This window comes from Coenobita brevimanus, chromosome 15 (genome assembly GCF_032717465.1).
Source record: "Coenobita brevimanus isolate Jiangsu-jjx chromosome 15, ASM3271746v2, whole genome shotgun sequence".
Lineage (NCBI taxonomy): Eukaryota > Metazoa > Arthropoda > Malacostraca > Decapoda > Coenobitidae > Coenobita > Coenobita brevimanus.
Window position 1 is genome coordinate 1,461,527 of NC_136968.1, and position 72,089 is coordinate 1,533,615.

Sequence of the window (72,089 nt, forward strand, 5' to 3'; positions counted from 1 at the left end):
AGACCTTCACCTGGCTATAGAAGCATATTAAACCTCTTCTGTCTCAAGCCTGCCTGATGATGTATGGGTACTGGGGCTGGAGTTACGGCATCATTCCTATATAGTGGGGTGTTGATTGAGTTCAAAGGCTTCCTGAGACTGCAATACATTTTTTTTTTTTCTGGACCACCCACTTTACGACCATCCACCATTTCCTCAACTCTTTAGTTACTGGGCAAAGGAAGACTTGACTGACCTCAGTCTCCCATATACTCTAGTCTTGTGCATGGGGACATCTGCGGTTTTATGTACTGTATATAAACTAATTACGATTCCTTAATGTGTACTGTACCAGAGTCCATACACACATTTTAGTATACAATACACAGTATAAGTCCTGCAAAACAATACCAGATAACAGTATAATGTACCGGGTAATATATATATACCAACTAAATATTTTTAATGGGCTTAAGCCCCAACATATTCTAGTACAATGCATAACTCCTGAATAAAGTATGGGAGTTTAGTGCAAAGTATACCTCTGTTAAGTTTTTCAAACATGCACATCCATATTACATGTCCTTGGTAATGGCAAAATATTAACACAGCAATGCAACTCTGCAGCAAATTAGTATCTCGCAGGTCGCGAAACTACTACCCATGAAATCCCTGGATACTGTTCAGAATATTAACCCCTCCACGCACAATGACGCGTTTGTCGTCATATGGGTGTGGTTGCGACTATACTCGTTGACGCTTTTGGCATCATTAAAGCATAAAAACTCTCATCAGAGGAAATGTTTTCAGCCGATCGGTGTCATTTTTGGAGGCGTCATAGCTTCCCTGCTCCTTGTCAAAAGAAATGAGTTGGCAACTGTGGGTCCCGATACCAGCAAGAGAGCGGACAGGTTATAGGATAGGCCTACAAGACAAGCCAGTGGTAATCTTGATGCCACTACATATTAGAAAAACCTCCAGCTGTCTCAAGGAGTTCCAACTTGAGCATGCCATCGCTGGTGATTACCAGCTACAACGGCTAACAATCACTCCAGCCAAATCCACCTCTACACTCACCATAAACAGTGATCATGAGCACAGGCACAATCCCTAACATCACAATGAATAGTGTACCTATGCCACAAACATCCTCCACTAAGATCCTTGTAATGACATATGACACTGGATTTACCTTCAAAGACCACATACAAAACATCAAGGTGCAGTGCGCCCTTAGACCCAATGCACTCAGGACAATTACAATGACAGAATTTAGGGTTAATATATATATATATATATATATATATATATATATTATATATTTTCCCTACTCTAAAAATAATATAGGCAAAATTCATTTCCCGACTGGGAGGTATTACTGGAGAAAAATCTATCTACCAGTATCTATCGATTGCCATACACCTCAATCCTGTAACGGGTAGCCACAAACAAATCGCCCCAACAATGCACTGTCATGTACCTCTCCACTCCATCCCTCCATCTCATCCTTAGCCTCCTCTACCTCTCCCCCTCTCCACCTCACTCACATACACTCTCCTCATCAGTCTCTCACTCTCCATCCTTTCCATATGGCCAAACCACCTCAGTGTATTTCTCCTAACACTTCCTATCACATCCACATCCACACCACAATGCCCCTTCACTTTCTCATCTGTCAGTCTGTCTCTCCATGTGACTCCACATACTCCTCTCAAATAACTCATTTCTACTGCTCTCACTCTTAACTTTTGTCCCTCCAACAAGGTCCAAGCTTCACTTCCATACGTTAGAGGTGGTATCACAATACTGTCATGTAGTAACTTTTTCACTTCCATGCCCACCTCCCTGTTCCTTATCAATGCTTTCAAGGAACCAGCAACCTTGCTTCCTTGTTGTACCCTTTCAGGCACTTCACCCTCTAAATTTCCATCCTTACTCATCACTACCCAAGTACTTAAATGCACTCACATTTTCCATTTCCTCCTCATCCAACCTCACTGTACATTCACTGACTTCATTTCTCTCGAAGACCATAACTTTACTCTTCCTTGGATTCACCTTTAGATTCCGTTTCTTACGCACTCTCCCAAACACATCCACCAAGCCTTGCAGCTCCCCTTCGTCTTCACTTAGCAACAACATCCACTGCCCTACCTTGTATCTCTTTTATAACCCCATCTATATACAGATTGAACAACCATGGAGACAGTTAATACGGGTTCAATGGAGATATATTTCTGGAAATGGTCAACCACACAACATAGCAAAGTACAACTCACCAACACTTGTAAATATTTCACTTTGCTGCACTTCACTCTCAACACACTACTGTTCAATCACTGACACTAACACACCTAACAGTGACAGGGCTCAAAGTCCATCTTGGACTTTTTTTTCCTGGACTCTATCGATCATTTACAAAATCTTAAGGCCATATAGGCAAATGAACACTTAACAGTTGATCATCAAACAGGTTTCCCTGTACATCACACTAATGATGTCCTATGCCTGCCTGGCATGGGACCCCATCCTAATAAACACCCACTACGTCATCTCCTGAATCATACAGAACAATGCTCTACATATCATTAATGACTGCACCAAAACCACCCCCACAGTTCACTTACATTTTTAAAATAAAGTTGTCCCTGTTGGAGATCACCTTGGTATGACAGACAATTTTATGTGTCAGCCTGTGTTAACACACAATACCCCTGTCATAATATGACACTGCCATGCAACACAAACAGATACACAATACAAACACAAACTGTAACAGATCCTCTTCAACAATATCCCACCTCCAGACAATCCAACACTAGCAATGAAGAAGTTCCTACATAATGCCCATTTCACGTGCACAACAACAAAAAAAACAACATTGATCAGAACACTAGCTACCAGTATACTACAAGCCCCCCTTCTAACAGTCACCCATCAGAGACATCCTGAAAAAGAGCTGTTCAAGTTCACCTACCTAGGCTTCATTTAGGACATCACCCAAGTCTCCTACACTATCAGCTAAGATTCAGGTTGGGAGCACTTATAATTTTGTAGAACTGGCCCACACACAGGGTAAAGGAGCACTGCACAGTACATGCCATTCAAAGATTTAGATAAACCATCGATGGTGTAGGGAACCCATGGGATGATCCCACAGGGGCAACTGCCTACCCATAGTTGATGGGTCTGCTGGGCCAGGCATGACTGAGGCTGAGCAATAACAACAACAACAATATTGCTAACCAATATACACCAGATTTTTTATAACTACTTCTATAGGTACAGTAAGATTAATTCCTTGGCCCCAGGCTGCCATCAGTAATAATAATGCTTATCTGCTATGCTACAATCTTATGATACAGCTACAGTACATAAAACTAATGGCAACTGTGAACACATATTTGCAATATCTCATTAGAATGTTGGGTAATGTTAGGGTAATTTCACTCTGCATTGGGTTCACCAGCGTCACAGGATCAACAAAACTGTGCTGCACCCAGAACAGTCAGAGACAAAAGCTTGCTGACTACTGTAGTGTGTCCAATTCACACCTGAGGCTGAGTATGTCCATTACTTTCATCCCTGGCACATCATAGGTATATTCACACAAATATACATACAATAGATATATATATACTGTGTATATATATATATATATATATATATATATATATATATATATATATATACAGTAATCACTCTAATATCCGGACGCCCAATAACCGAACATCCCCACTAACCGAACCTTATCGTCCTGGGATCAAACATTCCCAAAATGGTCCGAAAATCCAAAAAAATTGGAAAAAAAAATCGATTTTTTGCCGTCCGTAATTTGAACTTGCCGCGCGCGCCGCGTGAGAGCATTGTTTTGGTTCGTCATTCCTCCGATGTCCGATAGAGCGCCGCTGCATCCTCCCCACTTCCCGCCTGTCTCTCACCGCGACAAGACCTGCGCTGTTCGCCATGGCTGCCCACGTGCTCGCTTTTGTGGTGGTGCCGTACTTGCTGCAAGGCCTCCTGCTGCTCTCTGCCATACTCTTAGTGTGTGTGATGATGGCCCCGCCTCCTGAGAAAAGGAAGAGAGTGGTGTTGACTCTGGAGAAGAAACGGGAGATATTGGAGAAGGTTGATGTGGGTTGGTCTTCCTCTCGCATTCTCCGCGAGTTCAACCTGGCCCGGTCGACTTTGTTCGATATCAAGTGTTCCCGAGACAAGCTCATGCAGTACACGGCTGACTTCTCGTCGAGAAGCAAACACAACGTGGAGAGGAAGGTTATGTTTACCCCCAAGTATGCAGAGATCGACCGCTCCACGTTGATTTGGTATCGACAGCAACGTGCAGCTGGTGTGATGGTTACGTGGAACGGAGCTGAAGGCTGCTGCTGAGAAGTTTGCAAGGCTTCACGACGCCCTTGACTTCAAGGCATCCGAGGGTTGGCTCTTCGCGTTCAAGTTACGACATGGCCTTACTAACCGTAAAGCACATGGCGAAGCATTGGATGCTAACGAGGATGGAGTGGACGAGTTTCGGCACAAGGTGAAAGGCTTGATCGACAGGGAGGGCCTCACTCTCGGTCAAGTCTATAACGCTGACGAAACTGGCCTATTCTATCGCTCGGTGCCAACGAACACTCTCGCCGATGAGACGGAGAAGCGTGTACCTGGCCGCAAGCTTTCTAAGGAACGGATATCTGCTTTGTGTTGTGCCAATGCTAACGGCATGCACTGGCTTAAGCCCGTTATTGTTGGCCGTGCAAAGCAGCCTCGGTGCCTTCGTGGGGTGATGGATGTCCTTCCTGTCGTATGGTACCATTCTTTGAAAGCATGGTTCACAGCTGTGATTTTCAAAGACTGGTTTCACCATCACTTCGTCAAGGAGGTCATACATTACCAGACGAAGACACTGGGAATTCCTCGGGACCAGGTAAAGGCTCTCCTTCTCCTCGACAATGCACCTGCCCACCCATGCGACAAGGACTTGGTTGCTGAGAATGGCCGTATTAGGTGCATGTTTCTGCCACCTAATACGACTGCTCTCATTCAACCAATGGACCAAGAAGTGATCGTGGCAACAAAGCGCCTGTACCGTCGGAAGTTCCTGGACGAGGTGATGGTGGTTCTCGAGGACGAGGACGAGCGCAGGGAAGGACATGACACTCGAGGCAAGCGGACTTTGGAAAACCTTCGCCGCTACAACATCAAGTCTGCGCTGTACAACTGGGCTAGTGCATGGAAGGAAGTCCCTGTGAAAACTCTTGAAAATGGTTGGTCTCGTCTGCTTCTCGGAACACATGTGGAGTCCGATTTCCTAGGGTTTGACGTGGATGACTTCCATGCACGGCTACGTACGCACGGCGACGATGTTGATGTGGACGATGTTCGTGAGTGGTTGGACGACGACGAGGGCGATCCTGGGTATCAGACGTTGTCTGATATCGAGATCGCGTCTTCGGTTGCTGGTGTCAGTCCCGAACTTGAAGATTCCGACGACGAAGGCGATGATGATGCAGACTCCGCCCAGCAGGACACTACTCCAGCCATCCCCAAGCTGAGCGCACTCCGGGAACATCTAGAGTTCGTCCTAGACTACCTGGAACACCCGGACTGCGACAGGGAGATGGGGCCCTTGGGACTCGTGGAGGAAGTGCGTGCTTTCCGGCAGCGCATCATCAATCGCCAGAATCGTCGGTCCTTGCGTCAGTCAACGATTGACAGTTTTTTCAGGCCCGTGACCCCCGCTGTGCCAAGCCCTGGTTCCACTCCGTTGCCTCCCCATGACAGGCCCTCATGCTCCGAGCCACAGCCCAGCACATCAGCTACAGTGGAGTCACCGCTCGACGTGAGTTTGCGGCTGTCTTCAGAGTCTTCTGTAGTCGGTACGCCATCACCACTACCCACCGATGCACCCCTTGGATGCCTGCCAGTGATACTCTCTCGGGCTCTGACAGTGAATAAACAGCAAGAACTTCTCCACTAGACCACACGGGAATTTTGAGTGTTGTGCAGTGAAAAAAACGGTGTGTTGTGTTAAGGTTTTCAAGTTGGGAGAAAAGACTAAGTAGAAAAGAAATTTAACGTAACTAACCTTCTTTGTTTTGGCTTTGGAAACTTAAAAACTTGGGAAAAGTTAATGTGCAACACTTAAATTTAATGGAACATTATTTGGACTAAAGTGAACACTGTGAAAAGAACGGACTTCTGTGTGTTAGTGACTAAGTTCAGTGCAAGACTTCAGGAAGAGTGTAGTGCAAGTGCTTCAGGAAATCGTTCTTACTGTCAGAGTCCGAGAGGAGGCGGTTATTCATCGAGGTGGCCAGGGACTTGCTGTAAGTAGCCAAAATGTTTCATGTTGTACTATTTTCCATACTATATTTACCAGAATGTTTCATATTGTATTTTTTCCCATACTATACTTACCAGAAAGTGTCATACTGTACTTCTTTCCATACTAAACTTACCTCATGCATGTGCAGTAGGAATGTGTTTTTCAGAGTTCGGTTAGGTTAGGTTCGGTTAGAGTCCATAAGTACCAGAATGTTTATTAATGTATGAACATACTTCTAAACCCACATTTTATGTTTCTATTGCATTTATTTCAGTCATTTATGTGCCTTATTGGTGTGATTTGGGTGTTAAATAGGTGCTATGCATGTCCGGAGGGAGTTGTATAGGTGTTTCTCTGTGTTAGGGTCCGTAAGTACAAGTCCATAAGCTGGGGCCCAATATCCGGACGAAACCAATATCCGAACCTACCGATGGCTCTATTGATCCGGATATTGGAGGGGTTACTGTATATATATATATATATATATATATATATATATATATATATACAGTATACATACATACATACATACATACACACACACACAGCAAAACCTCGATATAATGGACTTCAATAGACTGAAATTCGCTTTTATCGGACTCGAGGAGCTACCGGACTAAATTCCTACAGTATATATCGGAAAAAGTCCGATAAAGCCAGAAGCAGTCCGGACTGCCACGCCACTTCAGCTATGTTCACCACAGAAAGGCAAACAAAAGCGATTATCAGTGTACAGTACACTATTATTATACATATGATACCATTTGATTAATGTAGTGAAGTTATAGCACAGTACAGTACGGCAATGGTCGTCAAAACAGTTTAAAAACTGTTCGTGCAATCCAGATTAATGTCTGATATATCAGAAAAAGCCCGATTTGGCAGGGGGAAGTCCGGATGTTGCTTTTATTGGAATTTTGCATTTTTGAAATGGCTTGGGCCCCATTTAGTCCATCATAATGAGGTCCTACTGTACCGTATATTTATATGTACATATACAGGAGAATCTCCAAAATTGCACACTTCTAAACAGCGGATTCTTAATACTATACATAGAAAAATCATGAAACAGTATGCAATATCAGTAATGCACGGAAATTATATGTAATTTTTGACTGCAACCTCAAGAGTGAAGCTTTTCCGATGCCTCATGTAATACACGCCACCATTACCTCTGGCCCGCGTGTCCAACCGACCATTAACCAAGCACTGTCAGGCATGGCAATTACTAAATCAATCATATTCAAGCATAGCACTTATTTTACCCCATGCTTCCTCCACCTGCCCAGTGTTACCATGGCCAATCATAACCCTCCTAAGTCTACAACTTCTTTCGGGAAGGGGAAGAAGAAGAAGCCAATGTTCACTCACACCCACAAGTTAGATGTAATAAGGAGGATTGAAGGCAGTAAGAAAAGAGCGAAAGCTGCCAACCATTATGGACTCAATGAGGGCGATCTCTCCAACTGGCAGCATTGCTTACCAACCACTGCTCCAATTGGATGCATCAGTGTATCACACATTCTAAATCCTCATTTATAGCTTTTAGAGGTAAGTTGATGAAAATGCCCAGTTGCTGTGGTAACCCAGGAATAATAACAAGTAACCTGTGAATAATTCATTTCAATAGAAAATGGAAAGGCCGTGCCTGTGAATTACGAGAGGAGTAATTCTCTGTTTGTTTCCAGGACAATGGAAAAAACTTATTCTACGTACTCAAAGGTGGATTTTGTTTCCCAGCTTCTCAACTGTAGGTTAGGTTTGGTTAAATTATTAGGTATAGTTAAACTAGGTTAGGTCATGTTTAGTTAAACACTTAGGACAGTCCCTTCTGCCATTACACTGACGAATCACAGAAGCGTTGACAGTTGAACAATTAAAAACAACGGGGAAACAGATTTAACAAGAATCGTTTATTTATGGGTAATGCATTATAATATCAGTGGTTCATGGGCTATGCACTTACCGGTACCACTAAATGTCATTTTCAGGATGGCATCCAGAATTAGAGAATTTCAAGACTTACCGAGGGGGTTTGGAACATAACCCTCGCTAATTTGGGGGACTACCGTATATACAGTATTATGGTTTTACCGGCACTGTAATTTTATATATCCCATTTAATACTACAGACAATTTCTAAACTTCATAAAGTCACCTATTGTTAGTCAGAATAAATAAAGAGATACAGGCATACCCCATTTTAACAATGCAATTGGTTAGGCAAAAACCCATCACTAAGCAAGGTATTGTATCTCGGGGCAGGTTTAACATGTAGAGTAGCCTATAGGGATATATTTTTGAGCCTTGGGTTTCCCCTAAGCAAGTCCTAAACTTGCCTAAAAAGAGTCCAAAAAAAAGTTTAAATCCAATCTAAATAGCCTAACAGCTGTAAAAGCTTCCTAGCCTAAAACCAGTGCCCATCTTGCTTGTACCCAGTCAAGGTTACTGAAGAATGCGATATCCGACTCGTATTCAAACTCGGAAGAGAAGCAGCAGCAGCATCGTATACAATCCCATCATCAGACGGTCCCGAGACAATTAAATAAACAGCTGTTATGAATACTAATAATGCATGAATGACACAGAATCATCCAAGGTGCAAACCTGTCATGGAGAATCAATGATATTTTGACGGGGAATTCTCTTGAAGGGGAATGCGATCGATGATGCAATCAGGACAGCCTTTTCAACGGCCCCTCTTTATGCTGTTTTTGTTACTGTTCTGGTTGCTGAGCACCTTTATTTTCTTCTCTCTTATTTTCCAACATTCATTAATAAATTCCTTTGTATTTTCAAAGCGTTTTCCCTTGAACAGCCCGAATGTAAACACTTGATTTATCAATCGATGATGCAATCGGGATAGCCTGTTCAAAGGCCCTCTTTATGTTGTTTTAGCTACTATTCTGGTTGCTGAGCTCCTTTATTATCTTCTCTCTTATTTGCCAACATTTATTTAGAAATTCCTTTGTACAGTACATCCAAAGTATTTTTCCTTGAACAGCTCGAATGCTAACACATGATTTATCGATGTCACAGTTTTCATCAATGCATGAAATATTTACTCTCTAAGGTTTTCATAATTATTATTTATTTAAAATTATTATTATGTATTCCATGACAGGTTAGATGACAGTTCAACGGTCAAACACGAAATATTCATTGGTGAGTTGCCTAGTTGTCCACACTGTTTTGTACCTCGTCTGATGGGCGAGAATCTGTACCCCTAATGACGGTGTTAATTGCACTTGTGACTAAAACGCATTACCGGTACTCTAATTCTAAAAACAGTTTATAAAATCAACCTAAACACAAAATTTAAGTCTAAAATATCACTAAATTGGTTTTAAAAAATCAAAACCCATAGCAAAACTGGGGGCTGGCCTACGATAGGAGGGATAGGGTGGTATTTCTACCCCCATCACTATTCCACGGTATCGCATCTAGGGGTACTGTAAATCGGGGTTTGCCTGTAATTGTAGTGCATCAGTGACTAGATATGATTTTTAACTCTTTGATTACGAAAAATATCATCCTAAATTTTAAAATATCCTCTAATGGTATCCAGAATAAAATGAAACTGATGCCACGGTACTGAAAAGGATACAAATGGTTTGCACTTGCATTTGCAGAACCGCAAATTTCAAAAAGTTTGCAGATTGCGACGCAGAAGATAATTTCTTGAGTTTGCAGATTTGTGTTGTGGAAGTGAATTTCCATTTGCAGTGCCCAGCTCTGATACATACATATATATATGGAGCTTCTGAGGTACAGTGATAGGGTGTGCATTTCGCATGCTGGTGAGCGCGGGTTCGCCTCCCGCCAGAGTTGTAAAAGCTTTGGGAAGCGTTCACCAAGCCCCTTGCTACTTTGGCGGACACAAGGGGTGCTGTAGTTGAACCAGTGTCGCATTCTAGTATGCTTGCACCCAACTGGCTTAAGGCGGGCCGATTACACTTGGTTCACAGACTACACGCACATCCAAAGCCGCTACAACGTTACAATCACACTCACAAGCAATTCTCATCCTACATACAGTCTCTACCAGACAGCCTAAGCCACTGGGTAGAGATACATTGGCTGTATCGTCTCTGCTTCGGTAGGGATAGGCTGGTCCTGCAGTGGACCTCAACAGCTGATGATGATGATGATATATATATATATGCAGTATACTGTATATATATATATATATATACACACACTGGTTGTCCTAGACTGGAACTGGTAAATGTTCAAATACCTGGGTACAGTGATAGAAAACAGAGTAAAATGTTCAAAAGAAGTAGAAAGTAGAGTGACACAAGGAAGGAAAGTGGTGCTATGAAGGCCTTGATAGGGAACAGAGGCTTAAGTGTTGCAGCTGCGCGAGGCTTACATGAAGGAGTGTTAGTGCCAACTTTAACATACGGACGTGAGACTATGATGTAGCATGAAAGTCAAGAGCGAGAGCAGTGGAGATAAGACTGCTGAGGAATGTATGTGGAGTACAGAGAGTGCACTGGATACATAAAAATGTGATTCATGAAAGAAGCAGAGTGAGGAAGTCTGTGGACACCAGAATCGAAGTGTACTCAGAGTGTACTGAGGTGGTATGGTTATGTGGAGAGAATGGATAACAATAGTGTGGTGTTTTAGTTACTGGTACATCTGAGCGAATTTGAAGGAGATAGGAGGCAAGGTAGGCCAACGAAAAGGTGGAGGGATATGGTGGATGCGTGTGTGAGGCAGACTAGTATGGAAGTCGGTGAGGCTAGGGGACTAACAAGAGATTGAGCTGGTTGGATGAATGTTGTGAGAAGTGCATGATCAGGGATTTGGCACCCCTTTTTAATGTGACTGCGTCCGGACTGATGCTATCGGATACAGATATAATCCGGTTTAACGATGCAATTGGTTAAGTAAAAACCCATCGCTGGGCAGGGTATCATATCTCGAGGTGGATCTAACACGTAAAGTATAGGGATGCATTTCTGAGCCTTTGATTTTCCCTCCAACCAAGTCCCAAACCCACCCAACTGAGTCCCAAAACAAGTTTAAAGCTGATTTACATGAACTAACATCTGTAAAAGAAGCTAAACTAACCCTAACACCTGTAAATAACTCACTAAAACCAACAAGTAAAATCTGAAAATGGTCAAATATACAGTAAGTCTGGAAAAAAATCAAGCTTAGTAAACTGTACACCAAAATGACTGTTCACCCCACCTATGGCTAAAACACATTAATCTAAGTCTAAAAACAGTTTATAAACAAACCTAAACACATAATTTGTCTAAAATATAATCAAAATCAGTAAAAAAATAAAAACCTACACACGTAGTTAAACCAGTGTTTGGCCATCGTTAGGCATAGTATGGTGGTATTTCTACCCCCATCGTTAAGCCGGGGTATCGCATCTAGAGGTATCATATATCGAGGTATACCTGTAAATTTATGTGACGCTACAGAATGTGGTGAATGTTTTTGGCATATAAGATAGAGCCAGGATTCCGGGGACTTGAATCATGAATGAATGGAAATGTGGCCCACTGAGCTGGGCAAACTTGGGCCATCTGGACGTTGCTACTCCTCACCCTGCCCTAGGCTGGGTAAGGAGGTCCGGATGATGATGATATTCTATGTATATATATATATATATATATATACACACAATAAAACCTCACTATAACGGACTAATTGGGGTCCAAGCCATTCCGAAAAAAGCAAAATTCTGATAAAAGCGACATCTGGCCTTCCCTCTGCTAACCCTGACTTTTTCCGATATATCAGACATTAGTCTGGATTGCATCAACGGTTTTTTAACTATTTTCACTACCACTGCCGTACTGTACTGTATTATACCTTCAATACAAAAATAAAATGGTATAATATACATAATAATACTGCACTGTCCACTGATAAACATGCGCTTTATTTACCTTACTGTGGTGAACATAGCTGACGCAGTCAGGCAGTTTGGCAGCTCCTCGATTCCGATAAAAGAGTACTCCAGTGTAATGAAGTCCACTGTAACGAGGTTTTACTAAACAGATATTTCCTTCTGTCTTTCCTCCCTTCTACTTCGGTCTTTCCTTCATGCTTTCCTCTTCCTTCTGCCTGTGGGTGACTCTACACTGTGTGACAAGCCAAATGGTTTCCTGTAGACCAGGAAACCATTTACTATGCTGGGTGGTAACCGTATAACCAAATTATGGCGCCTGGTGGTTTAGCGGGTAATTAAGGTGCTCCAATTGGACTGAGCAGGTGAAGGTTTATACCCAAGGAGTGGTTTGAGTTTTCTGCACATGTAATGCCACTCAGGGATGAGTGAGGCTGGATACTCTCATCTTAAAGGAGCTATCACACGGGAGACTCGTGGACGTCCAAACTGACCGTGGATGTCCAAATTCGCCCCCGGGGGAGGGTCATGGACGTCCACGGATGGAAGGCCGCCTGACCCATTCGTGGACGTCCACGACTCGGTAGTCTCCTTCTTCTCTATGGAGTTTACATGTAGCTGTGGCCAGGTAGCATGTGTCGTCTGCTATCTTGAACACTGTCATCAGTTGATGTATTATATTATATTATATTATAATTAATTCAACCGTCAGTAGACTTTGTATAATCTTTTATCATACGACTTGTAATATTTCTATTTGTCACAAAAAAGTGTAAGATACACCAAAATGTGTTAATTACGATGGAATGTTGATTGATTGATTACAAGAGAGGCCCGCGCACATTTATTTCTGTTTGTCATAGAAACTTTTCATATATACCAAAATGTAAATATGATGGAATGTGGACTGATTGTTTCCAAGAGAGGCCCGGGCACGTTCGAAAGGCATACTCAGGAAGAAAGCACTACTGTGCAGATTTCTATACTGGCTGCTTTCTTCACTCCGTGGGATCCATTCTCTCATCCACAATGCCCTCCTTCTCCCCCTCCTTTGTCTTCTTGCAGACTTCTTCCTCATCCTGCAGGGTTAGGACTGCAGCACCCATTGCAAAAGTCACAATCTGGTTCATGTCCATTGTTGTTGCTGATAAACACGTCGTCTGCTAGGGAGTTGGAAGTGACCTCCCAGTCACGTGGGGTGAACTCGATAAAGAAGAAGAAGGTGGCCGTCGACGTCCACCATGTATTTACCTATTTGTATTTACCTATTTGTAGTATACAGGAATTGAGCAATGCTCGTGTTGTCCTGTCTCCATATCCACATTTATCAAGTCTACCTTTACACACATGAATGTTTTTCTCATGCACCACCTCTTTGTCTAAGTCGTTCCAAATATTTAAGAATATACCTAATTGTGATATACACGGAATGTACTATGCTCGTGGGTTTCCATCGCTGTTTCTCAATAAGTCAAATTTAACTTTAAACTCGTTTAAGTTTTTAGACTGGACGATCTCTTTGTCCAGGATATTCCATAAGTCTATATTTCTGTAAGGAAAGCTATATTTCTTGATATCCTTCAAGCAGCTTGACTTTTTCAATTTCATTCCATGTCCTCTTGTTGCTCTCTTATCCCATACAAACAGATCTTCTTTGTCAATTTTATCTACTCCCACCATGGTCCTGAACACTGCAATCATGTCTCCCCTCTTTCTCCTTTCCTCTAACGAAGGCAAATCCAGTTTTTCCAGCCTCTCTCTGTATGACAGGTCTGTCAGACTGGGGACCATCTTGGTTGCTGTTCTTTGTATTCTCTCAATCTTGTTTATATCTTTCTTTTTGTGTGGGCACCACACTACCGCTGCATATTCTAGCCTGGGGCGGATCATGGCCACTATCAATTTTTTCATCATTTCCTCATCCATATAATGAAATGCTACTCTTATGTTAGTCAAGAGCTTATAAGTCTCTCCAACTATCTTGTTAATGTGCTTTTCTGGTGACAAACTATCTTGGACCAGCACTCCCAAATCTTTCTCTTCTCTCCTTTTTGTGATTAATTCATTACCCAAAAAATAGTTCAGTGATGGTCTCCTCGTACTTTTACCCATTTCCAATATTTTACATTTCTTTACATTAAATTTCATTTCCCACGTCCGGCTCCAATTGTGTATCCTATCCAAATCCTCCTGCAGTATTTTACAATCCTCCTCAACCTCTATCTTCCTCAAGATCTTTACATCATCAGCAAACAGACTAGATCTCATGACACACACAGCAGTCCCAGGCCTCTCCACATTACTCCATCTTGTCTTCTTTTAAAAAGTTTTTACAACTCTGGCGGGAGGCGAACCCTCGCCCTTCAGCGTGCAAGACGCACATTGTACCATTATACCACAGAGGGTATGGACGTCCAAGCTCAGTTTGGACGTCTGTTTTGTGCTGCACAAATTGTTCATGGGTCCCCGTGTGATACCCGCTTAAATGTCAGGACCAACTTGCCTAGCCCCAGGCTCCACATGGGGCAACATAGAGTTGGATGATGGATGGATAGATACATACCAGTAGATCATCCATATACATGTCTCTCTCTCTCTCTATATATATATGGTGGTAGGTGGTGGCGACCATCATCCACTCACTTGATGTAGTGCTGCCTACTTCTTCCTTATCCTTTATCATTCCTTTTCCATGCCTGCCCTCCTCTCTTCCTATATCTCCCATCTTTCCTGTCACTTCTTATTGCTCTTCTTTCCTTTACAGGAGTGACAAGCCACATGGTTTCCTGTACCGGTAAGCCAAGAAACCATTTACAACGCTAGGTGGTAACCATATAACCAACCCATATGTGCTCCCTACATGTCAACAAGTGGGTTGGTGGAGGGTTAGTGCCCCTCCCCCATTAAAACCAATAACTCAAAGTCAAATGGCCACCCCTTAAGGGATTATAGCATCTGGCAATATATATATATATATATATATATATATATATATATATATATATATATATATACAGTATGTCAGAAAAACAAATCAAATATATATATATATAGACAGATATAGATAGATAGATAGATAGATTAGACAGATAGATAGATGGATGTAAAATGTAAGAAACACAAATCAAACTGTCTCAGCTTTGAAAAATCAGCCATCAGAGAGAACTGAGAAACCAAAGGTGATACACTGGGCAAAATTCTGTCCCACACTGAACGTGGTCATGGTGCCTGTAATCCCAGGCCTGGAGAGAAAAAAACTACCAAATCACCTTGACTTGGGTGTTCTGGATAAAATGAATAAACCATCCCAGGGAATGCTTTTTATCCTGTATCCTATCGTTAAACATTCTGTGCTATCACTGATACTTGTGGTGCCACTGAATGGCCCGTGACAGCTCTGATATGCTATGGGCTACCATGAAAATGACAAACTTGTCCTTACCTCACAGCTGTAAAATTATAAAAATCTCTGCCCAGTTCCTGGCTTGTCTGCAGAATGACTAGACTGCAAGTTCTGGCTGGTCACAGGTTCACATATTATTATAATGACGTACATTAAACCATCAGCAACGTCATTTTCGGCCACAAAAATTTCTGTTAGGTAAGAGACGCCACATCCCTACCAGCACAGCCGTCCAGACTCCCAGCGAGCGTCTAGGCACCCAACTCCACCCGCGTCTACTCAAGTCACAGCGAACCACTGGAATAGCACCACCTGGCCAAATTTACCCAGATGTACCCAAACTAACTCAATAACCAAATATTCCTTCTGAATCACTTTAACTATATCTTCTTACATCCAACAAAGGTCACTTATGCATATCATTTATCCTAGAACAATATAACAGCGGTAGCCACGAAGCTGATGATCATTTTCCATAAACAATTATTCGTGAAAACAATGATGCAATTACTTGTTTTGCTAAGTTAACAGGACGTTTGCTGATGAATAATAAACATTTTGGTTCCCCTCTGACAGGGATAAACATGCACTACATGGAAAATTGTATGGGCTCAAAACAACACACTCCTGGAGAAACGAAACCAGTCAAACGTAACCAAAGGCCGAATTTTCTACTTTACTAGCTGAAGCGGTCTCATTTAAAAAGAAAAATTTATTTACCACCCCAGAAATAACCAGAAAAATATAACAGACTATCCTCAAATAAAAATCCGGACCTCCTTTCCCACCTAGGGCAGGGTGAGGAGTAGCAATGTCCAGACAGCCCAAATTTGCCCAATCCAATGGGCCACACTTCCATTCACTCATCATTCACGCCCCCGGAATCCTGGCTCTATCGGATACACCAAAAACATTCACCACATTCTGTAGCTTCACATAAACATATCCGAAAGAGTCAATTCAGACGCAGCCACGTTAAAATGGGGTGCCAAATCCCTGATCATGCACTACTCACAACATTCATCCAGCCAGCTCGATCTTGTCAGTTCCCTAGCCTCACTGACTTCCAAACCTCTCTTCCTCACACTCATCCACCATACCTCTCCACCTTCTCCTTGGCCCACGTCGCCTCCTCCCTCCTTCAAATTCGCTCAGATATACCTTTTTCACCACTCTGTTATCCATTCTCTCCACATGACCATACCACCTCAGTATACCCTCTTCAATTAAATAAAATAAAAATCTCTTTGTGATGTGTAACTGGTGGGGCTTGGATTCTGTCAGGGGCGTCCGCAGGATTTTTTGTAAGGGGGGCAAAATAAAAGAAATTATACATATATGTGCGATTATATCAAAATACACACACTCCAAATAGGCATAGGCATATACTTAAATGAGAAATGGGAGAAATGGAGTTCCCCCGAGCTAAGCCCTATATTGGACTATATAGCCCCACTAGGGTTACAGGAGGGAGCTACCCCTCCCGGCACGGCAGCCCGGGCGAGGCTCGAACTTGCAATCCCCCGATCACAAGTCCAGCGCGCTACCACTGTGCTACCGCGCCCCCACATATACTTAAATGAGTTACATGACTTACAGTACATCAAGTGCATAAAGTGACAATGCATGAATTGACTCTAATCACTCAATCATCCTTGAACAAGAACTGAAGCACTTTGGAATTCCAAGGGGGGGGGCAACTGCCCCCCCTCCAGTGGCCCATGGATTCTGTACTGAAAACAGCGAGGCCATTTTTCAATAGTGGAGGGTTTCAAGTCATTAATGAAGTCAGGGTGAAGATTCCTATCATGTTATGCCATAAGCTGTGTGATTTTCTATAAGTGGTATAAAAACATGTGTCAGGGTTAATGGTCATCTAAGTGAATGGTTCACAATCAGTGTGGGCATGCGACAAGGTTGTGTGATGTCCCCATGATTGTTCAATGTATATATAGATGGGGTGATGAGAGAAGTGAAAATACAAGTAATGGAGAGAGGGATGGCATTGGTAATGAATGGTGATGGATGTAAAATCTCAAATTTGTTGTATGCTGATGATGCAATACTGCTTGCAAGTACCAGACAAGAACTTGGTAGGTTAGTGCAGAGTTTTGCTGATGTCTGTAAGCGTCGTGCCTTGAGAGTAAATGTAGAAAAGAATAAAGTGATGGTTATTGAGAGAGAAGGTGACTCCCAGTGCAATGTAACAGTGAATGGAGAGAGACTGGAATTGGTGAGAGTTCAAATACCTGGGTACAGTGATAGAAAAGAGAGGAAGGTGTGCAAAAGAAGTTGAAAGTGGAGTGACACAAGGAAGAGAAGTGGCTGGTGCAATGAAGGCCTTGATAAGAAACAGAGGCTTGAGTGTTGTGGCTGCACGAGGCTTGCATGAAGGAGTGTTAGTGCAACTTTAACATGTGGGTGTGAGACTGTGATGTGGCATGAAAATGAAAAGTCAAGAGTAGGAGCAGTGGAGATGTGACTGCTGAGGAATGTATGTGGAGTACAGAGGGTGGATAGGATACGAAATAATGTGATTCGTGAAAGATGCGGAGTGAGGAAGTCGGTGGACACCAAAATTGAAGAAAGTGTGCTGAGATTGTGTGGTCATGTGGAGAGAATGGATAACAATAGAGTGGTGAAGAAGGTATATCTGAGCGAATTCGAAGGAGGGAGGAGGTGAGGTAGGCCAAGATGGTGGAGAGATATGGTGGATAAGTGTGTGAGGAGGAGAGGTGTGGAAGTCAGTGAGGCTGGGGAACTGACAGAAGATCGAGCTGGCTGGATGAATTTTGTGAGGAGATATGCATGATCAGGGATTTTTTGGCACCCCTTTTTAACGTGGCAGCGTCTGGATTGACTCTGTCGGATACGATATGTGAAGCTACAGAACGTGGTGAATGTTTTTGGCGTATCCGATACAGCCAGGATTCTGGGGGCTTGAATGATGAGTGAATGGAAGCATGGCCCATTGGACTGGGTAATTTTGGGCTGTCTGGACATTGCTACTCCTCACCCTGCCCTTGGGTGGGAGAGGAGGTCCGGATGATGATGATGATGATGATGAATATTTTTTTCTGGAATCCTTATCAAATATCATGAATAACAGGTTATCTGATTTGTAGTATGAGGCTGACTGACTGAAATGTTTATTGTAAAAGTACACAAAGGACACACCTCCTTCATCAAATGAAAATATAGTTTCATGGAGTGAAAAAGGATTCATAAGCTATTATACTGCAATGGAACATAAAAGTATAAGATAAGCTACTGTCTACAGAGCAGTTAACAGTTTCTTATAAAATGGGGATGCACATTCTGAACATTTCCATGATTCAACCAAACTAAATAAATGTATAAGTAGCTAAGGCTAAGCCACTCAAGGCTAAGTCCATGACTTTGGTAAAAATGGAATATTTACTGAGAAATATAATTTATAATATTTTTTAATATCATTTAAATTAATTACTAACTTAATGAGTAAATACTGGTATTTCATATAAGGCTTTCTATGAAGTCATTCAAACTAATTAATGCACAAACTAACCATCACCCACGCACAGTATACAGTAATGCTAACCACCTATTCCTTCACATTTATCATTCCTTTTTGTCTGCCCTCCTCTTTTCCTGTTTCTCCCAAGCCTTCTGGTCACCTTTTATTACTCCTCTTTACACTTTAGGTTGCTCTTCACTGAGTGGCAAATTTAATGGTTTCCCTTAACCCATAGGTATATTGACTGATCAAAATGTTTACCCATGTAAAGGGATACAAAGTACACATACAACAAATGAAAAGGGAATTAATTCTCTGGGTTAGACCTTTAATGACTGATTGATATGTTTATCGTTGTAAAGGAATACAAAGCACAAATACAACAAAAGAAAAGGGAATGAATTCCCTGGGCTAGACCTTAAGACCATATAGCCCTGCTAGGTGATGGGAGAATGCTACATCTCCCAGCAAAGCAGCTACTTGGCGGGGCGTGAACTCTCAACCTTGCGATCTCGAGTCCAGCGCTCTACCACTGAGCCACCCTGCATGACACTGCTTTACATTTTTCAGAGCTTAAGTCAGTTAAGTAAACCATCTAATTCAAAAAAATACCTTAGTTTTATCCCCTTTATTGTCTGCCTTTAACAAAAGTTGAAGGAAAATATAACCAATCAGTTATTAAAATTATCTGAGAGGAGCGTGTGGAGTTACATGGAGAGAAAGACTGACAAATAAGGAAGTGAAGGAGCATTGTGGTGTGGATGTGGATGTGGATGTGATAGAAAATGTTAGAAGAAATACATTAAGATAGTTTGGCCATGTGGAGAGGATGGAGAACGGGAGACTAATGACGAGAGTGTATGCGAGTGAGGTGCAGGGGGGGAGAGGGAGGGGGAGGCCAAGAATGAGATGGAGGGATGGAGTGGAGGGCTATATGAGAGATAGGGGTGTGAACTGGGAGCAGGGCAATGAAATGGCAGGGGACAGGGCAAAATGGAGGTTATTTGTTTGTGGCCACCCCTTACAGGATTGAAAAAATGGGAGAAATGGAGTTCCCCCGAGCTAAGCCCTGTATTGGACTATGTAGCCCCGCTAGGGTTACAGGAGCGAGCTACCACTCCCGGCGCGGCAGCCCGGGCGAGGCTCGAACTCGCAATCCCCCGATTACGAGTCCGGCGCGCTACCACTGTGCTACCGCGCCCCCCCCTTTAGGATTGAGGCATCTGGCAATAGATAGATACAGAAGATAGTTATTAAAGTCTTGGGTAAGCTCATGTCACATTTCACAAACAGATTTACTGTACATGCAAGTTTCACAAACAGATTTATATGCAAGTATTTGATGTCTTAAGCTCATTCAAATTGGCTTGAATTGACTTGATTAAATCACTCTCGACCTCTCCTACCTACATGCAAGATATCAGAATGACTGGTCATTTCTAAGTATGTTTCTGAAAAAGAATTTGTGCTAAAATTTTTACCCTACCACTGTATGTACAGCACCTGTAACAGACATGGATACTTTATACCTGTATTAGTATTTCCTTCATTTTCTTTGTCAGACCTTTTGCTTTCTAAATTTCCAAACCTCACTTATTCACACTCCTTTTTACATTAAAACACCAACCTAAAAAAAGTTCAGCAAGTACCTCTGATGGGCTGAATAATACTATCTATCTATCTGTAGCCTGATGCCCTAATCCCACAAAGGGTGGCCACAGACAAAATGCCTCCAAGTCGCTCTGTCACCCACCATTTGACTGCCCTCCCCCCAACACTCTCCCCCCTCCCTCATATACTTCTTAACTCCATCCCTCCACCTCATCCTCAATCTCCCTCTCCCTCTCTCTCCCTCCACTTCACCTACATACACCCTCATAGTTAGTCTTTCATTCTCCATTCTCTCCACATGTCCAAACCACCTCCATGTATTTCTGAATAATACACAAATCACAATTTAAGCTTTAATATAGTATTACAGTTAATATAACTACTCTGAACTACAATATGTGCACCTTTCAAAAAAATATAATTTAAAGACTTACAGTACAGGTATACATGGTAAGTATATGTATTTATGTACATAAATGTTGCATGTATGCATTATTATGTCATGAAAAAATTATTCCACATGAGGCTTCTGAGAAGCCATGATTTTTAAAAACATAAGTATGTTATGTTGACAGCCATAAACATCCTTAACCCCTGCAGTCCAACGATTTTTCTTTATTCTTGCAAACCTCAAATGATTTTATTCCACTGAGAATGCTTTTGGAACTGGAGAGAGCAGATTTATCTATCTATCTATAGCCCGACGCCCTAATCCCGCAAAGGGTGGCCGCAGACAAAACGCCTCCAAGTCACTCTGTCACCCACCATTTGACTCCCCTCCCCCCAACTCACCCCCCCCTCCCTCATATACCTCTCAACTCCATCCCTCCACCTCATCCTCGGTCTACCCCTCCCTCTCCCTCCCTCCACCTCACCTACATACACCCTCTTAGTCAGTCTTTCATTCTCCATTCTCTCCACATGTCCAAACCACCTCAGTGTATTTCTCCTAATCTTTTCAACCACATCCACATCTACCCCACAACGTTCCTTCACTTCTTCATTCGTCAACCTGTCCCTCCACGTCACTCCACATGCTTTCATAAATTCATTCACTATGAATACTCTCCACAAGAGCTAAAGTGACACATAGTGATGAAGGACTAATGAAGAAGTAATGTCATTTTAGTGGAGAGATTAGTCTCCTGAACCTGAGATTGTTCATATTGTTTATAAAGACTCCAACACGCTTGCATGATTTGGCTTGGTCACCTAATGGCATCATTCCATGCTGCTTTATCTCCGGCAGCCTCCCTATTCAGTCTCTTATTGCTAAGGTTGCACTCTATGACCTTGTCCCAGGTCTTTTTTGGTCTGCCTCTTGCAACCCTACCTCTGACATTCACATGTCTCACCTTCTGCACCCCCTTTACTTTATTGCAGCTACCAAGAAATGATTAATTCTACTCAGGAAAAACATCCAGTTGTGATGAGGACTACGGTTACAAGGTTTCTTTTTATTCTTGCCACTTTCAGATGATTTTATCCCACTTAACACAGCCCCTAGTGATGAAGGAATTAATAAAGCCTGTATCTAACACCTCCAGTACTAAAAGTCTCCCCTAAGCCAGATAAATTCTGATGGTGGCAAGAATAAAACATAAGATCCAGAGGAAAGTGGTAATCCCTTTCCTAGGAGAGCTTTAACCTCTGTTGAATAATGAAATCGCCCGGGGGAAGCAGGATTAAAACAGAGAGGGATCAGAGCAGTGAGGTGGGTATATCTTTTTTTTTATGAAAGACAACTCTATTTTCTCCTTGCTAGCACCAAACTATTTTATTTAGCCTAGAGAGTCCCCTGGTAGTGAAGAGAGTAATGAAAGCTGTTTTATACCAATTCAGTTCGGTCTCCTCTGTGCAAAATAAAATAGTCAGGATGCAGTAAGACAGAAAAATAAAGGTATCATGGTAATGAAGTGGTATATCCTGATCTCTCACTACAACCAGTGCTTAACCCCATTAGTCTCAAGGCAGTCCCTTTTAGTTCATTATTGCTCTTCATATCATTGTAGTAATACCATGTTCTTTATAGAGGCTCCAACATGCTTGCATTTGTTGGCGTTGGTCACCTAATGACGGCTCTCTATGCTACTCAATCTCTGGCAGCCTCCCTATTCAGTCCCTTATCCCTGAGGCAACACTCTAAGACCAGGTCCCAGGTCTTTCTTGTTCTGCTTTTCACAACCCCACCCCAGACATTCACACTTCTCACCTTCCACACCCAATTGTTATCCTCCATCCTCTCAACATGCCCAAACCATCTCAATCTACCCCTCCTCATCACAAAACCAATACACTCCAGTCCCATTCTTTGTCTTAACTCTTCAACTGCATCTCTAACCTCTCCCAAGGTATAATTTTGTCTGTATCTAACCCCTACAGTTCAAAAAGTCTATCCTACACTGAATAAATGTGTCAGGGCACACCAAGAGTAATATGAAGAAAAGACATCACCAGATTCAAAGGGTTAATACTAGGGCCATATTCTTTTGTCCACTGCAAGTTAGAATTACATCTGGCCACAACTCACACCCTTCCACACTTGCCCATCCTCCCTCATTTTAACTCCATCACCTGTAACTTTAATTCTACTTTGAAATAGACTATAGTTGCTTTGTTATGGAAATAATCTATGAATGTAGTACAGTACATGTAAAACCTCAATCTGCCATTAAATACCATTTTTTTTTCTTTTTATGTGTCCGACTCTGGGCACAGGCTTCACAGCCTGCTATCAAGGCCCAGCAGTCCTCCTACATACCATACACCTCTACATGTCACCATCTGCTGAAAGTGGATGCAAATTTCTGTTGGGTAAGATCAACTAAGACTACTGTATAGGTATCTGAACCAATGCACTCACAGTACTTTTAAATGCTCATTATAAGTCCCAATTTCTTCCAATTTTTTTTTACCATCAACCTCTTCAGTCTGATTATGTAATTTCAATTTATTCTTGCTCACTCTAAATCATTTTATTTCAATGATGATGTTTTTATTATACTCTTGCTACTACCAGGTGATTTTATTCAGCTTGGGAGAGATTAAAAGTGGAGAGGTTAGATATAACCTTTGTTAACCCTTTCATTAAGAGAGACCTTCACATAAAATTATCTGCATATTGCAATAATAACACTAATAATAATAATAATAAAAAGTAATAATAATAATAATCATAATAATACGCTCCTCATGGGGCAACGTAGGATTGGACAATGAATGAATGAATGAATGAGAATAATAATAATAATAATAATAATAATAATAATAATAATAATAATAATAATAAAAATAATAATGATGTCAGTTTTACCTAGGCTCTGACTGACAAGATGGCAAATCATGCACTATTTACTTGTGCTGTTTATCCAGTTGGTGCTGAATTTCTCTCAGATTAACAAAACTATCTGATGTCAGCCTCAATATCAGTACCCACACCAGCAAGGGGGTCAAGATAATTCTACTTTTGGTGAAACTGCCAACATTTTTCACAACCTACAATGTTACAGGCAAGCACATTGACAACAGCAATCCATCACCATCATCATCATCATCACCACCAAAATCAACTCAACCTAACCAATTCCCATATTACAAGTGGGATGCGTAAAAAAAAAAAAAAAAAAAAAAAAAAAAAAAAACTACTACCACTGTCACCACCATCACGCACCCTGACACAGTACAAACCCCACAGTAAATAGAGAAGGAAGCCTGTGATGGTCCTCGTGGCAATGTGTGGCCAGATTCCATTCATGCTTGTCTTGGGTCATGATCCATGGAGGCTCCTTGGCATCTTTTCCTTATCCATGTTTATTTGTATGCGAAATACTATCATTCTTCTGTAGTTAATACCCTGTATATGCAAACTATATCCACACTAGAAAGATATACTGTATATTGCCAACAAAACAACACAAGGCCTAAGCTATAAAGTGCATACTATTTATTATTCCAGCTCTAAACAAGCATCTTCTAATCCCTTTTCAGCTATGGAGTACCTGTACACTATATTATACTGAGCATATATGATGATACTACTCAGTAAAAGCACTGGATAAGAGAATAGTCTATCCACACTAACAATGAAAACTGTGTAAAACATATCAAAGAACATTCTGTTGAATAAGCACAGCCTTTGACTGGATAAAATTACATCAGTGGGTGGGGCTTATCTTGTCACCAAGAAGTGGATAAATAGTAGTTTCACATTACCCCTTGTATGGTGTGGGGGCCTGAGGCTTGGCTACTGTAATCCACAACATACTGACACGTAGTCACTTTGATATTTTGTTACAGCTAATGAAAAATCCATTTCATCCAGTGATGGAAGAACCCTGCCCAACCAAACAGTAAGGGTTGGTGACCAGCCTACATTGCTGGTGCCTCTTGGGTACTGTGAATCTGCCCGGCACATGACTATCACTTCCTCCAGCACCTCACACCACTAGACTATCAAACATCATCACAGCAACATTTACTAATTGCAGCACACTCCCCACCTGAATCATCTTACATTACAAACTAAAACCCATCTCCGACTTACATACAATATAGTAAGTTACATCCTCATTATAAGTTTTTTTTTAACATCAATTTAAATTAAAGAAAACTGCCCATTAAAGTTTTATTGCCATCTATACAGCTAATATGCCAGAGTTCCTAAATTTACTGTATCAACTGTATGGAAAAGTGCTACTTTGAAATACATCCCTGGCTTATAACAAGGACAACCCGACAAATACAGTGAACCCTCGGTTATTGCACACTTGGTTATAGTGGTTTTAGTTATCACTGCTGGATGAAACTCTGAACTCCTGCCATAATCACACATTTTTTAGCTAAAAAACATCATTACTGCGCACCTGAGCTGGTTTCTGCCAACAATGATGGTGCAAAACCTGTGGTTCTGGTGGCTTTAAGGGATTCAGAGATAAGGCCCAACTTGATGAGTTTATCCCTGGTGGTGGAGACCACTAACTCTCCACTCCCTAGGGTTGAAACTCAAGCCCATCTCAAGTCCATATATTGTACATGTTCCTTCCTTACTGTGCCCTTTTCATCACTTACCATAACAGTAGGTACATAAGTATTTAATGGGTCTTAATTGTTGTAAAAGGGAAAATCTGAACTTACAAGTGGAGTGCCTGGTACCAATTAGGATAAATCCCATAGGTTCTGTGCTTTTGTTATCATGCAGCTTTGCTATCATACATTAGGGACAGTACCAGTTATGTGCGATAACCAAGGGATCACTGTATATAAATGACCTATAATGAGGACTGTCTGTAAAGTCTACGAGATAACGTTAATAAAAAAAAATATATAGTAGCTATGTACACAGAACCTCTACCTCCGAAGGTTCAATTTTCTGTTCAAATTTCCACTGATCATTTTTGGAGGGGGTCCAACAGTCACCTGGTTGGTGGGCTTCACAGTGGGGTCCATTCCTAGTGGCTGCTGAGGTAGGAGTGCTATGGGACGACCACCAATCACACGCTGACCCTCTGGAGGCTTAGGTGGGGCAGTTGTAGTAGTGGGGAAGGAGGGAGGGAAGGAGGGAGGAGGGATAGTAGAAGGAGGAGAGGGAAAGGATGATGGCTGAGGAGGAGAGGCAAATGTAGGAGGAATGGAAGGTGGGGAGGAGAGTGGAGTATGGTTGGAGGGAATGGATGGAGGGAAGGCAGGAGGGGTGGTGAAAGAAGAGGAAGATGAAAGAGCTGGAGAGGAAGAAGGAGGGGGCTGTGGGGAAGAAACAGAGGAGGAAGAGGAAGTGAGGGAAGGAGAGGCTGAGGAAGAACGAAGAGCGGGAGAGAAAGATGCGGGAGGGTGAGGAGGGGCAGATGGGAGGGAGGAAGGGGGGAGAGAAGAACAGCGAAGGGTGGGAGAGAAAGATGAAGGGGGGTGTGGAGGGATAGATGGGAAGGAGGAAGAGGGGAGGGAAGAAGGAAGGGAGGATGAAGGGGATGAGAGGGGGAGGGAAGGAGGCATAGAAGGGAGGGAGGAAGAGGGTGGAATGGAAGAGAGTGATGAGATGGGAGGGGGAGGAGAAACAAGTGCTGGACTAAACGAAGTAGTCATGGACGATGCAGAAAGGAGTGGGACCGGCTCTGAAGGTGAAGCAGGAGGCGGGGCAAACATCTGAACATTTTGCTGGTTTGCTGGTCCAGGGAAGCCACTTGGAGCACTCTGACTGAGGTCCGGGGAGAGCGATGGGATGGTGGAGGGGGTGGAGGTACCCGCCTGACTACGCTGGGCGTCCGGCAGGATGTTTTGGGATGAGTACAGTTCCTTTAAGATTAGCAACATTGTGTCTTCCGATTCCCTGGGAACAAGAAATAAAGATGGTGATAGTGGTGGTGGTGGTGGTGGTGGTGGAGGTGAGGAGGATGATGATGATGATGTAGGGGTGGAAGAAGAAGGGCTTGCTGTTAATCAGTGAGAGAAGACTAAATCCTGAATTGCCATTAAGTAAAATGTGCCTGATGAGTGCAAAAGCTGTCTAAGAAGAAATAGAAGAAAATAAGAAACAGAACAAAGAGAAAATAAAGAAAAAGACTGAATACAATAACAATGCCAATCTCACCAATAACTAAGATATGAAGGAAGTCCATCCATCCATCCATCATCCAATCCTACATGGCCCCATGAACCCGGGGCTAGGCAGTTGGTCCCGACATTTAAGATGAGAGTGACCAGCCTCACTCATCCCAGAGTGGCATTAAATGAGCAACCAACCCCAACCACCCCTTGGATATAAACTTTCACTGGCTCAATCCGACTGGAGCGCAATAATTACCCACTAAACCACCAGGAGCCAGAATTTGGTTATATGGTTACCACCCAACATGTAAATGGTTTCTGGTGTACAGGAGGTAAAGAATGATAATTAAAGAAAAGCTGAAAGACAGAATTAACTCCTTCAATCCTGTGACAATTTTGTTTCAGTTACCAAAATATACATATATTAAGACCATACTGAACTCTAGTATGGAAGGAATTTATTAAGCTACATTTAATCTCCACAGAAACACTCAAGATGTATATAAAAACATCTGATGGTAATATGAATAATATGTAAATGAAGAACTTGGGTGGAAGGGTGAACTGTGACTTTTTTTTTTTTAATGCAAGGAAGAAGGAACCAAAGGTCAGGAGCCCACAAACTGTTCCTTCCAAGAAAAGAACAAAAACAATATAAAAGAGAGCCAAATTCAAGATCCGTTCATTTTGAGATGATCTATGAAACATGTGCCTAACTGTTGACTAAACCCCTTTAAAGGTAACAATGGAATTTGATCATTTTTCTGTGGATGAAATGGCCAAAACAGAATGTCAAAAAAAGTGACATAGTGAGGAAATACTGCTTATGACAAGAAATTGAAAAATGTATATTACAAATAGATGAAAGAAACAATGAAGAAAGAAATAAATATGACAAAAAAAAGAAACACACACACACACACACACACAAAAAGACTGAAACTAAGCACTCATGACTGACCAATAAGTAAGATGTGCCTGCAGAGCGAAGATGTACTCGTTGAAACTCTCGTACGGCTTCTCCTGCAGCACATAGTCAATCCTCCGCCCTCCGTTCAGCTGTCCAAACTTGCCAACCCCTCCCTCTGTCTCACCATCGCCTTCCTTCCCTCCATCACCCTCTCCCTCACCTTCCTTCTCTCCCGGAGACAAGAGGAGGCGGTGTTCAAGCTGCAGAGAAAGATTAGTGACCCTTAACCCCTACACTTGGGTAAAGAGGGATGCCTTCATGTGGCGGCACTAATATAACCAGTCAGCTTCACTGCCCTGTTATACAAACATCCTTTGCTTCCATCCTTACCCCTTAAAAGGAGAATGGTAAACCTCAGAAGGGTAACTTCAGCTGGTGGTCCAGTGGGTACATATTCAGATGAGCCTGGGATCACAACAATGATAACAACTCCTTCATTCCTGTGACATATTACAAAATTTCAAGCTTGCAGCCACCAGCAACTATAGACAAACCTCTTGCACAGACAAGACAAATGATATCTACATTTAACCTCCCTAGTGGAGAGAAAGAAAAATAAGTTCTAGGGTAAATATCCAGGAGAAACATGAATAAACTAAATAATACATCATCATAGTGAAGGATTTAAAAACAAAAGATTTTAAAAAGCCTCCAGCACCTCTCAGGGAATCAGAACAATAATTTATTCAGGTCAGAGAATATGATGCCACACCTACAAGCTGGAGGTGTCTTTCCTAACCAAAATAAATCACTTGGCATTAGTCGAAGTAACAACATCCCCAGTTTGGAGGGCTTAATGGCAGACCTGTTAACATGTGGTAATCTTTACGGGTCATTCACTGATTCTAAGTATATCTTGATGTGTGAAATATACAGCATCCTACACCTTGTGCCAGTCAATCACTCCTGTCTCATACCATAACATAGCATTTAATGGTAGCCATGGATATGCTCTCTCTCTCTCTCTCTCTTTCAACCTGTTCTTAAACTTCCATACCAGCAAGAGTGCAAAATCTTTCTACTAATATCAAGACTGAACCACTCATGAAGGTCTGCAGGGTACGTATGGTTTGTGTATCTATGGTCTACCTCTTTCTCACCTGATCCACCCTTGGCTCGCCTGTGTAGTACTGGTATAGCTTGTTCCATGTGCCTTGTATGGACTCAACAATCTTCTGGCGTAAGTCTGATCCTACACGTTCTAGTGTATCCTTCAGCTCTGGGGTTGGGAAGGGAGAGAAGGAGAATATAAAACATCATTATCATCATCATTATCACTGCTGAAATCCTACTTCTCATTAATACAGTCAGTTCTTATTTGACGTCAGGGATGTATTTCAAAACAACACACTTTCTGCCATACAACTCTTACTGAAACATGAAACTGGCATATCTACTATACAGTTAGCAATGAAACTTCAATACACAACTGTAATTTACTATGAACAGAGCCCCATTCGATCTAGTGATGTGTTTAATTAATTCATTCTTGCAATCTCTTCATAATTTTATTCAGCTTTGGGTAGACCTCTTGTGGTGAAAGAGTTAACAATGACTAAATCTAACCTCTCCAGTTCAGAATTTCTCTCCAGTGCTGAATTTAACTGCCTGGATATAATAAGAACAAAGTGAAAAATATACCAGTAGACTCTATGGGCTAACTGCAATGGAGGATAACAATGACTTCCTGTAAATGGGGCGAGTAGGATCCAGAAAGAGAAAAAAGAAGGCCTAACGGTAAGAAAATAACTCTCTCTCTCTTTCTCTCTCTCTTGCTACTAACCCAGGTGCATCCGTTTCCGCCCCTTGTGGTGTGGGATGAGGAAGGGCCGGACCTCGCTTAACGTGGGGTCAATGAGTGCCTCCAGACGATACGCCACGGGGTCAAATGGGTGGAAGATGTTGAGGACCCGAGGGCAGGTTGGAAGACGGAAATCTCGACTAATACTCTCGATTCCACGCACCGTCACAAACATGGCTGGAAGCAGATGGATGGAGGGATAGTGGATGGACTGATTGAGGGATGAGTGGATGGATGGAGGGATAAATGAATGGATGAAGAGATAAATGGATGGTTGGTGGGATGAATGGGTGAATGGTGAGATAAATGAGTGAATGATGGGATAAATAGAGGGTTGGTGGGATGAATGGGTGAATGGTGAGATAAATGGGTGGATGGAGGGATAAACAGATGGATGGAGGAATAAATAGATGGATGGAGGGATAAACAAATGGATGGAGGGAAAAATAAATGGATGGAGGGATAAACAGATGGATGGTCATAGAAAACCCTCACTATATCAAACCACTTAGGGTAAGATGCTAAGGACATACCCAACAGTTCAACACAGCCAACGTTCAGTAGGGAGTCAAGGGTCTGGTAATTACACTGCAATCACATAAAGGCACCAAGATGAATACAGTGTCCACAAATGACAATGCAACAGAGTGGACAAAACAGTACTTGTATATGGGTGATCTGAGATGGAAGGATACTTCAGGATGGACAATAGCATGAAGGATGGATAGAATGATTCAGTACAAATGATACTTAGTACAATACTCATAAACAACATCCTAACAATGTAAATGTAACAATACTTACATATGGGTGAACCGAGAAGGAAGAATGCCTCAGGATGGAAGGAGAGCTGGGGGTAGCGGAGAGAGGGCTGCCCAGTGCCTCCTCCTCCCCCCACCACGTACTCCACCTTTGGGGATGACCTTGAGGTGGTTTGGTGTTGATCTGTTCGTTTCTGTAGGAGGACAAGGCATGGAATATTACACTACACAGTCCCCTCATCATTCACCTGGCCCAGATTTTTGCTCTTTTTCTGCTTACTTCACATAGCCTGGTGTCAGAATACAACCAAGTTAGACCTCTACAGGTTTTTCATAGCGTTTCTTCTGGACTAGCATCACAGTCTAGCATTAGCGTCCTGTTACAACTCAGCATTCAGCACAGAGAGATGGCATTCTTTTATCAAACTTGAGTAACAAGAGTACCTGTATACTAACTGGAATTTTTTTTTTTAATCATTTGATGCCTTATTTATTTATCAACCTTATTCATTTATTTCCCTCCTCCATTCCCTCTTAGCTTCTTCACTCCAATGATGAACAAATGTCTAAACCTATGTAAAATATTCACCATGGTAGCATAAAAAAAAAAAGGCAAACTGAAAGTGTTAACTCTTTTACTTCACTAACAAACACCATCACACTTTTATACAAATGTACACAGCTGACCCTTTAATCCCTCCGGGCATTTTGATTCTTGATGCAATTATAATGTAGTTTAATGTCATACACTCATTGGATATGCCCCTACTTAGAGGACTTTGTTGGGGCAAGTAGCACTCTGTAATAGGACACAAACTTTCAACTATGAATTTCACATCATCCTGAACTGCCTGTACTAAAATGTCATGTAACTAGCACAGTTCAAAACCCAAAGTGTGCACTATTAATGAAGTTTTTTCTGACACAGTTTGTCAAACAAATTTTATCACTGTGATATACACAAGAGAAGCATGCTTGAAGCGACTGAAAGGGGTACATGTATTATATATATCATCATCGCCATCATCATCATCTAATCCTGTGTTGTTCTACGAGGAGCGCAAAAGCCCAGGGCTAAGCAAGCTGGTCCTGACCTTTAAGATGAGACTGACCAGCTTCACTCATCCCTGAATGGCAATACATACATATGTGTGTGTGTGTGTGTGTATATATATATAAGAGCATAAGCTCCGAGTTCTCTAAACTTTTCCTGGCCACATCTATTTGTTGCTATGGTGGCAGCCTCCTATCTCCAGGCAACTAAAAATAATCAACACACTTGAGGCATACAGGCAATCCTCAATATAAATTAAGGGATGTGTTCCACCAACTAGTACTGTAAACTGGAAGAAACTGGCATATGGGCTTTCTAGGTAGCACAGGAACCTAAGTCAATTTCTCTTTAGTTAACAATGAACTTTCCAGTACAGTAATGGAAAAAGAAAAATCAGTATAGGCTTACAACAAGTACTATATGCCTTGATCCTTCAGTCTAATCCTCTTTACTTGGGCCAGGCACCTCTTGGGGACTAAATATATGCAGGGCCATCACTCCAACTGGGGCATTCTGATCTCTAAATCACTCAGCGATAAGCAGTGTAGAATTAAATTTGTATACCTAACCTCCACTTTTTTCACCATTGCTTCTATTCGCCTCCCTTCCCCTCCTCCTTCACACCTGCCCTCTGGTCAACTTACACTTGCCTCCTCACCTTTCCCTTCCTCTTCTTTTTTACCTCCATCTTCCACCTTTACAACTTATCTTCATGCCCTTCTCTTCCTCTTTGTTCTCTCCTTCCTCCTATTCTTTTGTCTTTCCTTCTGGACAATTGCCTTTTATTCCTCCTCCTTCACAACTTACCTTTTCTATATTCTTACCCTCATCTTTCCCTTCCTCCTTTATTCCTTCCTTTAAGAATAACTTACCTCCTCCTCCTCCACATCCTTCACCACCATTTTCTTCCTCCATCACTATTACTGTATCTCCTCCTTCCATTATCATCCTTCCCTTCCTCTTATATCTCTCCTCCTTCCACCTCTGCTCCTTCCTTCTGAACTCACCTCTTCTTCATCATCTTCATCCTTCCCCTCCTCAGCCTTCTCTCCTCCTTCCTCCTTCACTCCTTCCTTCTGGTTAGAGAGAATGTCGAAGAGAATGACGGAGCCCAGTGAGTGTCCAGCCACTGACACTTTTCCACAGAAGTTTGGATTGCGTTGTTTGTACAGAGCATACAGCCGCTCCATCTCAGAGACCACTGTGTCGATTATATGCTGTTGGCAGAATGGTTAGGTCAGATAAACAGATAGCTTCACAGAGAGATAAAAAGATACAGCAGATAACTAGTAGGCAGAATGATGGATGGATGGATGGATGGATAGATGGATGGTTGGTTGGTTGATTGGTTGGCTGGTTGGATGGATGGATGGATGGCCTATTTGGTAAATGCTCCATCTCCAAGACCAGTGTGTTGATTATGTGCCGATGTCAAAATGGTTATGTTAGACATGCAGAAAAAGAGATACTCTAGACAGACAGTAAGTAGAATGATAAGTGGATGGATGGATAGCATACAACTGCTCCATCTCCAAGACCACTGCAGGTAAAATGGTTAGCTATAACAACCTTAAAATATAGTCAGTTCTCACTTAACCACTTCAATCCAATGTTGTCTTCTTTACTTTGTTCTTGATATCTCCAGGCAATTTTATTCACTTTAAAAAGCTCCCCTGTAGAGAAAAAGTTAATGAAGGTTACATCCAATCCATCAAGTTCAAAAGGCTTGTTCTAAACTCAATAAAATTACCTCCCAACAGTAAATCAATATGGAAAAATACATCATACAGAAAGGATTAACCCATAAGTCCATGAAGCTCTTTTTTGTTTTACTTCTGGTACTTCCTGGTGATTTCATTCAGATCAAAACAGATTTTTTGAACTGTAGGGAATATATACAACTTCATTAAGTCCCTTCAATGCACAAGGGTTTTCCAAAGTTGAATAAAATTGCCTGGCAGCAGCAAGATTAAACCATAAAGGATGTCACCTGGATTAAGTGGGTTGAGTACATGACGCGTAGAGGCAGCCACCCACCTGACAGTACACAGGGCTGGTAAACAGAAGAGCATCCAAGATGGTGTCATTGGTAAACTCCCTCAGCTTGGGGATGGACCGCAGTGTGATGGGCCTTAGCCTGGCATCAAGCCCTGTTGCATCTCCATGGAGTGCCTGGGGAAAACAAGAAAACAAATAAATAAATAAGTAAATAAATATATAATTGGCCCATGAGATGTAAGAAAAATGTACAGAGGAGGACTGGACATGGGGAATATTGATGCAGGCACTCTGAACTTAAAGTTGTGACATTTAAAGTAGATACCAGTAGTGGATGGGTGGCTAGGCTACCATCAACCCTGGAGGTACAGTAATGGTACTACTTTAAGAGTGAAGTGTGGCTACACGCTTGGTAAGTGGCCACACAATCAACACTCTCAGGCAGGCAAGTTGGAAACTGATTCAAGTAAACACAACCAGAGTTTAAGCTGAGATTCATACAGTATTACAAACTTTATTACATATAGTCAGATAGATTATTTACACATTTTCCTTTTTTTCCAATGGTTTCCAGCACTGGTGGGAGGCAATTACAGTGTACCTGGTTTTGGCATTTGGTTTAGCTTCTGATTAACAGAAGACATCAGCTGAACCATGACCAACATCAGTATAAGGATTCCTTGAGATGATGCATGGCATCATTTGATTTCATCAAAGTTGTTTCATCATTTAAAAATTGGGAAATTAACCCCTATTATTCATAAAGTTGCTCATACTTTACAATGAAGTTACTCTGGTCAGATTTTTTTTTTTTTTTTTTTTTTTTTACTCCCAGTTATGAACCAAGAGAATCTGTCAAATGTTTCACTTAACATTTGCCTACACACATCCCAGACATAGGACTATAATGTGGACCTCATTATAAGTGGAGGATGTATTTAAAAATGTCAAAATATTTTCTACGGAACTGGTACTAGAAATTGGGCAAACTGACAAATCATTTTTATAGGTAGCAGGGAAACTTTAATACCAGTAGGCCATTGCTTTTTAATTTATTGCACTAAAAACAAACAATAAAAAAAAGAGGCGTTAATGTACTTTTGCCATCTCCTAATGATGCTACTCAAGTTAGGAGTGAAAATATTAACCCTTTCAATCTGGTGAAGACATTTATGTGTCATTTTTGCTTCTACTGGATGACTGAATTCATATTAAGAGGAATGTCTTGAAGTGAAGCCCATATCTGACCCCTCTGAGCCAAAAAAGTCTATTGTAAGGAAAAGAAAATGGTCTGTGGATAGCAAAAATTGAATATAAACCACATCATGGGATTAAAAATAATAAAATATTCCAGATGCAAGGGACAAGAATATGAATAGAACTTCAACACACGCCACTTCCCCATCTCTTCCTATTTATTTTTGTCTATTACTCATTTCAAGTCAGAGAGGGCTTCAAAAAATATCACAACATCCACACAACTAGGAAGATTGGCTAATCACTTTTATACATTAGTCAGCAATGGAAATCTAATACCATAATCAAATTTGCTGTCATTCTTTTGTCAATTACCAGCAAAAATTGTGGTAAAAGAAGCGTTATGATGTGGCCTAACTATTTTTAATGTCTCCTGAAATACTGCTCAACTCTGGAGGGTAAATATGAATGTAAGTTATCAGTATACATCACCATTTTCTGTCATTAGTAAGAGACAATTTTTTCATAACTTAATAGCAAAATCAAAAATCTGGTGATACAAAACAAGATCCTGCTGTAAAATCACCAATTCCTTACCTTATGCCAAGATATGGGCAAGATCTCGACGCGCCCCACCTCTCCCCGGTCAACAGCCTCCCTGAAGTGTGACGCCAGCAGGCTGTGTCCCAGCGATCGGAAGTCCTCAACTGTAGGGGGGCAGAGAACATGTTGAAATCCCCATATCCTTGTGACCTTAGGATGCTTACCATACTGTATTTTAATGTGACCTAATTTCCTCTCCATCTTCAATTCCTTGCACGCCTATTCACACACACACACACACACACACACACACAAAGTAACTCTCAACCACACTCACCACACTGATGGACCGGCCTCAACCGCAGATCGCAGACCGAACCAATCCCGTGGACCACCAACATTAAATGGTCCACCTGCTCGCTCTCCCCATCCTCTATTTCAAAGTCTTCTGTTCCACGCCGTACTGTGAGGGGAGCCTGGGAGCCCTGTGGATGGTGGTAGTTGTGGTAGTGGTGGTGGCAGTTTGGCTGGTGATGGTGGTAGTTTTGGTTGGTGATGATGGTAGTTGTGGTAATGATGATGGCTGCAGTGGTGATGATGATAGTTGTGGTGGTGGTGATGGTTATGAGTGGTAGTTGTGGTAGTAATGGCAGTAGTTTTGGTTGGTGATGGTGGTAGTTTTGGTTGGTGATGATGGTAGTTGTGGTTGTGATGGAGCTAGCAGTGGTGATGATGATAGTTGTGGTGGTGGTGATGGTTATGGGTGGCAGTTGTGGTAGTGGTGGTGGCAGTTTGGTTGGTGATGGTGGTAGTTTTGGTTGGTGATGATGGTAGTTGTGGTAGAGATGATGGCTGCAGTGGTGATGATGACAGTTGTGGTGGTGGTGATGATTATGGGTGGCAGTTGTGGTAGTGGTGGTGGCAGTTTGGTTGGTGATGGTAGTAGTTTTGGTTGGTGATGATGGTAGCTGTGGTAGTGATGATGGGTGCAGTGGCGATGATGATAGCTGTGGAGGTGGTGATGGTAATGATAAGTATTGTTATGAAGATGGCAGCTGTGGTGGTGAAGAGGATAAATGTGATGCTGATGATGCTTGCTGTGGTGATCATGGGAGTGGCTTGGTAGTGATCATGGAAGTTATGGTAATGATGGAACAGTTATGGTAGTACTAGTCACTGCTGTAGTGGTGGTAGTAATATAGTAGTTAAGGTGAAGATGGTAATGTTGATGCCGGCTGGTTTGGTAGAGATGATGGAAGTTGGTGTTGATAGTGGCAGTAATGAAAGTTATGGTGGTGAAGGTGGTATTAGTGGTAGCAATGGTGGTAATGTTGGTAATTATGATGGTGATGGTGGTACTGATAATATGTCTGATGGTCACTGTTATGATGATAATTCTAGCATCATACAGTACATTACCACCACCATCATCGTAATCATCACAACCTCTTTTTCCCACTTAACGATGGGGTATAAGAAAGTATGACTAAGAGAATTATCATCAGTATATCTTGTGATGCAGGCCATATAACCATTCACACTTCATTCAAGCTCCCAAACTCCTAGCTCCATCGCATACCACAAGGCTGTAGCTGCGTATTTTTCTTCTTTATAGAAGTACTTTACATACACCTGCCACAAAGAATCAATCCATCAACTATAAAGTTAAAAATAGGGGAGCCAAACCCTTACCCTAGGCTTCTCCATACATATTACACATACTCACCTACACAACTCAATCCCCTTTCAGTTCCCAAGTCTCCTCAACTTAACTATATTTCCTGCTGACACACTCATTTACCAGACCTATCCACAAATTCTTGACTTACCACTCCTACTCCCATCTTCAAATCTGTCACTCATCCAAGCAGCATTATGTGAGTAATTAACTTGAAAAATCCCTAACACTGAACCCTACATGGGCGACATCCAGTTGGTATGCCTTATCCCTGTTCTGTTAATATATTTACAGAACAGGACATGCAATAAGATAATACAGAAGAAGCCAAAGGCCAAACACTAACATTAACAGAAACTCCAGTGGGGAACTCCGAGTCCTGTATGACGGAGCTATAGTGGACCATGGAGCGTGGGGAGTGTAGCAACACTCTAGACCCGTCCCGTTGGTCCACTTGTTTGTGCCAACGACCAGACGACACACAGCTCTTGTACGCATCCTGCAAAATTACAGGAATCATTATCATCGTGTTCATCATTGCCTTGCTCCCCACTGTAAGTCCCCCAACAGGAGATGGTCATGACAGAACCACCTCCAGGTTGTTACATTAGCTTTACATACCTTCAAATATATATAGTACATAATGCACATGTGCAGGAAATGTACATTTCTGTAAGACAGTTTTCCATGCCTGCATTAGACAGCTTTTTTTTTTTTTCCCCCCATATGATGGCTGTTCTCCAAGCTGCACAGTCTCTTGCAGCATTCTGGTAAACTCTCACAATACTATATTTTCCTTGATATGCAGGTAGATGCCCCTTGTAAACTGAAGTTTTTAAGCGTTAACCAATCCACTTCAGCCTATCTATGCACATCATATCACCAACTATCTCAATGCCCAAGTGTCTTCTAAATTCTGCACACATTGCTTTATCCCTCAATGTGGCACTACAGTTCCATCTCACCATCCTCAAAAAGCTCAATTCTATGAACATCCTCTTCTTTTACTGCCCATTCCCCCTACCATATACCATTCTATTATGCATACATGAAGCAAGAAATTTTCCTCTCATACATGGTGAGAGTTCCTTCACTGTCACTGGGGTCAAGAATTCTCCAAACTTCCTGTAACCATTTCTTATTAACCATACTGCTTTTAGACCCCCCACACTAAAACATTTATTAGCAACATTCACTACTCTGGTACGTTTAATCTTCTGGTGATTTCTATTTAGCTTAGAGTTTTTGTTGCATGCCCTCAATGAATTCACTTGTTTCTGCTCCTCCTTTCCCCTTTTTCTCCTTCCTTCCTTCCCTCCATCTTTTTCCTTCCCTCTCTCCTATCAGTCCCCCCTTTCCTCCCGTCCTCCTTACTTTGTTTTCTCCCTAGCTCCTTTATTTTCATTCCCTTCTTCCTTCCTTCCTTCCTTTCTTCTCTCCACCATTTTCCTTCCCTCTCTACTATCTGTCCCCTTGTTCCTCCCTTCCTCCTTCCTTTGTTTTCTCCCTACTTCCTTTATTTTCTTTCCCTCCTTCCTTCCTTCTAACTCTTCTCTCCATGTCCTACCTCCAACATGGCCGCCTGTTTCTCCGTGTAAGGCACTGGTGAGGCATCCATGGGTCCCTTCCTGAACCAACTGCACCTCCGCACATTCCCTCCCTCCTCCTTCCCTCCACCTTTGTCTGACTTCCCTCCACCCGCTGTCCTTCCCTCTGGCGCCTCCTTGCATCGCTCTGGCCCCTCCTCCTCCTCCTCCTCTTCCCAGTAGACAGGGACACGAGTTCGATCCATAACAGAGACGTCATAGCGCCCGCCCTGAACCGGAATGGGTTCGGTGTTGCCTGCAGGATGAATTTTACTGCTTAAGGAAAATAAAGCAGCTATTTCTCTCTCTCTCTCTCAGACACACACACACACACACACACACACACACACACACACAAACTTTGATACAACAGAATCCATCAATCTACAAGGTCTTTCCAAACCTGCAAACAATTATAACACTCTTAAATGACTAAATGTGTCTTGAAGGAGCAACAATAAACTCATAAAAGCCATCAGCATACAAACAGGATTGATCAAGAAATTTAAAAACCCTTTCATTATGAAAGGCCCTTCTTAAAATGAACTAATCACCTGAAGACACCAAAAATATTATTCAAAAGGCGTCATCATCCTGCAGTGATTACTAGACACAGTTTCCAACCTTAACAATACAAGTTGTCTCTCCAAACATGAATCATATTGTCTGAGATAAAAAAAAAAAATAAAAATAAAAATCTAAAGACAGGGTTTAAGAAAGACTACCAGCACACTCCTCTGCATCATCATTTTTCATTTTCATCCACCTCCATCACCATCATCATCATGCTTTACAGAATATTATATCAGGGCTTAATAACTATCGGACTAAAAAGTGGAATGCTATTACTGTCTACAACTAAACACAATCATAAAACCTCAGATAAACTGACCCATCAAGAATGCCTCCTCCAGGTTGAATGAGTCAGGGAAGCTGAAGGGCCGCCACTCCTGGTTCTTGCCGGCGGGTCGGTAGAACCAGTGGGGCAGCACGGGGTGGTACTGCGCTGCCTGGGGAACCATACAGGGACAATCTCCATTATTCTATAACCATATGCCATAATCCTGTAAGGGGTGGCCATTTGTCTTTGAATTAAATGTTTTACGGGGAGGGGCACTAACCTCCCACATACCCACTTGGTGACACTTAGGGAACACATATGGGTTGGTTACATGGTTACCACCCAGCGCAGTAAATGGTTTCCTGGCTAACAGGAAACCATTTGGTTTGTTACTCAATGTAAAGCCACCTGAAGAAGAAAGAAGTGTAATAATAAGTGACAGGAGAGATGGGAGAAACAGGAAGGAAGGAGGGCAGACACAGAAAAAGAATGAGGAAGATGATGGGGGAGATGCAGGCAGCTCATCAAGTGAGTGGATGATGATTGCCACCATCTACCACCACATGAGGACAACACAACAATAAAATAATTTCCAGTTCAATCATATGCTTCCTACTACCTTATACAGTAATTATCAGTTTATTTCTGCACATAAATTGCATCAATAATTTCTTGTACAGTCATTTATGTAATTTGTTAAATTAAAAAAAGACAAACTGTAGACAAAAAGTACTAATGTGTAGTATCTGTATTAAAAATAAACAGCTGGAGAGGAGCTACAAAACCACTTAAGCACTAAATGCTCATTTTGTCTTCTTGTTTATGTTCATTCCTCACAACTAAATCTACAGTAAATGACAAAATATGTTCATCAAAGTTTAACTGCTACCTAAAATGCTGATCTACCCACTTCCCCCAATTTACAGTACTAACAGTACAGAAAACAGTTATGTTGACAAATTCTCTACCTTGCAATGGGGACTGATGATATCTAATTCCCACAGCAGTAGGCCTACAAACAAATTATCTCTACTATATTTTCAGTCCTTCACCGCTCCATTATCAGCACAGAGGAGTTAGCCTCATTGAAACATTCAAAGTACGTGACCGGTTGCTTGCCCTGTGTGGTTTGGGGGAAGCTTTCATCCCCAGTCATCTCTCAGCTGGCCTGGAAACAAGTAACTTCCCAAAGATGGAAGCCTATCCAAGTAATTTCACATACCAACAGACTTACATAAACTCCAAAAGCCTGGGTATATTTTATTTACACTGAATAAAATTGTCTGAGGTTATCCAGACTATTATTAACCCCTCAAATCTGTAAGCATATTATCTAGTTTATTCCTGCTACCACCAGTTGATTTTTACTCAACTCAGGAGGGTTGTCTTCCAGCAAAGAAGTTAATTAAAGGATATATATATAACCCCTGCATTTCAAAAAGTCTCCCTGAAGATCTATATAACTGTCTGGAGATGGCAAGAATAAAATAGGAAATACATCAACAGAGAAAAGGGGTTCAGAAAATGCAGGGCTGAAGAGGTTGAATAAGAAAAACAGTAACCAGTTCAATAGACCAATATCCAATGGCACATACAGTAGTCATTATTCAATAGCTACCATGTTCTCAAACGAAGGTGGGAGGTGGGGTTGGGTGGTGTTGACTGTGGTTGAGAGCGAGACAGTTGTAGCTGCAGGTGGCTGTAGGATGGTGGCTGCTGTGGCTGGCTGGAGTATGGCAGTTGGTGGAGCTGGTGGGAGGATGCTGGCAGGTGGTGGGGCTGGCTGCAGAATAGTGGCAGCAAAGCCTGTGGTTGTTGTGGTGGAGGTGGTGGCGGAAAGTGGAGGACTGTCGAAGGGGCTGGGGGGTTCAAACTGGCTTGCTACTGCGGGATATTGAAGCACATTAGGATGATGAGCTCAGGAAAAAAAAATAAAAGGCAGTAAGTAAAAAAGAATCAAGTAAAGAAATGAAAGAAAGAAGGATGAAACATAGTGAAAAAGACAGAAAGGGAAATCTGATGGAAAGATGGAAGGAATGAGGAAGGAAAAGAATAAAGGAAGAATTGAAGTGTAAAAAAAAATTAGGGAAACGAAGAAAGGCAAGATGGATGAAACATGGATGTCAGGAATGCATGAATTAAGAAGAATGAAAAATTGAAAAAATGGAATGAATGAATAATGAAAAACAAAGAACAGAACAAAAAAAAATTTGAGTGAATGAGAAAAAGAAGGCTATTAGGAAAGGGACTTGAAGATTAAATATGAGGGAGGGAGAGAGAGAGAGAGAGAGAGAGAGAGAGAGAGAGACAGACAGACAGACAGAAAAAACAAAAGATAGCAATGCATAATACATACAATAAATCGCTAAGAAAAGAGTATAAGGGAGCCACCTAAGGTCACAAGAATATCAGGGTGTAATATGCAAGGTACAGTACTGTAAATCACTTGGGAAGAATGGGGAGCCTCCTAAACACACAAGAACAGAGAGAGAGAGAGAGAGAGTCATTCTAAGCAGCTCTGGAGATTACACAACACCTCTTCCTTAGTGATTTATTCAGCAGGTTACACTTCAACAACCTATTTTATATTACTGATGCATTACGAATTTGATATTTAAAATCATATCACAAAAGAATGCTACAGAGTAAAAAGTAAATAAATCACTCTGGATGAGGTCCTATGAACTGCTATACCAATGATTATTCTGGAAACTATGCATCAACACAGCATCCTCTTGTGTTGCTGATGTAAACTGTCAACATTCAATCTAAGCAACACCAAGGAGAATGCTATGATGTACTGTAATAAGCAAATAAATCGCTACAGACAAGGTGCTAAAAGCCTTATCACTACAGCATCCTTGTGTGTTACTGATGTAAACTATGTCAACATTCAAACAACCTAAACAACACCAAAGAGAATGCCATGATATAATAAACAAATAAATCACTACAGACAAGGTGCTAAAAGCCTCCTATACCATGTAGAATAAATAGCCGTATGCTCAGCTGGTCCAAAATGTGTTGGGAAATGCGAAATCAAACAAAGAATGTGAAACCAAATGCTAACTTATGAGAACATATGGATGGAAGAGCAATTTTTTTCTGATTAACAAAAATTTTCGTTCCATTTCATCCCCTAAAACTGCAAAACCCATGAATTTTCGTCTCAGCATACGGCCTAACGTCCTGCAAGAGAAGTAATGTGGGTGTGGCTTTATGATCAAACTTGTGATCAATTCCCTGTTGCTGCCATGGTTTGTTCTTGCAGAAGGACAACGAAAGGAGTGTGTAGCACTTTACCATGTCTCTTGTTTTTCCTGATAAAACAAATCTTAAATACAAGGGTAAAAAGTATAGTAGAACTAGGAGTTGTCTCTTCACTGAGCCTCACCTCCGGAGGGTTGGTACGCCTGCAAATCCACATTCTGAAGGCCATCTGTGAGCTGGTCCACATCTGCACTCTGAGACACATCTGCACAAAACACAAGTTTATACATACAAATAGTATTCATTATAAGCATTTTTTTTTTAAATCCTTTTTTAAGTCAGTATGTCAAATAATAAGTACTGTAATAGAGTCAGTCAGTATATCAAAGAAAAACTGCCCATTAAAGTTTCATTCCTACCTATAAGGGGTGATTTGCCAGATCTCTCATCTTACTGTACTTAGTAACTGTATGTAAGAAGCTGACATTTTAAAACTCATCACTTAAAGTATGTACAACAAAGTGATGTATTACCAGGTACCATTTTCTAGGCTTGAGGCTCAGCCAAGGGGTAGCTTTTATTATAATCAATTTGGTATCAATTCTCTTAATATTATCAACCTCTTCAGAATAATAATTTTAGAATTATTTGTGAACTGACACATATGGTACAGAAACAGTGATAGCTTTTTTTCTTTTTCCACAATGCCATGACAACTATCAAGGAACTGTTAAAAATGTATGACACTGACTGAATCATGTACAGTATATACATAAAATAATCTGATGTTTCATTCATTCATTCATTCATTGCCAGACGCCATGTATCCCAGACGGGGTGGCCGATGGCTTAGAGTTAATTGTTTTACAGGGAGGGGCACTAATCCTCCACCAACCCCACTTGTGCTGGTATAATATATTAAATAGTTGGTAGAGTTCTTGGGTCAAAACAAACTGTGGCTTATGCATTTTAGCTTGAGTCTCAGAAATGACTGAAGGGTTTTTATCACCTTCATGTTCCCTACATGTCACCAAGTGGGTTGGAAGAGGGTTAGTGCCCCTCCCCTTAAAGCAGCTAACTCAAACCCAAATGGCCACCCCTTACGGGATTATGGCATCTGGCTATAGGTAAATAGATAGACAGAAAATGCTACCAGGGACAGGTCAGTCTCCTACCGTTACATGCTCTGGACTACAGCAGCCTACCCTCGAGCTCCTATACAGTACTTTGAAGGGGGAAATATGGAATTGGTAGTCTTTTGGCATTTAGATTCTTGGAGTTGAGTACTGGAATTAAGTGAAGGGCTGTTACCAACATTTCATCATTTATGGTACCTGCTAAAGGTACATTATTACTCAGTGGCAAGCATTCAACTTCATCATCCTAATCTTCTTTTCAGTATACAGCACAGACAGGGTCAAATAGGAGTTGGGCACAAGGAAAGAGTCAGTAAAATGGGAGAACTATCAATAGCTCATCTAGTCAAATGGCCCACATAATCTCTATCTACTGTATAGCCAGATGCCACAAACCCGTAAAGGGTGGCTGTTTGTCTTTGAATTAGTGGTTTTACAGGGAGGGGCACTACCCCTCGTCAACCTACTTGTTACGTAGGAAACATGTGCGGGTTGGTTATATAGTTACCACCCAGTGATGTAAATATAGGAAACACATGCAGGTTGGTTATATGGTTACCACCCTGTGTGGTGAATATGGAGAACACGTGAGGGTTGGTTAAACAGTTACCACCCAGCATTGTAAACGGTTTCCTGGCTTACAGGAAACCATTACACTTGTCACTCAATGTAAAGCCACCTAAAATGGAAAGAAGAGCAATAAAAAGTGACAGAAGAGATGGAAGAAATAGGAAGAGCCACTGACACATATTTCAAGTTCCCAGAATCCTAACTCTTAATCACAAGTCTAACCATCTGCATAAACTGTTTTAACTACTTTCTTACCAGATGCGCTTTATATAGCCAATACAGTGCCTAAGGTTAATTAAACAAAACAGCTGAATGGTTTGTAGATAAATATTAATGTTTTAGCCACAGTTCATATGCTGTAGTTTTGATAAACTGGATACTACACTGAAACTCACTTTACCCTTTAGATGCTTTGATTTATTTTCTAGTTTTAATTACTTATTCTTGCTACTTTCAGGTGATTTTATTGACCTTGGTTTGAGATAGACTCCGACTGATGGGTTTTGAGTTTTAATCAACCTCTTCAATACAAGGTGACTCTCCTGAAATGAATAAAATCGTCCAGCAGCAGCAAAAATAAACTATAAATAAGCGCTACCTGAGTGAAGAGTTTAAATCCCACACAGCCAAATCCCATATGCGTCAATGTAAACAGCTGATCACCCAACCTGCTCTAGGACTCATCGTTAATTGCATTTCAACCCAAAACAAAGCCTGGATACACAACCCACCTACTGTTTTGTCAGCTACCTCATCCTTGGATATTGGTGTGAGCAGAGCAGCGCCCTGAAAACCATCAAAATGTGAAGTATTATTGGCTGAAGCGAGCAGAGGATTCGTGGACATTTTAGACGTAAACACTTCGATGGTTAATCTTATCTGGGTTATTATTTCTGTCTTTTCTTATTTCTCCTTTAAACAGAAATTCTGATATATGAATCCGTATTTAACTTTTTTTTTTTAAATTTTCCGAGCAAATATTTCCCTGTTAGCTTTAGGAAAAGAAATCATGGATTTATGTATCGTTATCTTGGAGGCGGGACTGAGAAGGATGATAGTGCTCGTGACTGGTGATATCGAGCAGTGCTTGTGACTAATGAGAGAAAGAGAGAGAAATTTCATGGTTGCAAAGGTATACAGAATATATATACAATAAAAGGAGGTGGTGGGTCTTGCCACACACCTCCTCAACAAACATAAGTTAGCCAGTGATAGGTTTACTCTCACTATTTGTGGTAGCTTAGATGAGTTGCAGTGCTTTGCACGATTTTCAGTAATTGCAAAAAGACCATTTACAACGCTGGGTGGTAACCAAACCATACGTGCTCCCTACGTGTCAACAAGTGGGTTGGTGGAGGGTTGGCGCCCCTTCCTGTAAAACAACTCAAGTGTCAAATGGCCACCCTTTACGGGATTATGGTATCTGGGAATAGATAGATAGATAGATCTTCATAGAAAGTATTAACATCCAAAAATGCTCCCCATGCAGTATGCCTACCAGCAGCAAAATTTAGTTGCACACTTGGAATGACAAACATTTTCCTAGGGCTGTAAAATTTATTATAATGCATAGTTATGGTAGTTTCAAGTGCAAATGGCCACTGAGTAAGTAAAGTATATGAGCTGCCTCCCTGAACATGAACATTTCATCTGCATCGTTCGCATACTAATCCGGCTACCACCGAAACAGTAACTATTTACAATCTTCATTTTCTCCCTCAGAAAAGACTGTTTTGCGGCTCTTTTTCAGTTTTTAATATTTCAAAATAACTGGTTATCCTTGTTTTGATATAGAATTTTAAAAAGTCAAAGTGGGAGCTGGGAAGAATATATGAAGCGGGTGAAGAAGTATGACGACTGTAAGTAATGCTTCAGCTCGCACGCTTTTCTCTATCCCGCGTATTTAGAAAAGAAAATACCTGCAACTAAAATAGGTTGTATTGAGATCTGTATATGTCCTCAGTTTTTTTTATTTACATAATTATTGTTTGGACACATAGTTGCAGAATTATAATAACGTGGACGCCATTGACATTGGTGTTGGAGGTGTAGAGAAAAGGTGGCCATAATGCTTCACTTCAAAAACATGAGCCCTTCAGTCTTTGTATAAAATGAATTTCACCTGCTGATCCTGAAACAGAGGTGGTACTTACAAAGAATGGGTTTGCTGGTAGCATAAGTTATGTGTTCTGTTTCTTGTTTCTGAAATGTGTAAAGGGGTAGTACTCGGTTTCTTGTTTCTGAAGTATGACTGTTGTCATAAAATTAGAATTCCAGTTGTTTTTGACGTGATTCAGTTAATTTCGGACACCCTTTTGCATCAAGGAACACACTATCTATCTATCTATTGCCAGATGCCATAATCCCGTAAGGCGTTGCCATTTGACGTTATTTGTTTTACGGGGAGGGGCACTAACCCTCCACCAACCCACTTGTTGACATGTAGGGAGCACGTATGGTTTGGTTATATGGTTACCACCCAGCGTTGTAAATGGTTTCTTGGCTTACAGGAAACCATTTGGCTTGTCACTCAATGTAAAGCCACCTGTAAAGGAAAGAAAAGCAATAAGAAGTGACAGGAAAGATGGGAGAAATACGAAGAGAGGAGGACGGGCACAGAAAAAGAATGATCAAGGTGAAGGAAGAAGTAGGCAGCACTACATCAAGTGAGTGGATGATGGTCGCCACCACCTACTACAGCGTTTTTAAGATATGGTAGGCCATGACTACTGATATTCATATAACGACAAACCTGGGTGATTGGAAAATTTTGGCCTACATTGAGGTACTTTTTTTTTTTTTTTTTTAATCAACATTGCCCAGTCCATCATCCACTCACTTGATGCAGTGCTACCTACATCTTCCTTCACCTTTATCATTCTCTCTGTGTCTGCCCTCCTCTCTTCCTGTTTCTCTTATCTTTCCTGTCACTTTTTTACTTGTTTCATTTTCAGGTGGCTTTACACTGAGTGACAAGCTTAATGGTTTCCTGCAAGCCAGGAAACCAGCAGTTTCCTGTAGGCAAGGAAACCATTTACAACGTTGAGTGGTAACCATACAACCAACCCTGCGTGTCAACAAGCGGGTTGGCAGAGGATTAGTGCCCCTCCCTGTAACTCAGAGACAAAAGGCCACCCCTTAAGGGATTATGGCATCTGGTTATAGGTAGACAGATACAGCATTGTCCAGTCGTATGAAAGGTGGTGTTGTTTATGACTTAATTGGATGCAGATGCATGGTTTTCTGCGATGTATATGAGGAGGCAGGGGATTCCTGAGTCCCTGGCTCGCCCCTTTATCATCCGCATAAAAAAGTCAAGAAAACCTAATCTAACAGAACCTAACCTAGCCTAATCCAGTCCAGTCCAACCTAACATAGCCTAACTAACCCATCCATCTTAATTGATTTTAGTGTAAACAAGACTACATCCCACAGGATCATCCCCCACAGACTTATTTTCCTATCTGTCTGTCTATCTATTGCCAGACGCCTTAATCTTGTAAGGAATGGCCACAAATAAATAGCCTCCACGTTGCCCTGTCCAACGCCATTTCAATGCCCTGCTCCCAGCTCACACCCTCCTGTCTCATATACCTCTACACTCCATCCCTCCATCTCATCCTTGGCCTCCCCCTCCCTCTCCCTCCTTCCATTTTCCTCTTGGACCTACTTTCCCCAGTTTATATTCCTTCATAGACCTGTTTACCCCTATGAACCTAGTTTCTCCCAGATGGGAACAGGACAATGAAATGGGAACAGGGCAGTAAAAAGGCAGGGGACTGGGTGGCATGGAGGTGATTTGTTTGTGGCCACCCTTTACAGGATTAAAGCATCTGGCAATAGATAGGTAGGTACTTATTTTTTCCTAATGAACCTGTTTGTCATGGGTCTATTATCCCCATGGACCTGTTTTACATCCATGGACCTGTTTTAAATCTATGGACCTGTTTTAAATCTACAGACCTATTTTACATCCATGGACCTGTTTTAAATCCATGGACCTGTTTTAAATCCATGGACCTGTTTTAAAAAATGGACCTATTTTATTTTCATGGGCCAGTTTTACCTTTGTGGACCTATTTTACATCCGTAGACCTGTTTTTGCTATGGATTTATCTTACTGTACTTATATGGCTGAAGGGAAGGGGTTGTGTAGATCAAATAATCATCCTAGGTCATCAATGGAAAAGTTTCTAGAGAAGGGAAAGAAGTTGTGTGCGGCCTTCATGGATTTGGAGAAAGCATTTAAGCAACGTTGGGTCTGGTTAGTACTTGGATGGGTGACCGCCTGGGAACACCAGATGCTGTTGGCATCCCTACGTCAAGTGGGGTTGGTGGAGGATTGGTGCCCCTCCCTGTAAAACAATTAACTCTGAGCCCTTGGCCACCCCATTTGGGATACATGGCGTCTGGCAATGGATGGATGGATGGATATGACAGGATGGATAGACGAGGACTGTGGAAAGTATTAAGAATATATGGAGTAGATGGGAAGTTGTTGAATGCTGTGAAGAGTATGTATGAGGGTGCCAAGGCTGCAGTTCATGTGGACAGTGAACTGAGTGAGTTTTTCTATTTGAAGGTTGGGTTGAAACAGGGATGTGTCATGTCTCCACGGTTGTTCAGTCTGTATATGGATGGGGTTATAAAAGAGATACAAGATATGGCAGTGGATGTTGGAGCAGCCCAAATGCTAGAGGGCAGCGTTTGAGAACTTCCTGTGCTGTTGTTTGCAGATGATACTGTATTGTTAAGTGAAGATGAAGGGGAACTGCAAGGCTTGGTGGATGAGTTTGGTAGAGTGCATAAGAAGCAGAATCTAAAAGTTAAAGTAGGGAAAAGTAAACTTATGGTCTTCGAGAGAAATGAAGTCACTGAATGTACAGTGACGTTGGATGATGAGGAAATGGAAAATGTGAGTGCGTTTAAGTAGTACATGGATAGTGTGATGAGTAAGGATGGAAGTTTGGACGATGAAGTGCTTGAAAGGGTACAGCAAGGAAGAAAGGTTGCTGGTTCTTTGAAAACAGTGTTAAGAAATAGGGAAGTGAGCATGGAAGTGAAAAAGTTACTACACAACAGTATTGTGATACCAACGCTAATTTATGGAAGTGAAGCTTGGACCTTGTTGGAAGGACACAAGTCAAGAGTGAAAGCAGTGGAAATTAGTTATTTGAGAGGAACATGTGAAGTTACATGGAGAGACAGACTGACGAATGAGGAAGTGAAGCAGCGTTGTGGTGTCGATGTGGATGTGATAGAAAGCATTGGGTGAAATACACTGTGGTGGTTTGGTCATGTGGAGAGGATGGAGAGTGAGAGCCTATCGAGGAGAGTTTATGTGATTGAGGTGGAGGGGGGGGGAGGGAGGGGGAGTCCAAGGATGAGATAGAGGGATGGAGTGGAGAGGTATATGAGAGAGGGGGGTGTGAGCTGGGTGAGGGCAGTGAAATGGCGTATCGGGGATGGGGCAACGTGGAGGCAATTTGTTTGTGGCACCCTTTAAGGGATTAAGGGTTCTGGCAATAGATAGAGGGATGTATTTCCCCTCCTTGGACCTGTTTTCCCTCTAATGACCTATTTAATTTTTTTCAGTGTGTGTGGAAGAGTTTTGTTATTTGGGGGAACATGTTAGTTGCTGGAGGTGGGACTGGAGCTATCTCTGTGGCTAGGATAAGGAGTGGTTGGAGGAAGTTCAGGGAGCTTTTACCTCTCCTGACATTGGGAGGGCTCTCCCTTCATGCTGAGGAATCTTTGTAGCTATGTGGCATGTGTTAGGAGTGGAATGCCATATGATAATGAGATCTGGGCAATAAAAGAAGAGGATATTTGCAGGCTCAAACATACAGAAATGAAAATGATTAGCTTAGGTGGATGTGCAGCGCGTCCTTGAACGCGAGACCCGTGGGGGCTAAGTTTACGATGGAAGAGTTGAGAATGATGGGACTGGAGTGTATTGGTGTTGTGATGAGGAGGGGTAGATTGAGATGGTTTGGGCATGTGGAGAGGATGAGGGATGACCGATGCAGAAGGTGAGAAATGTGAATGTTGGGGGTAGAATTGCAATAGGCAGACCGAAAAAGACCTAAGATGAGGTTATAGGGTGTGACTTCAGGGATAAGGGACTGAATAGGGAGCCACCATTAGGTGACCAGGGCCGATGGATGCAAGCATGTTGGAGCCTTTATAAATGAAACAAATAAACAAAATGAAGCCTAATCATAGGTAAATTTCTGAACTCTGCTTCTTTCTTTATCAGATCGAACAGTTTTACATCCTCTGTAGTTACCCTTGTCAAGAGCATCACACTTCCCTATTTGAACATTCACACTTTCACTCTCAATTGGTCATTTAATACAGAAAATTCCTGTATAACAGCATTTATAAATTTGTCACTATTAGTAATCTCAACCTTACACATGATGCTGGAGAGGGGATGACTTTACGTGGTGGTATTATAACTAGGCTGCTCTACTGCCTGTTTATACAAATATATTTCCGTATCCCCTGGAGGGAGGATGGTGGACTGCAAAAGGGCTACTTAAGCCTGCAGTCCACTGGGTTCACATCTAGATGAGCCAGAGGTTGTAATTGTTACTGCCACCATTACATCCCCAGATACATCTGCATTATGTCAGTCGCATCAGACACACCCACAGCTGTACTCATTTCATCTTGTCCATTGCCTTAGCTACAGTCCTCAGATCAGTCAGTAGTGAGAAGACAGACACCAATTCTTGCCATCTTAACAGTCGTATTCAGCCTAAGATAGACAGTTTGAACTGGAGGAGTTAGATGTAACATTAGTAAACCCCATGAAAGTGAGATGCCTTTCCTAAATTGAATAAAATTGTCTGGCAACAGCTGGAATAAAGGAAAAAAGATACCAGCTGGATTTAAGTGGCCTCTTCCTCATCTGGAATGTGAACCAGGGGGACAACAGACTAAGTTACCTTCTGCAATCCACCTTCCTCTTTTCAGGTGATAGGGAAGTACGCTAGTTAAAGGACATTCGTATAACAGATATCTATGCCATTACATGAAGGAACCCCTCTCCAGCACCATTCAAAGGGTTAATGTCAGTTTCTGTTGCAGGTGTCAGAGTGCAAGTCCATGCAGAATACTGACCACAAAACCTGTAGCTGGTGATGGAATGAAGGATCACAGTTGGGTCACGAAGAGTTAAATACTTGTTGTTAGATGGCCTGTGAAGAAATAAACTACAACTGAGTCACGATAAAGTTACTGGAGCTCAGTTTCATTCAAGACTAGGTGAAAAGAAAGATTTAGCATTAAGCAGTAGATTGATGTGTATGAAAGACGGATAGAACACCTTACAGAAATGGGCTCTACTAGCGAGGCAGCTGATTTTAAGCGTTGTCGTTTTTGTGGGGAATGTTTTAGCACCCAGAGTGCACTGATTAAACACTCTCTTGCACACACGGGTATCCAGACATTCCAGTGTGATATTTGTAGGATGCTGTATCCTTGTAAGTCCAAGCTCACACGCCACATGAACCGGAAGCACAGAAGGCAGGAGCAGCATCAAGTTAATAAGTATTTTAAGCTTAAAAAAACAGAATGCCATACTGTTAACAGGAAAACATCAAACCTATCAGTGACAAGTGGAAAAATAGCAAAAATGTCCTCAGGAAACAATGTCAGCTGCTTCACTGCTCAAGCTCAATGTAAGAAAATGAAAACAGTTGATAAAAATCATGGTGTCAAAAAGAACTTAACCATTTCACAAACTAAGAGTAAGAAAATAAAATCACCTGCTAAAAATCTTCATGCAAAGAAGTGCACCACTACAGAAGCCAAGAATAAGATTAAACCATCATTTAAAAAACCTGTTGCTGAGAAGACCCACACCATTACTCAAGCCAAAAACAAGAAAATGAGAACACCTATTAATGCTCATGCTTCTAAAAACACCTGCACAAGTATCAAAGCCAAAAATAACATATTGAATGCACATGTTAAAAAATCTGTCACAGAAAAGCCATCCACCTCTGTCCAAGCTAAAAGTCAGAAAGTGAAAGCACCTGTTGAAAAACCTGTTGCCAAAAAAACCTGCTCCACTACCCAGGCTGAGAATAAGAGGAGTAAATCACCGGCAAAGAAACCTGTTCCTTCTAAACAGGCCCACACCATTGCCCAGACTAAAAATAAGAAACCAAAAGCTCCTAATAAGAGTCCTGTTTCTGGGAAAATGTCCTCTGCTACCCAAGCTAAGAAGAAGAAAATTGTGGCTAAAACAGTCTGTAGCCATGTCCAAGATGAAACAAAACTGAAAGCATCTGTAAAGAATCTTGTTGCTAAAAAAACCTGCCCTGTTGTCAAAGCTAAAAACAAAGAAATAAAAGCACTTATTAATAATCATGCAGCCAAAAAGACCTGCACCAGTATCAAAGCTAGACATCAGAATTTGAAAGCTTCAGTTAAAAATTCTACCACTTTGAAAAAAACTTCCCCCAGTTCCCAAGTTAAGATGATGATGACAGCACCTGTTAAACTTTCTGTTGTTGGTAAAACCTCTTCCAGTTCCCAAGCTGAGAGTAAGAAATTAAAAGCAGTTAAAAATCCCAATGCTGTCAAGAGCCATACCAGCATCCAGGCTAAAAAGAAGACATTACACTCATCTAAAAACCCTGATGTTGAAAAGAAGTGCCCTGTTGTTCAACCCAGTAAGAAGAGGAAAGTAAGTGACAATGTTGATGCTCAGAAGTACAAGAAAAGTAAAGTGTCCATATTAGCCAGCAGTATTGGAAGCAGATCTAAAAAAGATGTTGTCACTGAAAAGAACTGCATCTCTGTCCAAACTAAAAGGAAAATGAATGAAGATGCAGAAAACTCTCAACAGTGCAAGAAAAAGAAACACTCCAGCTTAACTGATGGCAAAATGGAGCAAGTTAAAATATCAGTTGCAAATCCTGTCACTTTAAAGAAATGCTCTGTTGTCCTAGCTGATCTTAATGCTCTCAAGAAGTGTTCTGTTGTCATAGCTAAAATTAAGTCGAATAAGAGTGGTAATGAGAAAAATGCAAAAAAACACAAGGAACAGAAAGTGTGTAGATCAGTTAGGGACAAACTAAACTTGGCTAAAAAGAATGTTGTAAATTCTGTCACTAAAAATACCCATGTTATCCAACCTAAAAGTAAGCAGATAATGAGAGAAAGTGTGGAAAACGATCAACAAGTTGATAATCGAGAAGAATCTGCTTTGCCCATTAGCAGAGAAATTGAAATGTCAATTGAAAGTAACGTCATTGAAAGCACTCCACCCCATCTTGTAAGTGGGGATACGGGTCAAGTTGTTGGTGATGATGAAAGTACCTCTCATATTGTACAAGCTAGTAGCATTGTGACCACAGGTGAGAGTGTGGAAAATGACCTTGCGTGTGAGGAAAGGAAGGAAATTGAGTTTAAAGAAGAGTTTCTGGATGATAACCCAGGATTTATTGCAAGTTCTGTACCTACTAGAGAAAGGTGTGAGGAAGTCGATGTGCCCACCTTAACCTCCAGTCCATTTATACACAAAAAAATACTTAACCGTTCAGAGGTAATGACAAAGTTGAAAAAAGACAAAGCACTCCTTGATAAACGAATTGAAACATATTTCAGGAGAAAAAGAGACAGTCCAAATACACAAAGAAAAGGGCTACGAAGTACGAATCTTGGGGCAAAGTTGAAAAGGGACAAAGAGTTTCTGGCTAGACAAGTTGCATTGTACTTTGAGAGAAACAGAGACAAGTTTAAAGGCAGTTCAGCTCCCACTAAGAAAGAAAAAGTTTGTGAACAGCAGACTTTCTGTGAGCTGGCAGAAGGGTCACAAACCTTGGCAACCCTTGAAGAGAAAGTACCATTAACTTGTGATGTCAGTGAGGAGTGTGACAAGAAAGATGCAGTATTCATCCTTGGTCTTGAGACAACAGAACATGTTGAGAAAAAAGTCTTTGATTGTGGTAGACGGAAGGAATACGTGGAGGGAGAGGCAGCTGGACACAGAGAAGAGGAAACCCACGTGGATGCAGACGTGGTGGAACTCAAAGAAGAGAAGGACCAGAACGTGGGGGTTGTCGAATGCAAGGAGGAAGTTTTTGATCCAGAGCCAGACCACGGGGATGTGACAGCTGGTGGGTGTGATGAAGAGAATGACGAGGCTGAGGAACTGGACAGAAGTCATATAGAAGAACAGCCCTCACATGAAACAGCTGATAGATCTGAGAGAGAAGTGAGAGTGATTGAAAGTGAGAAGCAAAAAAGTGAGCAAGAGATGACCCAGGCAGAAAGAATGAGTGAAAGTGAACATGAAAAATGTGAGCAAGAGATAAACAGGGCTGAGAGAGTGAATGAAAATGAGAGAGAAAAACAGCCATCTGATAAAACAGTGAATGGGTTTGAGAGAGAAAAGTGTGAGCAAGAAATTAGCCAGGATGAGAGAGGGGTGTTTGAGGGTGAGAGAGAGAAACAGCTGTCAGATAAAACATTGGATGGATCCGAGACAGAAGGATGCCATTCAGAAGGAGTGGATGACCATGGGAGTGAAGAATGTGACAAAGAGAGTAACCAAGTAGAAAGAGTGGGTGAAAGTGAGAGTGGATCTGATAGAGAGATATGCCAGTTGGATGAAGAAGATGAGAATGTTGGTGAAAAGTGTGAGAGAGAGAATATCAAGAACCACACGGAGAGAGTGGATGGATGTGAGAGAGAACAAGTATCTAGTGAAACAGAAGACAGACTTGAGAGAGGAAGATGGAAAGTGAGTGAAAGTGGCAGAGAAAAATTGACAGATAAAGAACCAGATAGATATGAATCAGAGAACTGCCAACCAGACAGAAAATTGGATGAAAATATATGCAAAAATATTGAAAAAGAGAATACTCAGGCATGCAGACTGGATGAAAGTGAGGAGTTTGAGAGAGAAGTATTTGCATTAGAGAAAATAGTGGATGAGATTGTGAGTGAAGAATGTGAGCAAGAGAATAGCCAGGCAGAGAGAATGGGTGAAAGTGAGAGAGACGTACTGGTACACTTGTCTGTTAACAAAGCAGATGGATTAGGGAGGGAGGAGTGCCAGCCAGATGAAAGAGTGTTTAGGCATGCAAGGGAAATAACGTCATTAGATGAATTGCTATGTGAACTCGAACTGAAAGAATGTCAATCATGTGAAGGAAATACATCAACAGACACAAGGATTGATGAAAGTGAGAGGGAAGAATGCATGTCGGATAAGAAGATAGATGAAAATGAGAGCAGTAAAAGCCCATTAGATGAAAATGAGAGGGAAAAATGCCAGTCATATACATGGGAAGATGAAAGTGAGAGTGAAGGCCCACCAGAATTGCAGATTGATGAACGTGAAAGGGAGAGATCATCATCAAATGAGAGCGAGAATGAATGTCAGTGTGAAATCAGACCATTAGAAGGAACAGTGGATGGATCTGAGAATAGGAATTGCAAAAAAGATGAAACAGCGAATGAATATGAGAGGAAAAGCAGATCATCGGGTAAGAAAATTGAAAGTGAGACAGAAAGATGCCACTCAGGTGAAAGTGTGAGAGAAAACTACGATTCACATGAAGTAATGGATGAGAGTGAGTTAGACAAGTCCCACTCGGGTGAAAAAATGAGGGAAACTGAGAAAGAAACACAGCAGTCTTGTGCAGGAATGACTAGTTTTGAGATAGAAAAGTGCCAATCAGATGAAAGCAATCAAGTAGACAGTCAGTGTGGGGAGGCAGTTGCAAGTATGGGAAAATTTATCCACCAGAGAGTCTCTATGGTTATTAACAGTGAGAGAGGGGTAGGTCAGGGAGATGTTTGGAGGACAATCCACGTGAAGAGAGAGGATGAAAAATGTAAGAGGAAAGAGATTGAGCTTAAGCAAGAGGGTATTGGTAAAAGAGAGAGTGGGACAAACAAGGATAAGAGCGCCAGCAGGGAAAAGATTGAGACTGTGGGAAGAAATATCAAACAAGAAAATACCCTGATAAACAATGAAATAGCTGCCAGAAAGGAAAATGTTGAAATTGTTGGAAGAGATGTCGAACAAGTTAAAACCCAAAGTGACAAAGGAAGGGCTGCCAACAGAAAAAAGACTGAGGCTTGTGGACTATGTGCTAAACAAGAAAAAAAGCAAATGCACAAAGGGATGGTTAGGAAGGGGAGAATCAAGCACAGCAGAGGATGCAATCATAAAAGAAAGAACCCAGTTGTCAAAGAAGAGAAGAAAGAAAAAACAGTCAAGAAGAATCGTGCCCCTCGTATCCTGTTCAGCGATGCTCAGTTGATGATACTAGAGGGAGAGTTCCAAGTCAACCCCAGCCCTGGAGCTGGGAGGGTGGATGTCTTGGCATGTCTGCTTGGCATCTCCACAAAGCAGGTAATGAGCTGTGTGATGTTGGTATCAGTTGTTGTTGCTTAACCCCAATCCATCTGGTTGAGAAAACCTATCCACCACAGGTAAAGAACCACCCTTATGGGGTTGTTCCATAGGTTTCCTACACCATTGATGTTGTGTGTGCTTGTTAAGTGTGCCATGTACTGTGCAGTCCTTCATTACCATATGTGTTTTGTTGTGTGGGCCTATTCTCTGAGCTGGGCATGTGTAATCTGTGATTCCACCCAACCTGTATTTAAGCTGGTACCGGTAGCTTAGGAGGGCTGTATGATGTCCTCTTAACCTAGCTAGTGAATTCAATCATATTTATTTAAGGACACCTCCAAGTTGGGACAGTGAAATGGGTAGCTATACCAGTATTTATATGCAAATTAATTTGAAGGTGGGAGAAGGTAGGCCAAGAAAGGGGAGGTACATGGTAAATGCCTGTGAGCAGTAGTGATGTATGGAAGTTGATGAGGCTAGGGAATCAAGAGATCAGGTTGGTTGGATGAATTGCCATATGCACGGAGAAGCACAGGTCAGGGGTTGGAATCCTCTTTTCTAGCAGATGTATATTAAGTGCATCTATAAAGAAAAGAAATTTGGAGATGACAATGCTTTGGAGGTGGAACCAGGATTCCAAGGGCTTGAATGATGTGTGAATGATTGAGTGACCTGTTTTACATGATGATGATGATGATTATTATTATTATTTGTATTTTTTATTTATTTATTTATTTTTTTAAGGGGGTTTATTAACTTCTGGTGCCCATCCAGTACCTTAGATCTCTACCAACCCTCAGGACACAGCTCTAGCCTTGTGATTCATCCTGCTGGTGGTGATTTGGTTCAAGGGCAAGAGGTGCTGTCAGTCTGTCTTTGTAGTTCTGTACCATTGTGTCCATTTACCTTTCATTCTGTGTCATTGTGTCCGTTTACCTTTCATTCTGTGTTGATGTAATTATCCATGGTATCTGTCAGTCTGTTTATGTATCCATCCGACTAGCTATTTGTATCTATTTATATACATCAGTCTATGTCTCTATCTTTCTGTCTGTCCATCTATCTATTTTTTACTACCACCCAACCATCCACAACTCTAGCCTCGTGACTCATCCCAAAGGTGCTGATTTGGTTCAAGAACAGGAGGAGACGAGGACAAAGGCAGTACAAGACTGTGGGGGAATTGGCGAATCTTGCCAGCAAAGTAAGTATGGTAGCATAGTATTTTTATTGCTTATATATGTGTAGAATTTGTATCATACTGCATAAGGGTGAGTTAGTGGCCACATTAACATAGGAGTGTGAAACTTTGGTGTGGCAAGGTAGTGAACAGATGAAAGTAAGAGCAGTGGAAATATGACTTATGATGATGGTGGTGGTGGTGGTGGTGTAGTGCCTGTTTTCTTTGTCAGGGTGTTGGATCTTCTGCATTCATAGGCTATTGTATTTTACATTTTCTTATTTTTGGCTCCTATCTCACTGCGTCTTAAGTGAGGTCAGATATCCCCTTCAAAGTGTGGGGATCCAAGGTTAGGCTGTTGTCATATAGTACATTTAAGGGTTGATGTCCAGCCTACCTTTTCTTCCCTGATGGCATTATGCAATTGGAAAACATAATTTCTTGTGGATTAGACCCATGCAAGGCTGTCACTTCAACTGGGGCATTCTAACCGCTACACCATTTTGACAGTGACGAGTGATGTTTGTATATGCAGCCTGTTGTATTTCCATTATTACAGTAACTATTTATTTTTTCAAACAAACACATAATCAAGATCACCAAGACAGTTTCATTTATTAATTTGTGTTTTTTTTTTTCTCTCTGGGACGAGTTTTGTATACGAGTGACAGTCATCTGTGTATGTGGGCTGTTTGTATTTCCATTATTGCAGTAACTATTTATTTTTTCAAACAAACAGATATACAATACAAGATCACTAAGACAGTTTCATTTATTAATTTCTGTTATTTATTTTTCTGAGATGAGTTTTGTATGCACATTTATTTTGTATTTTCAGGTATCTCCTTTACATCAAGAGAATGGACAGACAGATACAAGGCTGAAGGTACAGAGCTCACAAGGACTAGGGATGAACGAACAGTGGTCGGATCCCAGTACGAGCCCTGTGCAATGGATAGTACTTCCCACAACATTCTTATTAGGCCTATTTGAGAATCAGGTACTGTACTGTATTCCTCTCCCCCTCTCTCTCTCTCTCTCTCTCTCTCTCTCTCTCACCTGCTTATAGTGAGGAGGTCCTATATTGTTATGCAATACTGATAGGCCTGTTGCATTGTGTACTCATTCAATACAGAGTGTGGAGAGTGAACCAGGCTAGAGCTGTGAACCCCCTCTCCCTCCACTACCCCACTGTATGCATTGAGTCTTGTGCATTTCATACTAATATTGTGTACTCATGCACTCTTGAGCATAGAGGAGAATGTAGGGAAAAACTACCAACCCCCACACTAGGCCACTGTGTGCATTGTGGAGAGTGTTATATGCATCTCATACTGTCTTAAAATCATGTACTAAATCCAAACAGAGCCTGGAGGATAAACCAGGGAAGTGCCACCAACCCCCACGAACTGTGTGTATTGTGTCGTATGAATATCATGGTGTACTAATATCGTATACTCATTCAAAGCAGCATGGAAGGTACAAAAGAGCCACCAGCCTTCCCTCACTATTCCATTGTGTTGTGTGCATCTCAGCAATATTACATCCATCCATCCATCATCCAATCATTATTTTATACAGTACTACAATAATTCAAAACAGAGCTTGGATAAACCACAAAAGAGCTACCAGCCTCCTCACTACCCCACTGTGTGTACTTTCAGGTGCATCTTGTATTAACACTGTGTACTCATTCAAAACAGAGCGTGGAGGAGAATCGAGGAAAGAACCACCAGTCCCCGCACAACCCTCAGCGGTACCGTTACATCCTGCCTGCCCTCCCACCCCAAGCCAACACTGATGCCCATTCTGATGACAAACACACAGAGATACACAGTGCCACAGTGCCTAGTAATACCAGTACATGTACCACAATACCAAAATATACCACTGCCACTTCCCCTAAAGATACCAGTACCACACCCTCCAGAAAACCCAGTCCTTCGTCCATAAAAAAAAAGAATCCTACACCTAGGAAACAAAACAATGCCGCATCTAGGAAAAAAGACAGCATCACATCCCTAATGAAAAACAGTGTCACAGCCTCAGAGATCTCCACACCCCCAGCAGCAAACCCTGTCGCACCCTTAACGCTCCCTGCAACCATACCCTCAACACACCATGCCATCACTAACTCAGCACACTTGAGGCCCACACCAATGCACCCTACATCCACACTCCTTCAGTCAACATCTATACCAGTAATGCACCCTATACCCACACCAGTGCACCCTGCACCCACATCCACAGTGCACCCTACACCTACACCAGTGCACCCTACACCTACACCAGTGCACCCTGCACCTACACCAGTGCACCCTACACCTACACCAGTGCACCCTACACCCACATCCACAGTGCACCCTACACCCACATCCACAGTGCACCCTACACCCACATCCACAGTGCACCCTACACCCACATCCACAGTGCACCCTACACCCACATCCACAGTGTACCCTACACCTGCACCAGTGTACCCTACACCCACACTAGTGCACCCTACACCCACACCAGTGCACCCTTCACCCACACCAGTGCATCCTACACCTAGACTGTCAGTGCACCCTACACCCACACCAGTGCACCCTACACCCTCATCTTCTGTGCACCCAGTACCTACATTCTCAGTGCACCCTACAGCAACACCAGTGCATTCTACACACACACCAGTGTACTCTGCACCCACACCCACTATGCACCCAGTAAGTACTTCCTCAGTGCTACCCACACCAACACCAGTGCACCAAATACCCATGCCCTCTAGGCACCCAGTAACTACTTTCTCTCTGCATCTTACACCAACACTAGTGCACCCTACACCAGCACCAGTGCACCCTGTACCTGCACCCTCAGTGCACCCTTCACCAACACCAGTGCACCCTTCACCTACACCCTCAGTGCACCCTGCACCAACACCAGTGCACCCTACACCTACACCCTCTATGCACCCAGTAACTACCTTCTCAGTGCACACTACACCCACACCCACACACTCTACCACACTGTCAGTGCAACTCGCAGCCACACCTGCAGTGAGCTCCAGGGCCATACCTTCAAGTGGAAGTGCCATGTTGTGTACTAAAGTAAGTGTTTGCTGTAGGTAATTCCTCTGTTAATACACCCTCACATTTTTTCACTATATTTTTTACATATTTTTCACTATAAAGCTGTCAGTCAATGTTGGAACACTACACATAGCACACCATCATTCATTATTAACCTCTTCTTTTCTGTGATTCAGTTATTTAGGTTATTCTTGCTACCTCCAGGCATACAAATGTCCCTCAGTCTTCGTTTCCTTTGAAGAAGGATTGTGGACTGCAGGAGAAAGACAGATTTAGCCTGCAGTCCACCTGGTTCTCGTCCAGATGACCGTGCACCATAATGATAACAACAGACTGTATATTTGTAGTGACAGTGTTAGAAACCATCCCCTTTACCCCCTGAGAACTTGGTATCTCTCCCTAAACTGAGTAAAACATCTGAAGGTAACTTACGAGAATAAAATGAAATGTGTCTTCGGGGTTAAGCTATTTACTTCCCCTGTAGTAACCTTTCATTTCATTTCTGCCATTGTTCAAGGCTTTTGTTCAGCCAGGGTAAAACTCTTCAGACTAGAGAGGTAAAATAAAACTATCACTAATCCCATCAGGTACCAGAGAGTGTTCCTAAGCTGAATATTATTGTCTGGAAGGAACAAGAAGTAAAAGATATGCCATTCGATTAAGGGGATTAATAACATACAGTATTTGGAGGTAGGTGGTGGCAGTCCATCATCCACTCACCTGATGTAGTGCTGCCTGCTTCCTTCACTTTTATCTTTCTTTTCTGTGTCTGCCCTCCTGTCTTCCTGCTTCACTCATCTTTCCTGTCACTTTTCAGTACTCTTCTTTCCCATTCAGGTGGCTTTACATTGTGTGACAAGTCTAATGATTTTCTGTAAGCCAGGAAACCATTTACAACACTGGGTGGTAACCATATAACCAACCCATACATGTTCCCTTTGTGTCAGCAAGTGGGTTAGCGGAGGGTTAGTGCCCCTCCTTGTCAAACAACTAACTCAGTCAAACGGCCACCCCTGATGGGATTCTGGCCACTTGTTATAGATAGACAGGTAGATCTGGTTAATTATGGTGTGTTTAATTCTCCATAGGTTTGTTCATGTTTGGTTAGGCTGGTGGTGTAGTGGTTAGAACATCCCAGCTGGAGTAATGGTCTGCCAAAGTTTCAAGTCCCAAAAGGTGACTGGGGAATTTTGATTATGTAATGTCATTAAGGGAAGTAGTCCTGGCCATTTACCTCTAATTGTACTGGATCATGTGTGCCTAATCTCAAACCTATAAACTTTGAAAGCAGTGAAGTGGGATTTGCTCTTACCTTACCCTCCACTTTTTTTCATTTTTAATTATTCTCAGTTTTTCTATAATTAAATGACAAGGAGAGTGTATGCGAGTGAGGTGGAGGGGGGGAGAGGGAAAGGGAGGCCAAGGATGAGATGGAGGGATGGAATGGAGAGGTATATGAGAGAGGGGGGTGTGAGCTGGGAGCAGGGCAGTGAAATGGTGGGGGACAGGGCGACATGGAGGCAATTTGTTTGTGGCCACCCCTATTGGGATTAAGGCATCTGGCAATAGATAGATAGATAGAAATAACATTGTGAGTAATTTCCAGGATTATTCTGTTGATCTTTCTAGTTTTGTATGTTTTCTTTCCTAGTTTCTGGCTCCTACCTCACCCCATCTGTAGTTGGGAAGAAAGGTTGGGATGATGATGATGGTTGACTGATAATGATGATGATGATGGGTGATTGATGATGATGATGACAATGATGATGATGATGATAGTTGATTGATGATGATGGTTGATTGATGATGATGGTGAAGATTACAGTTTTTCCACTTTCATGCCTTTTCTTTCCTTGTGTCTGTGTCTTACCTCACTCAGTACAGTACGTTGCCGGAAAATTTGGAAGAGATGATGATGATGATGATGATGATTAGTTGGAGAGAGAGAGAGAGACAGAGACAGAGAATACAGGAACTATTAACTAAATTTACCAACTTTGAGTGTAGACTGAAGCAATTTGTGATGCGTACCATATAAGTCTTCAGCCTTTTGATTCCACCTCCGTGAAAATGAGTGGTGGAACTCTTGATGAATTTTCTGTGAAGGTCTGTCCTGAGCTCACTGTGTTCATAATGGTGCTTAAACCTTTGTGACTTGAGGCCAGAACTTGAGTATGTTGAGAACTGTTATATGCTGCTTATGTTGTATTGATTGCTGTTTGTAGAGTATGGAGGAAGCGGAGGAAGAGTTTGAGAAGTGGAGAGACAGCATGGAGGCCAAGGATTTGATGGGAAATTATGTTGTAGTGTATTAATTGCTGATAGTACAGTATGGAGGAAGTGGAGGAAGAGTTTGAGAAATGGTGAGATGGGATAGAAGCCAGGGGTTGTAGTGCGAATGTGAAGTAAAGCGAGGATAACAAGCAGAATGGCCATGTGCTGTGTATACAAAAGGTTTGGGTAATAACTCAGTTCTTTGTACCGGCTTTTAGCAGTTGAGTGCACACGAGATGCATCGGTATGCAGGGTAGGTTATAAGACTTGTGAGTTTTCAGTAAGGGACTGTATATGCATGGGGAATCATATACAGACTGGATGGTGTGATGATGGATGGTGTAGATTTTGATTGTGTTGTGGTATTTAGAAGGTTTGGTAGGTGTTAAGGGTGTAGAATTGAAAGTGGTGTCAGAATTGGAAGTAGTTGGAAGAAGTTAAGAGAACTCTTACCACTCCTGTCAATTAAAGTACTGTGCTATCCTTTCACATAAAGGAGAAAGTGTATAGTGATGGTATGGGAAGTACCGTTGTGTATGGCGGTGAAACGTGGTCAGTAAAGGATGAAGATGTTAATGGGTTGGAGAGTAACAGAGATAAGGAAGGTAAAGCAGATGATTAGTGCCTTCTTGAGTGATAGGTAGGATAGTTCAGCACTGAGGAACTGGTTTGGTATAGTGTGTGTAAGTGATGTGATGCAAGCCAAATAACTGAGTTGGTACAGAGATGTGTGGGGAATGGAAGAGGTTAAATAAGTGAGGAGAATTATGGGTATGAGTCCTTAGAGTAAGAATACCAAAGGTAGGAGGTGACAGAGAGGAGGATTATGGATATGAATACTACAGACAAGAGTACCAAGGCTAGAGGTTAACAGGATGATGAGGATTATGGATATGGATGTTAAGGGCGTGAGTACCAAGGGGCATACGTAAGGAGACATGAGGTGAGGTTTTACACAAAGACTTCAGGGTAAAGGGACTAATCAGAGATACTACAAAAGCCTGAGCATCGTGGAGAGCAGCTGTTAGGTGACCGAAGCTTACACATACCAGCATAGCCTAGGCAATGTAAATGTAATGTACAGAAACGTGTATCTTGAAAAAAAGAGGAAACGTAAAAAGTATATGGCTTACATGGTTAGGTTATGTCGTGTCAGGTATAGAAAATGTGACAGCCACAAATGAGGCTTTGCATCTGAATTAAATATTTGCCACACACTTTTCATAACCGTGAGATCATTTATTGTAGAAGCTGTTTAGCTTTTTTTTTTTTTTTTAATAACAACAACAGAGGAAGGAAAAACAAATGAATAAAAAAAAAATCCATACATCTGATTACTTGTTATCCTCCCTTTATGTAAAATTCGCCCTACAGCCCCTGGCCTCCACCCCATCTCTCCATTTCTCAAACTATGCCTCCATTCCCTTTATATAGTAGTATCAGCCTCCATGCCGTCTGTCCACCTGGCTGAATATATGTGAATCAAAATGTGTTCAAAATTAGGTTGATAGTTTTGGGTTAGGAACCATGAATGAAAGTATGTCAAACGTTAAAGTGTATTGGTGGGGAGAAATAATGTCCCACAGCACAAACCTGTTGTGTGTGATGTGGCACTGAATCAAAAGTGGAGGAAAGCAAGAGGTGTGTTTGGAGAGGGGGGAAAAAAAGTATGGAAGCTGAGTAGTGAAAATGTTAGTGATAGTGTTTATGGTAAGATGTGCAGTGTAAGAGACTGTGTGTGGAGCAGCCATCAGGTGTTCAGGACAGCCTGTGAGAGCTTGGAATGCTTTAAAAATATATGCATGCTCTTCAGACTGGATCAGGCTTGCATCTCACAACCTTGATAATCTCAATAGTGGTTTTTTTCCTCTTTTCTCACTAACATAACACCACATCACCATCCTCATCACCATCACAACACACCACTTCACTACCATCACCACCACATCCACCCCACCCCACCATCACCAAGAAAGCACTGTGTACCCCAGCTCTTTCCCAGGCAGTTCAAACCCCAGCACTGAACCCTTAAATGATTCACTTGAAGCCCCAACCCCAACAACAACACAAAGAAGCATTTGGTTGAACATAGTGAATCAGTAAATTAAAACAGCAAAGAAGACATGATATTATTGTTAGACTGTGCTGATTATTTCCTTTCTTTTCTTCCTCTCTCATATACATTCTTCTCTCTCTCTCTCTCTCTCTCTCTCTCTCTCATGACTAATGTTGATGGGAATAATTATTGTGGTGGTGAAAATAATGATGATAGTGATGATGGTGATGGCAGTGGTGGTGATGAGTGATGATGCTGATGATAATGATGATGATTATGATGCTGCTGCTGCTGATGATCATGATGATGATGATGGTGATGATGATGGTGGTGATGATGATAATGTTGATGATGGTGATAATGATGATGATGGTGATGATGATGATGATGATAATGATGATGATGGTGATGATGATGGTGGTGATGATGATGATGATGATGATGATGATAATGAGGATGGTGATAATGATGATAATGATGATGGTGGTGATAATGATGATGATGGTGATGATAATAATGATGATGGTGATGATGATGATGATGATGATATTTTTCGTTCTACCTATTTTCCCCTCCATGGACCAATTTTTCCTCCATGGACCAATTTTTCCTCCATGGACCTATTTTCCCTCCATGGACATATTTTCCCTCCTATTTTCCCTCCATGGACCTATTTTCCCTCCATGGACATATTTTCCCTCCTATTTTCCCTCCATGGACCTATTTTCCCTCCATGGACCTATTTTCCCTCCATGGACCTATTCTCCCCATGAGGAAATGCCGAATCCTCAATTGGACCCATTCTCTCTATCTCTCTCTTTCTCTCTCTCCTCTATGAACCCCTTTTCCTATTGACCTATTCAAAGCATAGACCTGTTTCCCAGTTGACCTGATTCCTCCATCCACCCACTCATGTACTGTACCCACCCAGCCCACCACCCCTCACGCACCCACACAGCCCACCCATCCCTCACCCACCCACAAAGCCACATATCCACTCATCCACCCACTCCTCACCCACCCACCTACACACTCTGATCATCCACCCACCCAGACACCAACCAACCCCACCCATCCTCCCATCAGCCCACCCACCTGTCCACCAAGGTGTACCAGCAGGGTGACTTGCAAATTTACACACACACATTGAGAGAGAGAGAGAGAGAGAGAGAGGCACAGCTGCTTTTATTCTACGGATACTTTTATTTTTTCCAGGAAGAAGACACCAGCAAAAATAAATCATGGCTTGCTGTGGTCAAGAAGATGGCGAATGGTGGTGATAGTAGTAGTAGTAGCAGTAGTAGTAGTAGCAGTAATAGTAAACACCAGATGGCAGTGGGTGGTAGTAGTAGTAGCAGTAATAATAGTAGTAGTAATGCCCTCAGCGACCACCAGATAGCAACATTGGAATCGAACTTTCAGCAGGGTATCCACAAACACAGCAACAGATATGCAGTGTTGGGGAGGACCCTTGGCATCTCAGAGGAGCAGGTAAGGATTCTTCATCGTATTTGTATTTCTCGGTCATACCCCTCATTCCGTCCAAACACATCCTTCCCTCATCTGAGTTCATCATTCCTTCCCAACCTCCTGATTTGCACGTTACTCCTCAACCATATCATTCCTTCGCAAGCCACCCTTCTGGATGTATTTCTAATCCATCTTCTTCATTCCATGCCAACCTGTTTGCAGTCATAGAGTTAACTTCACCCTTGGTCTTTCAACAGGTTAAGAGTTGGTTCAGCAAGCGAAGGGACAAGGAACTTCGTGTCAGGATGAGAAGATATGCAGTGCGGAAGAGGAAGCTGGCTGAGCCTAAAGAACAAGGAAGCTCTCACTCAACCTTCTCACCCTCACACCACTCCAACACCACCGTCACACTCCCACGTCACTCCATCCACACACCCCACCCCCACTCCTCACACCCAGACACCACTTCACCCCATTGCCGTACTACAAAAAAATCACATTGTTTTACCACTCACACAGCTTAGGATACACCCAGCAACCATACACACAAACATTCAAACACCACACACACCATAGGCACCTTAACTTTACACACCAGCAGACCACACACACCAATACCACGCCTGAAAAACACTTAAGCATTACATAACCATATTTCAGATGCACTTTGACATCACTTTCCACACCACCATACCTCAGATGCACCCAGACACCACACACACACCTCCACACCAAGCATACACCCTAACACCATCACCAGCACAACATAAGACACCTTCATACCACCACCACACCATCATAATACCACCACCAGCATACCAGACAGACCCTTCCACCACCACCACCACCACACCAAACACAGACCCTATTACCACTGTCATAACCTCCACCCACACTCCAGTCTCACTCTACATGCACATCCCACTGTCATTTGTTTTATACTCACCTAGACCTCTGACTGCATTCGTAGGTGGCCACGTACCCTGATGCAACTACACAAACTACTGATAGTACATTACACACAAACACACCTCACATACACACAGACACCACACACCATACAACCACATGAACACCACACTTCATATTATCTACCCAAACATCACCACACCATAAAGATGTGGGGTTGATAGGCTAGTTATAAGTGATACTGTTAAAGAGGCTATTAAAACTGTTACTGATTTAAAGGAAAGAGAGGATAGGGGTGAGATGGAGTGGAAGGAAGGGGTTAGTTTAGAGAATTGAATATAAGACAGCATTGGTGCATCTGCAGTCATAGAACAAATAATATGAGAATGAATTGCTGGTTATTAATGATGGAGGAATGACTGGAAGTTCTGCTGAGCCTAAGGAAAGCAAGGGTGAGAATGGGATGGGGTGTGAGGAGCAGCTAATCCACAGATTTTTTTTTTTTTTTTTTTTTTTCCATAAATAACAGAACAGGAAGTAAAAACAAATGAATAAAAAAAAAAAATCCACGCACCAGATTACTGATGTCCTCTGTTCAGACTTGAACAGCTGTGGGTTGAAGTTTGGAGGGACACAACTCTGGGGAAGCGAGTTTCAGAGAGATGCAGTTCGGGGAATGAAAGAATTCTGATAGGCAGAAGTTCTGCGATATGGCTGAGTGACATTCCAGTCATGAGCGCTACCAGATGCCCGGGTAGCACGATGGAAGGCATGGAGAGGTGGCACCATAGACGTAACTTTGTCTGAGCATTTGTTATAAAAATATCTGTAAAATAACACAATTGAGGCAACATTCCTTCTTACTTGTAGGGGAGGTAGTTTATTTGTAATGGCAGGGTTGTTAATAATTCTAACAGCTTTGTTCTGAATTTTGTCTAGTTTTAATGCAACCTCTTCACATCCATTCCACAAGGGTGAGCAGTATTGAAGCTGAGAGCGCACGTGACTCTTATAAATTATAGCTAACTGCTCGTCAGTGAAGAAGTTACGGACTATGTACAATAATCCAAGTTTCTTTGAGGCGGTTTTAGCAAGTGATCTGACATGAGAGGTCCAGCTGAGAGCAATGTTAAGCGAGAAGCTGAGAATTTCAATACTTTTGGAAATGGGAATATTTGTAGCATTGAAGGTAATATATGATTCTGGCAATATCTGACTGTTAGTAAATTGTATACATTTAGTTTTACAAGCATTAAATGAGACAAGATTATTTTGTCCCCATTCACTGATCATAGATAAGTCTTGATTTAAAGAGATGGCTGTACTGAGTTGAGAGTTAGAGATATCAGACTTTGTAAATGGATGTCTGAGTGTGAATGAACTATGAAGTGTTGAGTCATCTGCATATGAATGGATGGGATTGTGGGTGACAGATAAGAGATCATTAATATGAATGAAGAACAGGATTGGCGCCAGAACTGATCCCTGCAGCACGCCGGCGTTAATTGAGTGGAAATTGGAATATACATCATCTACTTTTATTTTTCTGTTGCTGAGATATGAGGAAATCAAAGGAACAAAAGAGTTTAGTCCATAGGAAAGCCACAATGAACAACAGCAAAATGAGAAAAGATGGAGAAGTCTTCCAATATGAGCAAGGATTTGAAGATGATACATAGGTTATAGGTGATGGAGAAGTGACTGAAAATTTCTTTGAGTTCAAGTAAGGCAAGAGTCAGAGTGGGATGGAGGGGAGGAGGAACCAGAACATCAGAATAAAAAAACAAACCCACAGAGAAGAATCGTAGGTGAAGGAGGGAGCTAATGTTGATGCAGGTGAAGATTCTGGAGGAGGTGAATAAGGAATGTGGGTGCCCCAGTAGAGATAGGAAGGCTACACTCATGGCTTCTCTTTGTCTCACAGGAACAGGTAAATAATTATTCTCTTTCCACCTTTATGTGTCCTAAAATTGACGCCTCTCAGTGCTCATTGGTGCTAGTCAAGAAGTGCTGAGGAAAGGACGATGAGCTGTAGTATTCTTTTTCTGCCATCAGTCTGTGGGTTATAAGCTGTAGAAGGATTAAATTTTCTCAGAATTAGGGTGAAAGAAGTGCAGTCCATTGTGTTAATTCTTTCAGTTCATTATTATTATTGTTAGTAGTAGTAGTATCAGGTAGTCCTTGTAGTAGAGTATTATTATTATTATTATTATTATTAATACCTTGATAACTTTATGTAGCTGTCCCTTTATTATTATTATTATTATTATTACCTCTAGATAACTTTATGTAGCCGTGAAGAGACTTTCCAAACTAGGGATGTTAGGAACAGCCTTCAATATCCCCTTCACCACCAGAGGCCTGTGCTTAGGTCTAGTTGAAGCAGGTTTGTGAGTGATATCTACCACCATAACCACATTCCCACCACCACCACAACAACTACCACCACAACCATCCCCACTGTTTCCACTGCTCAACCATCACTACCACTGCCACCACCATCACCACAGTCACCACCACTTCCACTATATCTACCACCAACACAACTAATATCGCTGCCGTACCTACCACAACAACCACCACCTCCAATACATCTTCAGTACCACAGCTGTCTCTACCACAAGCACCATCAGCACCACAACTACCACTCCCAACCATTATTAGCTATGCCTTCACTGCCACAATCATCAGTACCACCACAACTACCACCAGCACCACCACCACCACCACCACCCCCACCACCACCACCACCACCACCACCACCACCATCTTTCCCCACACAGATGCAGTGCTGGATCAAGAGAAGATACACCAAACCCTAAAAGTAAATTGTCATGGAACAGAAACCGACGACTGAACAGACACCAAATCCATATCCTTATGCCAGTCCTTGAGGCTCAGGTGATGTGGGGGAAGGCCGGGAACTGTGAATGGAGGTATATTGAAAGGCTGGGATAGTCCTTTTACCTTACCTTGCCCCAGAGTTTTGGCCTTTTGTGGTTTCTTTGAGTAGTCGCCAAGGAAAAAAACAATGCCACGGCTCTACATCCTTTCCATAATACTGTACTTCTGTGTTACTAGCATCGTTTAATTTATTGTTAATTTATTGTTGCCAGTGTTTGCCAAGTTAGAGTAAAATGAGTATTGTTTTTTTTTTTCTTTTTTAATCCCTTTGTGTTTGAATGCCTCAGTTGGAATTTTGTGGATGGAGGTATTTTGACAGTTTATTGCTCTCTCTCTCTGTCTTTCTCTTTCTCTCTCTCTCTCTCTCTCTCTCTCTCTCTCTCTCTCTCTCTCTCTCTTCCATAGTGATATTTTCTGCACATTATACCTGAATATCCTCCTGCATGTTAGTGACAAATCTTTTTATAATGAAGCAAAATAACTACTGTAGTAGAGAATGTTAAGGTGTAATAGAGTGAGAGAGAGAGAGAGAGAGAAAGAGAGAGAGGTGCAATGAAGCCTCCCGTGTCAGCTAGGGATGACTCTGGTCCATATTCTTGCTGGGTGAGGAAGCTCCCTAGCACCTCTTCCTTAGTGGTTTATTTTGGGATACAGCAGGTTGATATCCTTTTTGCATGTTATTTATGCCAAGTGTGGTGATATTGGAAGGACTAATATAAAACAGAATAGGGGAGTAAGGTGTAACAAGCAAAATAAATTGCTTAGGAAAAGGTGTTAGAGAGCAGGAAAAGGTGTTAGGGGGCAGGAAAAGGTGTTAAGAGGCAGGAAAAGGTGTTAGAGAGCAGGAAAAGGTGTTAAGAGGCAGGAAAAGGTGTTAAGAGGCAGGAAAAGGTGTTAGGGGGAAGGAAAAGGTGTTAGGGGGCAGGAAAAGGTGCTAGGGGGCAGGAAAAGGTGCTAGGGAGCAGGAAAAGGTGTTAGGGGGCAGGAAAAGGTGTTAGGGGGCAGGAAAAGGTGTTAGGGGGAAGGAAAAGGTGTTAGGGGGAAGGAAAAGGTGTTAGGGGGAAGGAAAAGGTGTTAGGGGGGCAGGAAAAGGTGTTAGGGGGCAGGAAAAGGTGTTAGAGGGCAGGAAAAGGTGTCAGGGAGCAGGAAAAGGTGTCAGGGAGCTTTCTTAACTGACAGGGATATGACCCAGGGTGTCTGTCATGTAGTGCTGTTCTTCCAATTATAGATGATTTACTTTAGCATGGTGGTGGAGACTTT

At 41.9% G+C, this 72,089-nt stretch overlaps 2 protein-coding genes across 2 annotated transcripts; one reads left to right on the forward strand and one right to left on the reverse strand.

Moving 5' to 3' along the window:
• Positions 1-25,785: 25,785 nt before the first annotated feature.
• PAPLA1 (Phosphatidic Acid Phospholipase A1) lies at positions 25,786-52,126 on the reverse strand. Its single transcript, XM_080265389.1, has 17 exons — positions 52,024-52,126; positions 43,059-43,139; positions 41,283-41,548; positions 39,716-39,833; positions 38,979-39,079; positions 38,805-38,888; positions 37,584-37,736; positions 35,897-36,044; positions 35,614-35,723; positions 33,859-33,993; positions 32,825-33,038; positions 30,811-30,951; positions 29,989-30,183; positions 29,306-29,424; positions 28,197-28,405; positions 26,294-27,017; positions 25,786-26,224 (listed from the first exon to the last, which is right to left on the reverse strand). Exons 1-17 carry the CDS (start codon positions 52,124-52,126, stop codon positions 26,042-26,044), a joined length of 3,084 nt encoding a protein of 1,027 aa, XP_080121515.1. The 3' UTR covers positions 25,786-26,041.
• A 14,749-nt stretch (positions 52,127-66,875) lies between these two features.
• On the forward strand, positions 66,876-67,540 carry LOC145390576 (uncharacterized). The gene is made up of 2 exons (XM_080265390.1): positions 66,876-67,037; positions 67,274-67,540. Exons 1-2 carry the CDS (start codon positions 66,876-66,878, stop codon positions 67,538-67,540), a joined length of 429 nt encoding a protein of 142 aa, XP_080121516.1.
• Positions 67,541-72,089: the final 4,549 nt, after the last annotated feature.

Coding starts and splice junctions, on each gene's coding strand:
- PAPLA1 (XM_080265389.1), bottom strand. CDS start 52,126: ATGCTGCTCCTGCCTTCTGTGCTTCCGGTTCATGTGGCGTGTGAGCTT. Junction 30,184..30,810: donor CCTTCTCGGTTCACCCATAT/GTAAGTATTGTT, acceptor ATCTGCTTCCAG/CCATGTTTGTGACGGTGCGT. Junction 27,018..28,196: donor CAGGCACATCTTACTTATTG/GTCAGTCATGAG, acceptor TCTTGTTCCCAG/GGAATCGGAAGACACAATGT.
- LOC145390576 (XM_080265390.1), top strand. CDS start 66,876: ATGGCAGTGGGTGGTAGTAGTAGTAGCAGTAATAATAGTAGTAGTAAT. Junction 67,038..67,273: donor TTGGCATCTCAGAGGAGCAG/GTAAGGATTCTT, acceptor GTCTTTCAACAG/GTTAAGAGTTGGTTCAGCAA.